Source organism: Balearica regulorum, chromosome 2, assembly GCF_011004875.1.
Source record: "Balearica regulorum gibbericeps isolate bBalReg1 chromosome 2, bBalReg1.pri, whole genome shotgun sequence".
Taxonomy (NCBI): Eukaryota; Metazoa; Chordata; class Aves; order Gruiformes; family Gruidae; genus Balearica; species Balearica regulorum.
Window position 1 is genome coordinate 29,654,782 of NC_046185.1, and position 72,089 is coordinate 29,726,870.

General features: G+C 37.5%; 1 protein-coding gene across 1 annotated transcript; it reads right to left on the reverse strand.

Moving 5' to 3' along the window:
* Nucleotides 1-8,787: 8,787 nt before the first annotated feature.
* ATP6V0D2 (ATPase H+ transporting V0 subunit d2) lies at nucleotides 8,788-28,710 on the reverse strand. The gene is made up of 8 exons (XM_010301091.2): nucleotides 28,445-28,710; nucleotides 22,126-22,297; nucleotides 20,138-20,316; nucleotides 17,330-17,409; nucleotides 15,405-15,482; nucleotides 11,372-11,548; nucleotides 9,941-10,018; nucleotides 8,788-9,233 (listed from the first exon to the last, which is right to left on the reverse strand). Exons 1-8 carry the CDS (start codon nucleotides 28,572-28,574, stop codon nucleotides 9,072-9,074), a joined length of 1,056 nt encoding a protein of 351 aa, XP_010299393.1. The 5' UTR covers nucleotides 28,575-28,710; the 3' UTR covers nucleotides 8,788-9,071.
* Nucleotides 28,711-72,089: the final 43,379 nt, after the last annotated feature.

Consider the following 72,089-nt stretch of genomic DNA (forward strand, 5'->3'; position numbering starts at 1 on the left):
TAGGACTTGAGAAATGTGCTCTCAGTTCTTGACTCTTTTGCCAATGTGGCCTTGGGAAATCACTCTGTTCTTTGATCTGCCAGCACTAACGTGTTAATATTTTTCCACTCTGTGTTGTTTATAGGGCTTAAACCAATTAGGACTTTGGCACTGAAAACACCTGGCACTCTGGCATGCTTGGAGCTTTTGATTCTAAAATTGCTCCAAGCAAATCTTGTTCAGCCTCTGACTCTTTAAAATGTCTAAATTCACCTGTCATTTGGTTTCAAAATTTTCCAGGTGGTTTGCTGGATTTCTGCCTGTCTTTTGCCTAGCATTGTCTCAGTCTGAAGAAGTTAGAGACTGAGCTTAACCTCACTTAGGAGCAGGAACTGGTGCAACTCCAAGTTATTTCCTGTCATGCAGAGTCACTCTGTACATCTGCAAGAAGTCTAGAGACCTAAAATCTGTTGGTTTCAGGGCCCACTTTCATCTGGTTTCCAGTGTCTCAGACTTGCAAGTTCATGCCTTAAAATTATGCTGGTTAGGACATTTCATTGAGCCTGGATTGTTCAGCAGCCAGCCAAAACTATTTCAGTTCTTTCACTGCTGGCTATAGATAAAGAAGAGGTTCTGGCAGCAGAGACCAACCCCAAGATCTCCCTGCTGAGGGATTTAATTGATAAGTTAATGTAGTTGTTGGCATCTGTGCCTAGGAGCAGCCTCCTGTTCCAGCATTGGATAGCCCACTTATGCTCCTGAGAAGTATAGCTGTGCTCTGCACGTAGGATTTGCTGTTCATCAGCAGTTTATGTTTCTTTGCTCAGTATGCAGGATCGACTTTGAATTGCTTAAGCTGTCCAGACAGTACATGGGAAGAAATAAATCTTCATGTTAGGGCACCCTGTGAAGTGGCCGTGTACCTGGCAGTCTTTCAGTTTGTAGCTCTTAGATTGTGTGCTCTGATGGTGGGTGAAGGGACTCATTATCTTGGTTAAGACCTATAGGCATTGTAATACAAATTAAAACATACCTACATACCTACCTACCTCACCTATTTTGTAAGTAAAATCAAAGAGTAGAACATATTTGAAAGCTTCTACATTTTAATTGCTATCACTTCATTAGAATACAAGTGAGTATTGTTTGGTAAATATGTTTTGTCTGCAGCATTTCAGAGGCTCATTACTCATATGAAACTGTATTATCACTTTTATTCCCTAAGAGCACAAAGCCTAAGTAGAAGAAAAAATGTTGCAGTAGTTTAAAGCTGTTAGAAGCCAGAGAGCTGGGTCAACTTTGTCCTCTATCATTCTCCTCAGATGGTACATTCCCCATATTATCAATCTCAACATTTAAACAAAAGAAGCAGCTGGCTAAAACTGAACCTAACCGTGATTAAGGTAATGCTGATTATGGTTGTACATGCATGGATTCTGTACCTCCTTGGTTGTTGTCGCTACTTTAAACTCTGGTTTGTATCCTTCCCAGTGTGTATAGCCATAGTTACTAAGCAACTGCAGTAAACTCTTCAGCATTAGGGGTTTTGCTTAAAAATACTCTGGGATATTAAACCCTATCTATGTATTTCACACCCAAAAATTAGGGTCTGTATATTGTTCTGAGCTGCCATTTACAAAATTTCATTGTCTGTTATTTCTCACAAAATGGCAATTCACTGCCTGTCCTGCTCCTGAGAAACAATGGAAACATCAGATGAGCTTAGCTTGCCTAGTGATCCTTACTGCTTAACTCTCCTATACGGGCAAATCTTGTCTGATACCATTCATTGGGTGATATTTAAGAACAATGTGGATCTTCCCATAGCAGTGATTTTCTTTAGGAGTTGGAAGTCCTGGCTGTCAAGAAAGGGGCTTCTGAGATTAATCCTGTACACAGTTCCTTAAGAGGACAGCAGACTTTTTTTTTTCGTTCTTGAGATAATTAGGGCAGCATACGGACTTAGTGTAATTCCAGTCAGTAGTGCCCATTAGTAAACCACTCTTCCCACCATGTATCGGCTTTGTGTTTGATTCTAGTATTTGCTCTGGTTTTATAACCCTAGAGTTTAAATATCCCACTCCTAAAAATGCATATGGCATCCATAAAGTTGTTCCAGTAGATATGGAATACAGCAGCTTGCATCCTAAGTAATACTTATAAGAAAGAACTTTTTAGTTTCTTGATTTGCTGTTCGCCATCCTATTTTCCTGCTAGGTCTCAAATCCAGTTCAGGGCTGTAGAGTACACAGGACTCTGAGTTCTTGCATGAATGGTTGCAATCTGTTTTAGTAACTTTTATTTCTTTTGGAGTTTGTTCCAAGAAATGTGGAGCTGCCCACTTTAAGGACAAGACTGGACAGCTAGATGGAATGTTTGTTCAAGGTCCGGCCCACACCTCTTGAAGACTTGTGCAATGAAACATTTGATTTGCTGAGAGACACTTAGATAAAATAGCATTTAGTGCACATGTGATTAGAATGAGTAGGTCTGATTGGAAAGACAGGCATTTTGATCCGTGGGTTAATACTTTGGGCAAGGGTTTGGTTTAATGCAAAACTTGGCTTGTGCTTTGGTAAGGATAAAGTCCCGAGAGATTAAGATAAACTACAAACTATAACTTATTTGTCATGATTCAATAGCAAGGACTGATCTAAAAACCGTAGGAGGAGAAAGCTGCACTGATATGATTACATTTAGACTGATGATATCCTCTGCTTCACGGTGGAGGTTGTGAACTGCTACTGCTCTTTTTAAGAGAAAGACATTAAAAAAGCTCACACCTTTAAATGATAGACTCTTTGCATTAGAATGATAGAAATAAGGCTTTGATATGTAAGTCAGGACACAATTTTGTGCAGTCACTTTTACTAGAATGCTTTAAGAGCAGTGTCTTTCACTGGTTCAGGTGGCTTTCACTGTTTGGTTTCGGAATGCATATATTGAGCCAGATGAGGAGGGTTCATGCAGCTGGGTCCCAATATACTAAATTGAATACATCTGTTTAATTAGTCAGATGGTCAAACCTCTGAACCTGAACTGAAATACACCTACTCAGAAGTGCGCTAATTGTAGGTTATGAAGACCAGAGAGGGAAGTAGTGATAATAGTGTTGGCAGAACTTCTCAGTTATCGTCTCCTGCTGACAAGGAGCAGTAGAGAAATTTGCTCGAAGAAATTGGTAGCATCAGCCATCGGCACTAATGCAGCTAAGGGTTCTAAGAAGATGTTCTCTTTCTCAGTCAGCTGCTCAGTGCTTTGTGACCTGCGCTGGGCACAGTGACCGTGCTGGTTCCCTACCTAGCACAGCAGTTCTTCCCGGCATCCTCATCCTCGCTGCTGCGGGACACTACAGCAGTCTGCCACGCTGGGCAGCTCGAAGGACAGGTTCAGGTTTTGCTCCTGTATACAGCTCACACAAACACAGCAGCTTCCTCACCCCAGAGGTTCTAACCCTGATCCCACTGAATTCAGTAGGAGCATTGTCATTTTTTTCCTGTAGAGCAGATTAGTGGACTATTACCTACAGTAGCTTTTACTGTATGTATTTATATGCTTTTGTTAAAACATTTGTTTTCTGTGCCATAAAACGATTTTATAACATATTGTTTAGAGTCATTTGGAATTTGTTTGTGGTTTTAGTACATCTACGAAAATCATAATATTTGCTATAAATAAACTTCATCTGTTTTCTTTTGGCTCCTTTGGCTTCTGCACATTTGTAATAGTGTTAGTACTCCCTCTTCATGTAACAGATGATAGATAAAACACCAGTTTTGTAACAGTTATGATGGTTCAATCCTATCTTTTGCTAATATATATATATATTTCATTAAACCACTTCTGTTGAAGCTCTGTTTGAGGGGGGAAACTTTTTAAAAGAATAATTTCAGCTTTTTGAATTTTTAAAATTTCCTTACTGAGGGCAGAAAATATGTGGCCTTCTTGTCTTTGTTTCTTGGTTTGTCCAGATAAGGGACAGCTTTTGTCCCCAAATTCTGCCGTACTCAAGCTTCTTTGGGTTTTTTGGTTAATACAGGCAGAGGTTGTAAACAACAGTGGTATAGTATTGTTATAGGTATAAAGAATTTTTATGAGCTTAGATCAGGCCTGTAATTATCTGAGTGCTTTCAGTTGCCTCTTGTGCTGTAAAGTGTGAAGAGAATGTGGTACTTGTCCCGAAGAACTGGTGATCAATCAATTTAGTTAAAAATGTAGAGTTTCATTTGCTATATTTGACGTTAGTGGATTTTATTGCAGATCTTTCAAATGTTTTAATTGTTCTTTACATTTCCACTGGAAAAAAGTGTTGTGAAGCAACATTTTTTAGTTTGTTCTAGACTGATTTACCCTGTGTTGGCGCTCTCGATTTCTAGCTGGTGTGTGACTCAATAGAAAATTTTGTAGTCAATGCCCGTGTGTGTGTGTGTACATGCATGTGCATATAACAAAACAGAAGTTTAAGAGAACAATACGGTGCAAAAGAAAAGCAGTATATACATTTTCAATATAATACTAACGAGATAAAAATACTTAGTTTTTCTAGATTGGAAAACAAGAAAATACGGCCATTATTTTGTCAAGGACTTTGCGACTTCTCCCTGCTCCTTCTCAGGCTCAGTCTGAGTTGCTGTTACACGTTATAAGTAGCAAGGTAGAACACGTAATGAACTACCATAGATTATATTTTTGTTAAGTAATGCTTAAAAGCATCGGAGAGTTCCCCGTTCCCTGTATCTGCACAAGAGAACTGTCCCGAAGCTGACAGAGAAGAACATGCAGCAACTTGGACTGTGTGTGAAAAGGGGCACGTACAACAAAGTTACAAGATCCTTTGTATGGAAATGACCATTTTCTTCCATTTCAAAAATATAACAATTAGTTTCACCTTGTTAGTATTTTCTTGATAATAAATAACCTATACAGTTTTGTATGATATTTTCCTGTTAAACTTCACTGCATTATGCCACTGCTACATGTCAATATTAAGACAGCAAAAAAAGATTTCAGCAAGCTTTTTAAAATGCTGGTGACAATAGATTCCACCATGCCTGAGGATGAGAGCCACCCCTGGGTATGTCATTTTATGGCAGACAATAATTCCAAAGACAGAGTTAAAAAACAAAAGCAAAACCAGAAATTCTGTGATAATCACCTCCTTATGAGACTCTGCTTTTTAATCATTTTTAAGGTTGGAGTTTCAGGCCTATGTCTTCCAAGAGACTCAGAACTTTAAAGTTTCATTTTAACAGATGAGTTATGCTATAAAAACAGCACCTGTCAGTAGGCTCGTGACTTATATTTATTGCAGTTATCTGTTCCATACTTTCAGAGCAATTAGGTTTTTTTCTCTTAACTCCTAGAGAAGCTCCAAACTAACAGAAAATAGAGTGTTCATTTTTCTGGCTTGCACACTAAGATGGGATTGTCAATGACTGTTTTCCACATCTGGAATGTTTGCATTAACACTGCCACCTGAGTTATGTGGGTTGGAATGTTGTTGTTTTGTTTTTTTTAATTGAAAGTCCCAATAAATATGGATTCCAGATAGGCAAAAGTTTCTCACTGTGTGTAATCGATATGAAAACTTTTACCTGCGTTCTTTGAGAGGTTTGTCGTGCTATTTCTTGAATCCTATTTCTTATTTACTCTGTCATTTGGGAAATATCCCAATATATTGAATGATTTTCTGTATGTTTGAGATGAGTTTTTGTGTCATGTAAACCATTTTAACTGCCTGGTAGATATTCATGCCATTTGTCACGTCTTTTTTCTGTGATTTATATTACACCAATTCTCTGCAGCCTTTGGCAAAGCAATTCAGTTCTCCAGCTCAGATTGGACTTTGTCTTATCTCTTGTTTAAACCATTGTAATAAACTTCATGCTAACAGCTTTATAATTCTGATGCAAATCCAAGTGATGGACAGCTATCACTCCATTGACATACTTTGGATCTGCTGTTTTGGTCTTAAGTAGAATTGTTGAAGTGTAATTTAGGCATGCTTAGTAAAAATAGAAAGCATCATATTGTCATGTATGAAATAATATTAAGTTACACAATATTAGCTTTCATATCCATAAATGTGCAGAATAAGCCAAGTACGGTATTGGATTGTTTTTCGCGTTACCTGAAAGTTGTGCTGGAATTGATAGAACCAGAATAAGTCTACTATTGTCAACTGGCTGTGAGTCCAGAGGTGGTCTTAGGACCACACTCTGATATGATTCATCCTATAAATCTTCAGTTCCTAACACAGACACAAGCTGTCATTTGTGCAGGGAGGAGGGATCGGGCATGGGAAACATCACACGCTGCAGCCCAGTCCATCCACAGTTCAGTGCTGCTCAGCTGTTGGTGAGCAGGTGGCAAGCACGTCAAGCCCCAGGTACAGCAAAGGATGGGAAGGAAAGACTGACAGTGCTCAGAGCTCAGCAGAAGCTCGTTGCTGCCCCAGCTTTTCATCTCTCATAGAAGACACGGGCAAAGGGGCATAGTCAGCATAATCATATCAAATAAATTTGTCTGGATAGGCTTCGCCATTTAAGAGCGTGAACACAAGTTTCTGTTGTTTGCGAGGTATAAGGAGGAACAAGCTCATTGCCTTATATTCCCCTATCCTACAAATTGACATTATCATTAGGAAGTTAATGATGCTTGCAGTAGTGATTTTGGGATGCGGACTTCCATTGTAAGAGCTTGTTAGAGATGATATATGACCATATATTTTTTTTAATATTTGTACATATATACACACCAGCATGAAGACTTACTAACAAGAGAGTGAAGTAAATTTTATTATTTATAGAAAAAGTTAGTTGTTTGAGGGCTCATAACTTTAAAGTCCCAATTCCTTTCTTAGTCCATTGCTTCTCTTATTCTTAAACTGAATATAAGCAACGCCTAGTACATCCTGTCCTTACTTAGCAAACATCTAGAAACTTGTTTTGAAAAAAGCATCAATCAACATTGATGCTGTCCTTTCCATAGTCTAAAGACCAGTTCTGGTGACAACACAATCATGTAAGCTGCAATTCCTGCTCATTTCTTTCTGAGCCAACAGTGTCCACAGACTGTAGCAATAGCAGCTGCGTATCTTCCCTGGCACAGAATGATTTAGGGTGGAGAGCAGATTCTTTCCCCTTCAAATCACTTCAGAAAATTCTTGGCAGGAGGCCAGCTGATTTGTTTTGTTCAAGTAGGGAAGTTTGATTTATCAGTACAGAAAAAGTATTCATACACTCTGCTGAATTGTATTAATTCAGTTTCTGTGTCCCAGACCAGTTGACTTTGTTATTCTTCTGCTCACAATTTTTTTAAATGCAATTACTAAAAAAATATAGAAAAATGTGAATTTGAGAGAATGTAGCCCTATGACTTTCTTCATTACAGTTTGTGATACAGTTTGCAATTCAGGTGTGAATTGGAAAGTGTTAGTCACAGATTGGACTGGGAAATACAAATTAAGAAATGCAAGCTAGTAAAAGCAGTGCAAGGAAGCAACTACACATGCCAAAATGAAATTGCAATCAGCAAATCTTACAGTTCAGTTTCTTTTTTCTTTTTTTTTTTTTTTTTTCTCCTTCTAAATTACTAGATCTACTAAACAAAGAAACCTCAATGTAGAGATGAGATTAGTATTACTTTCTTATACACTTATTTCTTTTTGGTCAATTTTTCGTCAAGAAAACTCTCTGAAAGTATTCTTAAAAACAATAACGTAAGGTTTTCTGAGATTCACAGTGAAGCAAAATATTAAAAATCTTCTCAATTCTCTATTAAATTAGTGTGAGATGTTCTGGGATATAACTCTTTGGTTAGGTGTACAATTTAAGAACTGTGGGTTTAGCTATAAAAATGGTAACATTTTCTAATTTTTTTTTGTATGTATGCATGTGCAATTGTATATATTATAGAGATATATTTTATCTCACTTCTTAAAACTATGATGCCTGAACGTTTTCCATAACTCGGAGGTGTTGACATCAGATATATTTTATTCTTCTGTCTACTCAGCAGGAAATGGATTTTATTTCTGTATCGTATTACTGGAGGCATAGTCAGCTGAAGATTGAGATTTGCTGCTGTGCAGCCTGAAACTAAGGAGTCATGCAGAAAATTAAGGTATGGCCTATTTCAAAGATAAGAGGGCAAATACTTTGAATGGAGTAGGAAGGCAGAAGGTTGATATGGCTTTCAAAATCCTTCCTTTTTCTTCAGCAGAATTAATCTTGTCCTGCTACAATCTGGCTTCAACTGTTCACTCTATTTTTAGTTACTGATCTTAGCCAGGTCCTCAAATAGCTCAGAGCTGGTGTTGTTTGTGTCTGATGTAAAACTGATACAGACTTGGCTGGTATTTTCATTCATGTTTCATAATCTTCCCTAGTGTATACATGAAGACAGCGTCTTCGGTGTGCTGGGAGGAGATATTTGTATTGCTGTGGAGTAGATCAGACACCCATCATTTGACACTTACGGTGTTCCTCATGTGAACATAAAGGAATAAGTGAAAACATTTTCATGAAAATGAAATTACTTACATTTAGCTGCAGAGAGGTCTCTCAGAAAGGTTCAGGAAGCACTCTTCCCCTTAAGGGGAATCTCAGAGTAATCCTAAAGTTTCTCTCTTATTTGTGCATTAAGTCCTTCATACAATCTTGTATGCCACGAAGACGACCATTAGTGTAAGACAGAAGTAGTGGTTTAGTTGGCCCTTTGAGAAAACCATTAATTCAAAATTAAGCCATTAAAGAGCTTTTAAAATGTCATTGATAGAAAGCTTGCTTCCAGAAAAGAGAAAGAATATGTATATAAGACCTTACAGGAAGTTTTTATTGATCAATTAAATTAAAATGGACACAGTGGGGAAAATATCTACCAACAAAAACTATGAATAAGCCCATTAATACTTCCTTATAAAGTACTCATGTCTCTAATTACATTACTTTTTTTTACACTGCTGTATATAAGGAGGATCATTAATACAATTTAAAACATCTGATAAGAGTTAACTTTTCAAATAAGATTTTTCTTCTTCTCTATGAAATAATGCATCTATTCAGACATTGTAGGATTATAAATTCTCAGATTTAGAAAATCGGAATGTAGTTGTTAATTTTGGTTCTGTGTCTCTGAGAAATGCATTCAGCAATCCATACAATATTCCTGCATTCTTGTTCCTTTAACTTTACGTAGGCATAAAATACACCAAAATGAAACTGGTTGTTGAATGCAAGCACATTCAGCTTTACCTGTGGAAAAGATAAAACGTGTTATGATGAAATATTAAAGGCGGCAAATGTGATTTCTGTATGGTAGCTTTTATGGTCAAGATTTCTATGTAACTTTGCAACTATGACTATATTTAGGAGTCTTTTGAGAATAAATCTAATTGAAATGTCATCTCTGGATTAATTTTGGTAATAGACTACAGCAAAATTACAGGTCAGTAAAGGACAGTTGTGAAATACTTTCTTCAGTAGACTATTCAAAATAAATTTCATTAAGCCATTTATGTTAGATGGCTTTTGGTTAGACTCTCAGTTCTATAGAATCATAGAGTCATAAAATGGTTTGGGTTGGAAGGGACATTAAGATCATCTGGTTCCAACCCCCCTGCCACAGGCAGGGACACCCTCCACTGGACCACGTTGCCCAAAGCCTCATCCAACCTGGTCTTAAACACTTCCAGGGGTGGGGCATCCGCAACCTCTCTGGGCAACCTGTTCCTAATAACTAGTCTTCAGAAGAATGTCCTGGGATTTATTTTAGTTGAAAAGGTAAATCCTCCCATTTTATTTCAACAAAGTGTTGACAGCCATAGAAATACTGTGTTCTTGAATACAAAGCTGAATGGTGCAGTATAGTAGAATGAAAAGCCTAGTAACTCATTCTTGTTTTAAATGTTATTCCAGGTGAGTAACTTTCATTTTGATATTTGAAGGTTAGAAGTTCTTACCTCATGTTCAAAAAATGCATCTTCCAGTGTCTTTTCTCCAGTGCCACTCCCTACACCTTCAAATACAGCCTTGTATTCCTAAAAGCACAGACAAGCACCCAATGGAAATAAGGTAATTTTGCATTCTCTGCAGCACAGATACCTTACATTACTTAATTAATCTACGCTAAGTAATCTTTCTTTATAGAAGAACTCATGCATAGATGACTGTTCTACATAAATCAAAAGTTAACAGCATATAGTCAGCAAAAGAAAGAAAAATCACATTTATTCTTGTATTTCTTACCATCATTTCCTACAACTTAAAAGTAATTTACTGAAGGCACTAAGAGACTTATTGTAGAATGACACATGACCTTTCACTCCTTTGGACAGAGAGCACTGAGCTTCTTGTACAAATAGTATCCATCAGAGCCAGAGCTGTAAATGGAGCCAAAACCCTGAACTCTGATCCTCGCATGGCTCCTCATTTTATTTCCAGTAGTCAGCTGGATTTGCTTTATCAGTGTTAATATTGCATCTAAATCCATTAGTCTGTTATGTCATCCTGGAATATTCTGTGCAGATATATTTGACTTCATTTCTTACGCGCTACATTTCTGTGTAATTTGCTTCTCTGTGTGTTTGTTTTGTTTTTCCTATAAAGTAGCACTGCAGTATAGTTTCCCAAATTCATCTAAATATCCCACCATCGCATGAATAGACTTGTTCTGTACCACATTGACATGGTGACACATGCTTCTAACATTCTGCTTATGCACAGGAACAGATGTGCATATCCAGCTTTGTTTCTTCTGTGGAAAAAGCAGTAGACCAGACATCATTTTGTTTTGTGTACCTACTTGCAGGTAGCTTTAAATATTATAGGTAGAGTACCACAGTTAATTCATAGAGTAAGTGTTGCATATTGGTTCATCTTTAATAACAGCACTAGTCACATCAGTATTAACATCTTCATCTACGTCTTTGATTCAATCAGTGATTTAGAGAAAACTTTTCAGAAGGGCATTTTTACAGTACACTAGCAATAAATCACGTTTGCACTCATCTGTGACATGAATTGTTTGGTCAGCTCATTTTAAAATAACTTATGCTTTTGCTCCAAAATCTGGGAGGCAGCAGCTGTGAAGTAAAACTCTATTTGGGGAGAGTTAATGAAGTATGAAGACTTTTGTTTACTAGAATGTGATTTGGTCTTATTTAAACATCACTGTAAGAGGAGCTTGTATTGCACTAAGGTAATAATATGTCTTTATATCAAATGCCTTTGATTCCCTATACAACTTTATGGGATTTTTTTGTATCTTCACTGATTTTTTTCTCCCAACAATGGTTTTAACTTATGTGAATACTCTTTAAAAGTTTGCCGACATCAAGAGATATTAAGTATTTGTACTTTGGCTTTTTGTTTTAAGAAATTAGATTACATACTGCATAGTAATCTGCAACACACTTCACTTGCTCGTAGTCATCTGCGTTGGCCAACAGGTGTAAGCCTTCTGGATAGAGTTTTCCACAGGCTGGATACAGCTTCTCTCGGTCATCTTTACTCAGCTCAGTGCCGAATGAATTAATGGTGATGATAAAGGCACGTCTGTCTGCCTCAAACTTAATATGCAAAACAAAGAGTAAAGAGATGTTATTAGAGATTTCGTTCTAAATTAAAGTGGGGATATTTTTTTTCCCCAGTAAGCTAAAGTATGGAATTTTTTTTTTTAAAAGTGGACTTCAGAGCATTGGAAACACACCTTATTTTAAAAATTGTAAATCCTTATTTGCAAATACTTGTTAAATTTTAACTAGAAAATCAAACTGGTTTGCAACCACAGTTTTTATTCTGTGATTTTTGCACCGAAAATATCATCTCTGCTACTTCCTCATTTCCCTACTTAGTAACCCAGATGTTGACAACAAAAAATCTCCTCACACACCCTTCCGAAATTATGAAATACTCTCATAAATAGTAATAATACAGTAAAGGACCAAGAATCAGTAGTACTGTTCTGGAGTAACTCAGAGTGCTGTTGAGAGTAAAGATTAAACGGAAATCCTGAAAAAAACATAGTTTCTGAATGCACATATTTAGAACTGTAATTGTTGTGGTTTAACCCTGCAGGCACCTAAACAACCATGCAGCCGTTCGCTCACTCCCTTGCAGTGGGATGGGGGAGAGAACTGGGGGGGTGGGGTGGGGTGTAAAACTCGTGGGTTGAGATAAAGACAGTTTAATATGACAGAAAAGGAAAGTAACAACAACAATACTAATTATAAAAGAATATACAAAACAAGTGATGCACAGCAGAATTGCTCAACACCCGCAGACCACCGATGCCCAGCTAGTTCCTGAGCCACAATCTAAACCCCCAGCCAGCTTCTGCCAAGTTATATACTAAACATGACATCATATGGTATGGAATATCCCTTTGGCCAGTTGGGGTCAGCTGTCCTGGCTGAGTCCCCTCCCAGCACCTTGTGCACCCCCAGCCTCCTCGCTGGCGGGGCAGTGTGAGAAGCAGAAAAGTTCTTGATTTAGTGTAAACATTGCCTAACAACCACCAAAACATCAGTGTGTTATCAACATTATTCTCATACTAAATCCAAAACATGGCACTATACCTGCTACTAGGAAGAAAATTAACTCTATCCCAGCCAAAGCCAGGACAATAATTTAATAAGGTGAAAGGGGGCTGTTTACTTGCCAAGTTAAAGTTTTCAAGTGTTTCAAGTAACAGTTAATTTTTAACTCATAGAATCAAGGGCCATATTTCTTCTGCCAGGTTTAGATGCTTGTAGTATCTGTATTTTCCCTGCACAGTAGACTGAAATTCATTCTAATGTCTAGATCTCAGGTTGTTCTTTTGTATGAGACAAAATTTCACTTGCCATTCTTACAGTATGAATTAAAAATGTAATGGTAAATAAAAATAATCTTATTCAATTCTGCCTGATTTAAATCTATTCTTCTGTCTTGAGATCTAAATTGACCATGGTTTTATTTCTTTCCTTTATTACTTACTTTCATGTTGTAAGAACAGCAGAGCCCTTGCTAATTGCAGGTATTATGCAGGAAAATCTTCCAAGTGAAGCATGTACAGTTTACGCACGTTTTAGGCTGCTTGCAAATTTTCTGTGAATTTTTGAACTGTTTTAAGCAGAAAGGTACTCTTGTCTGTCGAATAATAAGACTGCAGTTGCGACACAGTTCTACAACTTCAGCAGTTGAGTACATATTCATAGATCCTACTCCTGCATACTGCAACACACTGTAACAGGGACCCAGCCGCCTGCTGGCACTGACTTCAGAGTAAGAAAAATGAATAAACAATAGAGAAATAATGAGAAGAAAATAAGTGTGCTTGAACAGATTTCTAGCTAATGAATAACAGGGTCAAATTTCACTGGCCTTAATACTATGAACAGGCATATCAGCCCTAGTGAAAGTGGTTTTGGAAGGACAAACGCTTTGTTTTTTTAACTTGTTAAAGCCGTTTATAATCTAGCTGTTAAATTTGTAATATTTTATTAGGAAAAAAAGCATGCTCAGATGCAACTGTAACTAATGCTAGCAGGTTTGGGGCCTAATTCTGTGGCTCCCAGTTTGAGACAATTTGCAGGATCAGTCTCATCCATACGCACCTCTCGGTTCATCCCATTATTGGCACATGAGGCTCTCCATAGTGAGTAAGGCCATGAGGCACCTACTTGGTGACTTGGGCCATTTGGTTGCTCAGGTAGAGTCACCATTTCCAAAGTGCTTTAGTTTCTATATGGGAAACCGAAGTAGCACATCTGCTACTTGAGAATTAGCATGGAGCCCTAATAACATGTACAGCACTAGCTGCAGTGCAGTCCTGCAGTTCCGTGCCAGATTCGGAGTTAAATACACAACATTTGTTGTCCATGGTGGAAGAGAGATCGTCAGTACTTTTCATGCGGAGGCTGGTACTGTGACTGGTGGTCAAGGAGTTGGGGAGCTAAATACCTCAGCTTTGTTCTGATAGGGTCAGGTTGGTAGTCTTGCATAGAAGATTACAGAATAAATAGCACGTATTCTTTTGCATAATTAAACTTTGGCTTTTTGTGAATGCAACCATTAGCAGTCTGCTCTCTGTGCGTCTTCAGATTATTAAAAGGTTATAGAAAAGGAAGTGTTCCACAGAAAAGTTTATCCTCCTTGCTCATTGACATTAGATAGGGATTTTAAAGAAGCTTATCACAGACCAAACTGTTACAACTAGTATAAAGAGAGTTTTACAACACGCTTAAACTAATGTTGGCAAGTAATCTGCTCTCAGCATGAATTTCTAGCTAAAAATGAACTTTCTGAAAAATCTGAATCAACTGTGGAAAATGTCTTTACCTCTGCCAGCCAATCTCTTGATTTTTTCAGAAAAGAATAGTCACAATACTTAACTTCTGGTCAATTTAACTTGTTAATATTTTCTATAGAACATAAACTGAAACATTATGACCTAGTTGAATAAAATATGAAATTGAATTCCCTTTTAGGACATTGTTTTGTAAAATGTAATTTAGCCTCATTCTTCCTTCAGGGGTGAGCTCCTAGGGTTATTATCTCTCTCCTGTAATGCAAACTTTTAGTGTGATGTCATCACAGCTCAGTGAATTTTATTCAGTCAGTTTCCAGGATGTAAGTTTTGCTTACCCAGAAAAAAAGACTCCTGGAAGCAAATGGGTGATCTGGCTCTCAAACTCTGCAAAGGATTGTGATAAACCATGTGAAAAAAAAAAAAAAGTGGAGCTGAATGCTGAGAACTCAATTTTAGGAATTTCTGCATCTTTTAGTACAATAACAGATATAAAAATATAATTCACTATGCTGCAGGTGTGCTTTGGGGAGAAGGATGTTAAGAGTTTTGTGTCATGGATAAAATAAACTTTTCTGAGTTGAGACAAAAATAAAGCATGTAACATTGGACTTTTCTGTATAATACCAGTGGCAAAGGTCACTCAACTCTAACTTCAACTAATAATTTTAATAGGAGAGTAAGCAAACATAATAATGCCATGAAGCTTAAAGATTATTGATGAATAAATATACAGGAATGCCAGACCTTAGCTATCCCAAATTTAATTTTGAGCTAGGAGGTGTAAGAATAATCCACTTTTTTAGTTTTTCTACACAATACAGAAAAAATGTTAAGGGGCAACATTTTGAGATTAGTGAGCCATTTATTCTGTTCTGCTCTCTGTTATAGAAAAATATTAACTGAGGCTAACTCCTCCCTGGTAATGGACTAGCTGCTTCTCCAGTCAAGAGGTAAAAGTCATCCTACCATAAAGTCTTCATCACATCTTAGAAAAACAGTTATTATTCAGAGGAGAAGCAAACATTGGACAAAAAACTTTGCAAATAGAGAGAGAAGGAACAGGGAAAACAAAGTAACCTAATTATGAAAGCATTGTGGAGTACTTTCATGTACAAAGACTGAATTTTTCTTACCTCAAGAATAGGTCTCATGATTTCTGCTGTAGTACCACCTTGCTTTTCACAAAACTTATAGAATGCCTCAAGATAAGACTACATGAAAGAAAAAGAGAAATATTTTAAATGCTGCTTAAGACCTGGACCAGCACAGCACATAGTTACAAACCTCATTTTTAAATATTTCCATTAACTTTGATAATTCTACCTATGAATTGAAATTCAAGTATGTGCTTAATTATTTTGCTGGATTGAAAATTGAAATGTTAAAATGCAAATATCTGTTATTACAACATGGGTTCAAATGTTTTCAAAAATTGTTATAGGACAAATATTATGTTTTCTTTGTTTTCTAAAGTGGGAACTTCTCAAGCTCCATTGAGCTTCCACTGCATAATAAGCAGATGGTTGAAGGAAACTCTGTATTTATGTGTGGAGGAGGGGATTTGGGAATATGCCACAGCTGTTGGGCCAGCACTGTGAGGATACACAAACTAATCCCTCCTGCTCTACCCTAAACCCTGGATTAGGACAGAACAGCAGACAAAGCCTCTGTAATACTGGTCTGCAGAGCCCTCTGGTCTATTACCCGTAACAAAATACCTGTGCAGGAAGGACCCTAAATATCTCAGAGGTGATGTGCCCCCTGCCTTTCCATCCCCCAAAATACTGTTTTAGGGAACATTTATGTTATCAAAATGCATTTGCTACAACTTCACACAATCTTGTTAAAAGAAGCTGTCGCTAACTATGCAATTCAGTGAATTTTAAGTAGAGACATCTCAAGGGGGATCTGCTGCGTGGGATTATGCGTCGGGTTCTGTATAGTGCTATCTGATAATACAGCTGAAACATAATTGATCATATTGACAGCTGAAGCAGAGAAGACAGGATATATTAATAATTTAGAAGTGTTTGCAGAATGATCCCCCTGATACTTAGAAAAGTGAGGAGAAGAAAAAACAATAAGAAAAAAATAGATTTAGCATAAATGTATGGTTATCCACACCAGATATAAGAATCAAATCAGTATGTTATCAAATGGAAAAAAGAGTGTCTAGTTTAGTAGTACTAGTTTAGTGAAAGAATTAAAATTCTTGTGCATAACTGATGTTGTTTTGAATGAGAAGAAGTAGCAGAATATTTAAGAATCAACTATTGGCTGGGGAATTTATAAATATCATTTGTAAGACAAACAGAAGAATTTTTTTTCTTTCCCCCTAGTGCAATCAGATCACTGTAAGAATACTTCCTGCAGTTGGGGGCATCCACTGTGAAAGAAAGATAACAAAGAGTTTGGAGAGAATGTACCAGGAGGAACCATTAATGGAATGAAATATGCATAGCCTTTAAAGAGACCATCCTAAGAGTATTGACCTGTGTGCTAATATTTGTGAAGTAGTTTGAAAATGCAAGGCACATGTTAAATACATATCCTTACAACAGCGTGCTGTAGCAATGCTAAAGATAATTTAAAAAGGAAGAAAATTATACAAAACCCTTAAGTAAAAAAAAAAAAAAGTTAGCTGGACTCAAAGCAACAAATCACATCTACCTTTTATAAATAAAAATAGATGTTAGCCAAAAGTTTGTCTAGGCTCACTTAGGAGCTAACAGTTCTGTGGCATTTGGTGGATAACTGAGTTATTTGTAAACAAATGGATCTGGATATTAGCCTGACATCTAAAGCATTTTCACTAATGAGATATTAAATTAGAGTTTGGATGCAGACCTAAAATTTGAAAACTCTCCAAACAGTGGAGTAGAAATGAAAGGAGCTGGATTTGATTCCTGGACTTGTCATCAACCAGGCGACATTAGAGAGCTTGCTTTATCTCACCATGCTTCTGTTTCCCCATCCATAAAACAGGGTTAATGATACTGACCTCCTTTTCTGAGACACTTTGAAAAACCCCAAATATCATTATGTTGCAAGAACTTGCCTTGTACAGTTTGTTGCGCATTATTTCAATGTTCATTTCATCCAGGTCATTTTCAGACAAACAGTCTTGAAAGAAAGCAGCTGAAAGAGAGTTTATTATATTGCAGTATGAATCTGCATGCTGATAATATGCCTCTCTTGTCTATTGCCAGTCCCAGTGTGTGAGCAAGGATCTTAGGTTCCTGTTGTACAAGAAAGAGTGATATAATAGAGAGGAAGAAAAATCCTCTTGATTTTCCCCTTATCCTCCTATTCCTTCCTTTTTAATGAGAATCTGCTCTGAAGGGAATCAATCAGTGCCACAGCCAGAGTCCACATCTCCAGAGAGAATCAGATGAGAAATGCTAATGAAAGCCCTAATCTTCTCTGAAGTATATGGTTTGGGCATTAGGGAGATTGTCTCGTGAGGAAAATGAAAGATAATTTTTGTCTTAAATCATGCAGGTATTCCGCAATGGTTAAGGAGAATCATCTTTCCTATTTTCCCTCTTCCTCTTTGGGTATGGCTGTAGTGGGGGAAAGCCAACAGGTTGCAACTAGTAAGGGGCTCAGGCTCTGACCTTGACCATCTGTGCTTCCAGGTCCTCTGCAGAAATGGCTAAAGAGCAAGCTTTTGAACAGGGAGGCAGAGGATGAAATTCATTTGTGCAGCTAGACTGCTTAAAAATACTGTATTCATAACAAACAAAAGCATGCCAATCCCTCACTATTCCAAATCTATGTCAGTGGGAGAGCCCAGTGCCGCCTGACAGAGTGTTGTCTCAGACGGTGGCAATGGGAGATGGTATTTCAAAAGAACGTGAGCCTGGCTGTGTTTTGTGGTCTTCTCCCCTCATACTCTCCCAGCTTCCAGTTATTGGATGAACAGTATTAGAGGATGTAGCCCTGACAGTTCCCTTTAGTATCATTTTGTAGATCCACTGACTGAGAATTTGTCCCATCTTCTTAAAAATCTGCTACTACTTTCTACTTTTACGAACTTGTTTAGAAAAAAAAAAAAAAAAATCCAGAAATGTATTACCAGATGTTTAAAAAAAAAAAAAGTTTTATTTTACCTGTTTTAAAACTAGTTTTCTGCTGGGATTTGGTCTTCCAAAAGATTTGGTAAGCAACAGCTTGCTGTGGACAAACCACTGCCCTCGGGACTTTGTAATCATTGTCCATATGTCCCGTTAGCCTTGCCCTCTCCGAGCTGCAGTCCAGCCTTGTTAGTCTGTCCGCACACGGCGGCGCTATCCCCTTGTTCATTTTAGCTGTCCTGCTCTGTACCTTCTCTGATTTCACTGCACCGGGTGTGGGTGCCCAGGCACTGGCAGCAGGGGCTGCGGGGTGGCCTCTGCGGGGCTGCTCCACGCTGGACACAGCTGGTTCCAGCCAGGACCCACTGCAGGGAACAGCTGAACCCCTCAGCCAAGGTGGTGGTGCCACTGGGAAAATGTATTTAATAAAGGGCGAAACCCGCAGGATGTAGAGAGGAGGAGGGAAATAAATTTTGAGAAACACCAAGGTCAGAGAAGGAGGAGGAGTTGCTCCGTGGTGCTGGAGCAGGTACTCCCTCCTGTCTGTGGAGGGCCTGCACTGGAGCAGGTACTCCTGAGAGGAGCTGCAGCCCCTGGAGAGCCCACACTGGAGCAGATGATAAGTATGAGGAGGAAGGAGTGACAGACAGAAACCGCCACATACTGACTGTAACCTCCCTCCATGCCTTGTGCCACTCATCGCCCCTCCAAAGGGACTGAGCGTAACCTGCAGTGATGACAAGGGGGCAAAGGAGAGGAGCCTGGAAGGAAGGAGTGGGAAAGGGGGGAGGAAGGGTGTTTTCCCCAAGTGTGTAAATGTTTGCTTCATTCTGTTTGTTTGTTTGTTTCCTAATGCCTGAATCACTAATTATTAATCAACATTAAAGTATTAGTCAACAATAAATCACGTTAATTTTCCCCAAGTTTAATCTGTTTTGCCTACAACAGTACTTGGCAGGTGATCTCAACCCACAATCTCCTTTTTTTCCCCCCGTGTTTTCTCCCCCCGTTGTGCTGGGGGTTGAGCAGTGGGCTGGGTGGGAGTTTGGCTTCTGTCTGGGGCCAACCCACCACGCCGTCTTGAAAAGCAGAACCCAAATCCACGCACAGTGCTCAAGATGAGGGCACATGGTGGTTTCATACATGGTGAAATCCACCTAGTTCCATCTTATTCTCAGTACCCTTCCCAGCAGTTCCCCACAGCTAGTTAGTTTTCGTTTGTTCGTGTTGGCTGCTGCAGAACATTGAGCAGAGTTTCATCCCAATTTCAGAATGCGACGTTCCCAAGCCTCGCTCTGTTTTGCTTTTAGATTTAGTTCTTCAAAATAGGGATTTTCTCTGGTTTTGAATCATGCCCAAATCTCAAGAGGGGATCTAGGTTCTACCACAACATCTAATATTTATTAGTAACTGTCTGCTTCTGGATCTTTAGTGGGGGATAGGCAAGATATCATCTTACATATTTTAATTATAAATGCAGGTGTTGAAATAAAAGTCTAGATGTTCTAAATCAGTGGCTACTTTGGGTATAAAAGATATCCATTACACTTTTTTGAGTAGAATGTTTTCTTTGTGTCTGCTACCTAAGGTTGATATAGAAGCTGTGAATAAATCTTACTAGAAAATGTCATGAACACCACTTCAGAAGTGCTTGATCCACACTTCAGGTTTTGTGTTACTAAAACACAGCATATCCAGTGGAAAACATGCTACTCCATCTGAGATATTCTTAAGAATATATAGGATGAGTGGTTTCAAGAAACAAATAAGAAATAATGTAGTGTTCCTACCTAATGGTGTGTCAACCAAAATTGCATTGAACAGCTCCGTGGGGTTTGAGGCAATGCTGACTGCTTCCATTTGCTCAAAACTCCCCAGTGGATGGCACTTGGGAACAAGTTCAGCTATGGGCCGCTGATGTAATGTGCCAGTTATTAAAAGAATTACGTTGTCAATCATGTAGCTGTATCTGTATTTGAAAGAAAAAGTAAAAGAAATGAACCTTATCTTTATAATGAATTTTCCTTTGAAAAAATACAAACCCAAGATTTCTGAAAAAGAGTAATAATACTAAAGTCAGAAACGACCCCAGTATTTGCAGGCTTGTGCGTTCACTCTGTTTCAATATCTCATTTCTCAAAAACAAACAGATGTTTTTAAATAGCAAGTAGGTAACACAGTATTAATTTTAAACACATGACTGAGTTTGGGAAGGAGACACTTAAAGAAGGGGAAAATGGAATGTGAATGTTATAAGCATAACAGCTGTGAAATGTAGATTCTCTATAACAAGTGACAATGAATGGTATCAAAAAGTAAATCACCTGAGCTAGCAGATTCTCTGGTTTGGGATTTTGTTATCATCTCATACAGAACATCTGGACAGAGAAGTGCGTGGGAATCTCGGCACTAAAACTGCAGGGTTCATGCAGATGGACCAATCTTGGGGCTTTCTTCTCATTCAGCTTTAAACATCCTCCCATGAGGAAACAGGTTCTCACAGATTTCTTCTTTATTGCTAAAAGTTTTCTTTTCAGTATAAGTTTTATATCAGCTTCTTACTAGTTTTACTGTCAGAGAGGCTGATAAGAGTTTTGTCAGTTGCTTGGAAATGTAAAGGCTATTCCCTTGGGATGCTTATAGCATCCAGTCTTCAGTTTGTGTTGTTGATTCAGAACACAGCTAGAGACATCTAGGGATTAATATGATCTCACACAAAATCTGGGAGGCAGCTCAGGGACCTGGTGAAATGTAGTTCAATGATTTAACAATTGTGTTAAATATCTTAAACTAGCGTCACCATTACACATGCATGCCAATCAGTGTGAGAAAATAGCTGCCATAATTTTAATATTTTCACTTTCGTTTCTCTGAAGCACAAGGTAAACATTGTATGCCTCGAGTCGCAGCTGTCCTAGGGCAGTCTTTAAGATCCTGTTGATATATACACCTAAAACTGATCAGCTACACTTGACACCACCTCCCCCAAAAAATTACTTTGCTTGCTGTTATGATGAAAATACTCCTTAAAACTAAGCCGAACAGTCTAGTGTTCTTGTTATAATATATTTAAAAGATAAGATCAAGGAGAGCAAACAGATTTCACTAGTCCATGTTGTTATACTGTTATAAAGCAGATCCTTGTTGTTAACGTTGTTTAAGCCATTCATTGACAAGTTTTATCTGTTTATACCTGTATTGAGATCAGAACTTTCTCTTCATCTGGCATAAAACAGCACTTGTACTTTTTAAAAAAGCTGCTTGAATCTAAGTATCTTGCTATACACAACATGAAGTTTTTCTGGTTTTAATGTTCACATGGTATAAAAGGTATGGCAGATGTGTGGTGTGTTGTCTTTCTCCCTTTAAAAAAGTCTAGAACTTGCCACATGCCTAGAAATTAGATCATTGCCCTGTACATCATGAAATTGCTAATCTTGCATGAGCCAGCCCCACAAACTTCAGTTTTGCAAGTTTTCTGACTTAAATGGTATTTGAAAATTATAACTGTTTTTCTCAATCTCTACCACTCCTCCTGGCACTGTACACAGAAAAAATCTGCTTCTATTCTTTAAAATAAGTAGCTGCAAAGACAACAGATCTTCATAAGTATATTTTCAGAACTTATATAGCAAATTAAGTAGGTAAATGTTGCAGTATAAAAGTAATTTTCCTGTTTTTGAAACAATAGAAATTCAAGTACAATGCATTTACACTGTTTTAACTTGTAGCTTTTGCTTTGAGTCTATGTGGTAAGCTATGTGGTAACATTACTTACGTGATAAAATTCAGAAAAGTAGCAAGTGGTTCAAAAGCATGGTTTCTAAAGTAATGAAATTCCGTAAGAAGTTTTGCTTTCAGTTTATCATCGATTGTGGAAATAGTGAGAGGGCCAGTTTCGTTAGCCAAGAAGTTGCCATAGTCTGTAGTCTGTAGATGTAACTTCAGATCTGAAATTAGATTCAAGGAATATGAGGAGAATAAACTGTCATTATATTGTCTACAAACCAAATGAAAAAACTTTTAAAATGTTTATTTCTAACATTATATTTTCATATTAAGTGTCTGACCATACTCTATTGAAAAGGTTTTGCCATACATTTCACATAGAGTAAATGCATAATTCCGGCAAATTTGTACTGCCTTCTACCAATAAGACTTACTGCATGCCACAGGAAAGCGCAAATAATTTACACCTTTGTCAGAAGTTTCACCGGCAACTTTAGTTTCCAGCCACACCAGACACGATGTTAGTTACTGCTGTCCCGAGCCCCTTCCCAGTCAACTTTCTTCAATGTTTTGATTTCTCTGGTTTATTCAGGGCACCACTCTTGCACTATTATAATACATCGGTTGTTTTGTCTCCTGCATTCCTATGGACTGTTTTATATCAATAGGAATCATCCTTTATCATTGTTAAGATCTTAAATTTTCATATGAAATGTTTAAATCTCAGGTAAGACTATAATATTATATCAGGCTGCCTGAAGAAGAGGAGAGAACATATCTTGCCTGGCTCAGATTCTGGACTCCAAATGGCTTCTGCAGTGGAGTGCTTGAAAGGGCACAGCTACACTCTCCTAACATTTCTGGTTTGGCTTGGTCTGATTTATGGCTGCTACTACCAGATCTTAAGAAGCTGTTCCAGAAACTTGGGTTATCACAACATATTCTGTCTGAGCTCCTGACTCTGATAACTGAGGAAAATGGGTTGATTAGACAACAAAGTTGAAAGAAGCTTTTGTAATATCAAAGAATTCATTTGACAAATTTCCTCTGCTAATCATTTTCCACCATGAGGCAAAAGTAACGATTTAAATCAGTTCTTAGTGTTCGAAGCAGTTTAACATTTCCTTTTAGAAAAGCCCCTGCTATATTGCACAATTATGTTCAAAGGCTCTATTAAAACTACTATAAATTATGGATTGGGATGTTACATGCTTTGGGCATTCATAATAATATAAAATCTGAACTGATATTAAGGGAAAAGGACAGCACTGACTGAAAAAAAAGGCGTACCTATAAGGGAAGTTAATATGCGGTTAGCAAGGTATGTGTTTATCAGTATAGTAGCTACTCTTTCCTAAATTTCCCATGTCTATATTTTCTTAGTATGCAATCAGGTTGCCTACATTGAGACTTAAAGCAAAAGAAGGAGTACATTGCAAATTCAAACTCCTACGCCTCACACTGTAGCTTACTGAGATAGATAATCCTCAGTTTTCTATGCAGTTTAGCTGCCACTCGAGCTCATTTTAGCAATTACATCAGCAGGCTCTTGGATAGGACAGCCTTACTCAGCTCGCTTTCTGGAACTGTTAGCATTTCTCTAGATCTTCCTGCAATAGACTGAACTTATGCTGGCGGAGGTAATTGGTCTTTCAATGGTCAAAGCCAGAAAGAGAGAAAGGTAAGAAAGATGAAGAAATATACAATTATGCCCAGAAATGAGTCTAAACATGTATGATCAACTTTTAAAAAAATCACTAATATTTTCATATCACATCTACATTTCCTGTGAAAACTGATTTTTACTTTCTCTTTTTATTGCAACGAAGGTAAAAATACTTGACATGTGGTGGGATTAGATAACACTACCTCATTACATGCAGAGAGCTGAATTCCAGCTTTCCTCAATTCCTTTTCAGACAAACCACTGATACCTACCTTGAATCGTCCTCTGTAACACGTTCTGAACATGGTGGTTTTGAGAGGTTTAGTACCTAAAGCAGACTGCAACACCCAAATATCAGCACCCAGTATTGACCATTCTGAAGTGTGTTTAACATCGTCATGAGATGAACAGAAACCAAACCCAACTGCTTGAGAGCAGCTTGGCAAGACTGTGTTACCTTCCTCAGTTCTCTTGTTGACTGAGAGGCTTCAAAATCCACGTCCTAATGTAAGGCATGAAAAATATTAGCTATAACACATTAAATAGCCCCACCTGGCTCTCTAAAGCTATAGAGGAAATACAATGCCCAGGAATATTGGAGTTATGATGCTGTCACTTCCACAGCCTTCTTTGGAGAAGTATTTCTTCTGAACGATTTAATAAATGCCAGCATGCATACTGTATGTAAGAAACAATAGTCACCCCTATCTCATGGCCTTGGCTCAAATGATTGAGAAATAGTCATCCACAAGCTCTAATACCATATAATATCAATCAGCAATGTCATAATCAGAGTTCACACCATGACAGAGTTCAGTGCAGCTCAGAGACTCCTCTGCTGGTCTTAAATGATGTTCTCTTGGCTGTTGGCATGAATAAGACCCAGGGACTAACACAGTCAGACACTTGCACTAGTAATGTGACCTGATTTTCAAGGCCAGGTTGGATGGGGCTTTGGGCAGCCTGGTCTAGTGGAAGGTGTCCCTTCCCAGGGCAGGGGGGTGGAACTAGATGGTCTTTGAGGTCCCTTCCAACCCAAACCATTCTGTGATTCTATGATTCTATGATGTGGCAGGAGTAGATGACTGAGCATAACAGGGGGTTCAGACATTCCTGTTCACCAAAACTGTTTAGTGATGGTAGCTGCTCCTTTTCTCAGGGGCTTTTGGAGACCTACGCAAGACCCTGGGCTTTTCGGCATGTCCACGAGATCCCTAGGAAAGAAAATTCCTGTACTTCAGCTGTCAGCATTATTGCCACCTGTCTGCATTGTGTAATTCCTCATACAATTATATGCAGGAAAATCATATGCAGGAAATGTATGACTTTAAATAATGTGATTTTAAATCACATGATTTTACTCACAATTGAACAGCAAGCAAAAACAATTGACAGTATGTCTAAAGGGAATTAATGCGCAGAGCGAGACTAGTTTAAGATGAATGCAGTTAAGACAGGAACAATGCTGATCAGAAAGAAGGAGTATTGTGAGAACTTGAACAAAGCATTAACCTGGTCTCTCAGCATCAAGCACACGGAGTCTTGTGTGACTCCTGCCCCCAGTTTTCAGTTACACTGTTATTTCAGCCACCGCGTGCTGGCGTGCCCTGGCTCTGGCAAGTTAAATGAACTCATATCAGTGATGTTGGTAGGAGCAGAGCTGGGCTGCCTGTCCTTCTGCGACCTAGGCTCCTTTCTAGAGAGCAGTAGTCTTTCCATCACCCAAGGAAGCGAGGAAAGGATAAAGTGCTGAATTTAACACCACCACCCCGACCCTCCATATTTTACTTCGAAGACTGTCAGCAGGGTTCCTCTGAGGATCCCGTTCCCCTGAAACAGATGATGACATACAGCCAAAGTAGTAGCATGCCGCGTTGCGGAGTTTTCAGCCAGTGTTGCAGCCCACAAGGTAGCCCCATGGAAATTATAATAATTCAAACAAGCCCCAAAGGATATTTAAGTTAAGCTGAAGGCCTCTTCTCCTCTCTGTGTGGCTCTGAATTGAGAGGGCACAGTGGTACCATATGTCAATTAGCATCCTCCTCCTTTTCTTTCCCTCTCACTGTTACACTTACTCTGTGATTATCAAGCAGATGTAAAGCACTAACCTACAATTTTTCTTGTGGTTCTTCTGTACTTACATTATGGTTTTCCCTCTAGAGATATCAAAACCACTTTGAAATTAAAAGATCTTTTTTATTCTATTTATGGGTTACTTGGTGTTGTTTTAATTTTTTTCTGCTTGTTTGTTTCAGCATATTTATAATATTTTTAACTTAGGCCAGTTTTTGTGGTGTGGTGCTATGCCACAGAATGCAGAATGGGGTAAATTTGTTACCTTTTAATGTGAAGACATGAACTGAAGACACTATTGGACAGGGACAATAGTGCTACAATACAAATCCACATGCTGGATCTTTTAACTGGAAACAAAATATAATGTATGCATAAAGCTCCATTTTTTACTTCAGAGGTAAAGGTCTGTGTTTTCAGTGCACTGTATACTTGTGGTGCAAGTTCAATATTACAGCATCCTATATGCGTAATATAGCCAGAAGTATATTTAGCCTCGTGTACAAATCCAATACTTGTCATATTTTCATTGTTAATAATACATTTGGTAGATAACTGGTGGGAATCTCTTAGCTGTCTAAAAGAAGTGGAAAATGTTACAATGGAGAAAGAGATGTAGCTGAATAGAGAAAAAAGGAAAGTGATAGTGGGTAGCAGAGATGTGCTTGTAGGCAGGTTGATGAAGGCTGCCGCTTCTGTTGCTGAAATAATTTGCATTCTAAAATTGAATGAACATTAGAAAGAAGAAGGTTCAAAAATAAAACAGTCGTTCTTTCTACTATAAATCTTACTTAGAAACGGATTTTGTCTCTCTATTGTGATCTGTCCATCTGTTGCATGCTCTTGATAACATTGAAGGGTTATACACACCTCGGAAAAGTTTGAAAACTACTTCCTGGTTGTAAATAACTTTCTTGTAGCATGACTTAAAATTTAGATAGTTTTCCTAAACTATTCTTAAGCAAGTATTCTTCTGGGAAGGATGAGGGAAATCCCTTTTTCTTGTATGTTTTTCAAAATATTCAAACCTGTATATTTTCATCTTATTCAGAAGCAACTAAGATTTTGTGGTTGTTTTTTTTCTTCATGGAGCCTTTGATGGCATCATTTATTGAGCTCCTCTGCAGAGATGAGTGGAGTAAGAGCAAGGTTTAATAATTCCCTCATTCTGGCCTTTGTATCTTTTATAGATGTTTGAAGATCTATTAACTTTTTCTGAAGTCTGTATATTCATGGAGCAGGACTTTTTGACTGAAACAGTTAAATGCAATATCAAAAGTATCTGTAGAGTCTTTAAGTTGCATAGATCACAACTGCTGGTACAAATAGGCTACAGAAACTGTTGATTTTGTCCAGCTGACATAAGGAATAGATTTCAGTTCTCAGAGTAAGTGTATATATGTGTTCTGGGTGTCTAAACTGCCATTGTATGAAATGGAGAGCTGATATGGCTCTCCAGCTTATCAGCTGAAGTAGGTACGTGCACTCGGTCAGGTGAATAGTCTCTAGATCCCATTGACTGTACTGACAATCTCTTCTTTAACTCTAAGACGACCTTTATCCTGCTGACAGGTAAATACCTGCCTGTATCTATATAAATGTAGTTCTTTTATTCTGCAAGATGAATTGCAAGCAACCTTCCCAGAATTGTGGTGTTATTGGCATTATACTAATAGTTTAGACAGCCTCAAAACTCCATTGTGCATGGGAATCGTCAGGTTCTGCACTTCTCATTTCCCCAAATCCATTACTGCATACACAAAGCAACCAATGATTAAAACAGAGTGAGCTTATGAGTTCTCCTTGTTCCTTTTTCACATTCAAATATACTGCATGTCATAGAAATTATTTCAGTGTACAATCATAGCTTTTATTTCGGAGTCAGGGAAAATAAACTTTATGTTCCTTTCAAAAAGTGATTTTTTCCTGTTATATTTTTTGCCTGCCAAGTGTCTAGAGGTGTGTCATATGACTCTTTGTACCAGTCTGTCTTCATCAGGCTGTGACCAGTCTTGGCCACAGAAAGCTGTTTTGGAAACTAGTATGTGTTCTCATTATTACTGTGGCAAAGTCACCTTCAAAAAAAACTTCTTTTTTTTTTTTTTTTAAGCTTGAGAATGGTTCAGGTTTATATTTGTGAAGCCTGTTTTTCTCTTCCTGGTAAGTAGAATGTCCCCCACTGCCCTAAAACTCATGAAGTAATAAAGTATTAAAATTATATCTTTATAGAGAAACTCAGACCCAAATGGTAAGCTTTTAATAAGATTTTGGGAGCTATTTTATCCGGCTGAATTTATATGAAACTTCTATACCTGAACAGTTCTATAGTGTGGTTAAAATCTGTGAGAAGGTTACCAATCTCCATAGGAACTCTTTGGATGAGATTTCCAAACCTTATCACTGAACTAGAAAATCCCATCATCTGGATTGCTTTTCAAATCACAGTCTGTACAGTCCTAGAGTAATTTCGAAAGCTATTAACTTAAATATGAGAACAGTTCTTCAAAGGACATCAGGGTTATCTCTGGGTTTTAAGATAAGCTCTCAATACCTCAGTCTTTTACCTTCCCTTCTTCAAAGGTCTAAGCAACAGCATTTCTTCCTAAATAAAATAAACCAGCAGACTTACCTTCTAGCGTCTCACACTGTGCTAAATTGACATAGTCTGCACTTGTCAAGATCCCGGCTTTGAACCCTCGGACCAGACCCTCCAGGTATCCATGGTCCACATTGAAGTAGAACTCTGAGTAACCTGGCATGGAGAAAAGGAGATTTAATCTCTCTGTTGGATACTTGATGGTACTGAATATCTACCACCAACTGTTTTCCTCCTCTTTGAAGGAGTGACAAATAGTCACTGATTTCCTGCCAGCCTATGATTGTGTTTTACCAACTGGTTTCTTCCTGTTTCTTGCTCCTAGTGTAATTCCAGTAGAGTTGATGCTTACACAACAGCCAGCCAGCAAATCCAACTCCCTCCTGTCAGAGCCAGTAAATGAACCTATTATTGTTGAAAGAGAAGCCAAAAAGGAAGTATAAGATTTAACCATTGCTTACAAGAGTGCTCTGTACTGACTGGAGAACGAGAAAGTGTATTACAAAGCTTGATAGCATTTTCACGTTTCTTAAATGTGTTATAAACAAGAAGTTATCTGTGAATACCTACTGAAAAAATATTTCTGCACTAAAATGGTGGGCTGTGGTAGAACATAGCCTATTCAAGGAACTTAGATGGTTTTTTTAGTGTCACTGTATACCTTTTGTTTCTAACATTTCTGATTGATTGCTGGAAATTTTCTGCTGCTCATCTCTATCAGTAAATATCTATACAAATTTTAACATCTTTCTAATAATTACAGTGAACATTAGATCATGCTCATAGGTTAAAGGTCTTTGAGGGGATTGACTTTCATTAGCTTTTAAAGTGAGTATCCAGAACTCACCTCAGAACTATACTTTGTCCAAGTTCCAATCGAAATACTCTGGTTATATTCACTAAGATGTGGAAATAACTCATATTTTTCCTCTTACAAAATGAAGGGTATAAAAATAAGAATCTTAATTTCCATAATGCAAATTTAGAGCCTTTTTAGACTTCCTGATTTTGATTCATTTTAAACTTGAAACTGCTAAATCTATCAGTGACTTTCATACTGAACTAAGTCCACTGCCTTTCAGGTTTAGGTGCCCCAAAGCTGACAGTTCAAAGTGGCCATGCTTCTGTAATCAACACAAAAAGTCCTTTTTCTCCCTAAATTCACTAGTGTATGCAACACACGTCTGCAATCTTTGCTGGAAGTGAAAGTCTTATCACATGCTAGGTGATATTTAGGTCTGTAGTTAACTGGAGCTCGGGAACTTTGCAATGAGGTGTCTGAAGACTGCTGCGTGGTTGGAGGGTTAGCACCAGCAACAGAAACTACAGCAGCAGTCTGCCATCCACATCTCAACACTTTGACTCAGTTTTCAGTGCTTTGAACACATTTGGTGTATTGTGTGGGCTGAAGACGTGCAGCTGGGTTCTTATATTGATCCCTTGTGCTGAAATGTGGCTGCAGCGAGAGTTGTGAGTTGGCATCCATGGGGACAAGGCTGTGACAGTGAGACTTTCACCCCTGTCCTGGGAGCTGAGAGGCTGATGACAGCTCGGTACTCACCAGGTGATTCCTGTCCATACCGCCTCGCTCCTGGCCGCAGCAAGGCTCTGCAGGCTGCTCGAGGAGGCACGAGGTGCCTGGGTGTTTGCTGCCCGAGCAGCCACCCGCTGCCTCCTCTAGGAAGAAGGAGTTGGGTGGGTGGGTTGGGTGGCCACCAGCCACCTGGCAGGCCAGGCTCAGCCAAGGGAGTAATTCTACTGCACCTTGAGGGTCAAATAAAAATTGTCTCAGGCTGGTTATTACCACACCTGTAGCCAGCTGCAGGGGAAATAATGACAGCATTTAGACATTTTTAAAAAAATTACATGTTTAGATATGCAAACTGTAATTAGTTGAGAGTTCAAATGGTGCCTAGAGTACTGAAGTTTGCTCCTTGTAAATTAGGCTTACAGTTTTAAGTCGGTCAGTTCTTGGCATTGCAGAGTTAACCCAGCTAAAGAAGAATGAGACAGATTAGGCTTATTAGACAATACAAATAAACCAGCTCCCTCCCCCACACCAACAATTTGCTTTTGTCTCCCAAGTCCGCATCCAGCAGTGCTCAGAACCTCCTCGTGTAAGAAGCGGTGAGGAGTTTGTTAATGATGTTTCAAAAGCCAGGGAGATTTTTCAGGATACATAACCACTGTCCATGCTTCAATATTGACACATGAAGATAACCACGTTTTAACTTAAACCTACTTTTTTTGTTGTTGTCGTCATCATCGTTCTAGCACGTTTCGCTTGACAGCCTCTAATGTTAACTTTTTTTAAGGGAAAGAAAAGAGGAGAAGGGAAAGAATGCGAGGGACCCATTATTGTGTACGCTAAGAGCAGTGTTTGTTTTTAACCGACACATCGCTATAAAGTGTGTGTTACATAAACAAGTAATGTCTCGCAGCGGCTGAATTCAGGCCTCCCCCAGCTGTAATCACAGCGTATCAGAACGTGGCACATACCCAGCTGGTGGCAGTCCAAGGTTATGCTGCCGACGAGCTTCCAAAGCTTCAGACAGCAGAGCCAGTGCAGAAATGGCTTTGCAATAGGTCCTAAATTTAGTAAGGTTTGGGGTCATGTGAATATTGCCTGGCAGGTGCAAATACCATCGCTGGTGATCCTCCAGTGAGAAAGTGCTACCATGAGATCCATAAATACTGTCAGGACCATCGCTTGAAGTATTATCACTCAGCAAAGTTCCATGAAATCTGTGTATATTTGAACGATTTCAGGAAACAGAAAAATCAGGCTGAAGTCTTGAGTGATTTTATCTGTTAGGGACAAGATCTCAGATGATATGATCCAGGTTAATAGACCGTGTTCAAAAACATCAAGAAATGCTCAGTTCTCTGGTTTTTGTTACAAGACAATTGATGAAAGAAGACAGCTTTAGCAGCTGCTTAGACACGATGCATATATTTAGCTAATGCACTAAATTTTTAGATAAAAAATATATGAGAGCAAGTTCAGTATCTGTAATTTCTTATAATGAATGGCTAGTATGATATGATTTCTTTAACGTTTTGTAGTGAGTAGGGTTTTATAAAAAAATATAGTTCCTTATATTAATGAACTTATTTATATAGAGCTGTGAATTGCCTTTAACAAATTACCATGTGAGAAAATACGATACTCTCACCTGTTAAGTTTATAGAGTGCAAAGGTTGAGATATTTTTATAAGAATTTTTTTAGCAGTGAGCTAACAAATACTGGTAGCATGTTTGGGAGGAGAAGTTAATTCAAGTTAAGCAGAATTAGCAACACAAAAATGTTGAGATCAAAGAGCAGAATTTAACCTTTGATACTGACAATTTTTGAGAAACTGTGAAACAAAATGCATATATTATTTAACCACAAGATGTCATCATAGCACTGCTGTAAACCCCTTTTCTTCAGGTTTTTTGCATCTCCACTGAAAGAAAGAAACTTGGAAAGAAATATGAAAAAAGTTCTGGCTTTTTAAATTTGTTTTTAGCTAATCTAAAGTTAACAATGTAAACCACATATACTGATTATTTCATCAGATGTGACAAACAAAATATTTCCATTTACTTGTATTTTTGCTATATGCACAGATTTTCTCTGAGCTTCCTTTTTTTTTTTTTTTTAAACAGTGTTGACAGCTCCTAGCCACGAGGTTAATACTGAAGAACAAATGACAAAGAATCATCAGAAGAGTGAGTAAGTGGTGTTATACCAGTGGAATGTTGACTAAATCACATGAATTCAAAGTTACTCTTTTTTTTTTTTTTCATTAGAAATACTTAAAGACGCTATTTTTTTCATCTTGGAATCTCAATTAGAAGTCTATTTATAACAGCTTTAGCCGATCTCTGCTTAAATTGTGGGTTTGCTTATCCAGAAATAAAATTCACTCGAGTCTTGACTGTGCATTTGCTTACACATATAATTCGCATTATGTGTGCCAGATTCACTGTTATCAGTATATAGTGCTGTTTCAATGTGTGGGTGAAACAGATTTCTTCATCTGTGTATATATTGACTTTTTTTGTTTGGATGTGGGAGATTTTTGGCCTAACACAGACTCTGTACTTCCTATCCTGTTAGTGGAAAATGTGCCTCCCTTGTAAATCAGTAGTGTTTTTAAAAACGTAAGCTGTTCTTTCAGCTGTTCCCCCCCCCACCCCCCCCAAAAAAGGGATTTTTTTTTTTTTTATTACCTAGGTAAAAATTGTTATGAGCTGTGCACTATTCAAATTAAAACTATTTTGATTTTCTAATGCAACTTAAATAGTATCCAAACTGATCTAGAGACTTTTGGAATGCAATGTCTCCAGTGCTGTTTTTGGGGGGGTTTTGGGGTTTGCATATCTTTGCACTGGCATTGAAAGCCAACTACATCAAAATTCCTTAAACTTTGTAAATTCTGGAATGTTCTGCTGTAAATTTCTGATGGGTGTGACCCATTCCTAAAAATCCTTCCAAAATACGATCTGTTGAAATCCCTCATTTTCTGAAATAATGGTAGGACAATTCTGATTGATTGCAATATATAAACTGAGATTCAGCCTTTCTGAGCTGTTGAGTACCTGCAACTCTTGCTAGATGAATATCGAACACAGTTAGGTACCCGATGGACCCTAGCACTCTAAGTAGCTAGAAGTATGCTAGCACGGGTACCAGAAGTATAGCTCTACTACAGCTAACACAATTATGTTTGCCCTGGTTCCTGAGCTTTGCTGAACCGCTCTCAGCCACGAAGAAACAGCCCAAATGCAATAATATCTGTGACTGCTTAAAAAATACAATATACGAAATAAATAAAATCATATGTATCATATTTCCATAAAAGCTATGAAAATTAAGACTGATGATAGGCTATATCTGTATAGACACAATCCAGCTACCATGCTTTCTAGCTATTTTTAAAGCTTGATAAAAATGCATTCCCATGCAGATCTTATTGATAGCCAAGTGCCAACGAAAACGTTGTACCTGGCTGACACACCCAGTGCTAAGCTGCCCCCCCCCAGCCAATTTACACTGTCTTTGCTCAGAGCTTTCACAGCAATTATGCGCCCCCAGCTTGCCTACCTTCTGATTAGCTTTCGATTGGATTTACATAAAAAACATCTTTTACTCCTGTTCCTTGTTAGAAGTGTTATTCTGATACTGGGTTCACAAACATCATAAAATATCAAAGAGCTTCCTTTTTCCCCTCTGTTGCCTTCAAAAGATAATCTAGCAGCTTTGTAGGTCAGCAAGTCTTTTGTTGTATTGGTCTTTGTTCAAGGAATTACATGCCAGTGTAATAAGAAGGATTTTATCAGAGACTTAAAGTGGTAAGTCTGTGGAGAGAAGCCAGGAGAAAATCATTATCAGTAGATGTAAACCTAGAGAAAAGCAGATTTGAGAGAATTAACAAAGCTCTGGAATGCTTTCAGAAGTGAAGCTGGAATTTTACAAAATTTATATACTCACTTACAAAATTGGGCTACTTTGGTGTGAATAATTTGTACTTTTGGGCACTGAAATTCACGTGAACTCAGCAGCCTTCTGCGCAGGACTCAAATTCTGGCTAATTCTAATGAGGATTGCAAGAATTCAGATCCTGTGTTTGTCTTTAAGGCCCTTAAGCCTTTCTCTGCACAGTGTCAGGTGGGAGTTTCTGTTATCTTAATTTTCAGTCCTCTTCCAGAGAAGTTTTTATGCTAGTGAGCACCCTTTTTATCTTTATCATGGACCAGTTGTTCATTAACTGTCAAAAAAATTCATAATCAACACACAATATCTTTAGATTCCTTCAGGTATCATGAAGGTTTTATCCTTGATACATCCTGAAAGTAAAATAAGGATGATAAAACTTTGATATAAAAAGTTTTTTCTTACCGACAACTCAATGTGAAGTGCAAGTGGTCCATTAATTCCCCAGTTACAGTTCTGTGCTGTACCAACTCCGCCTCTCTGACCACTATAACTTGAATGATTTCCTCATCACCATATCATTTTCTAGCACTGATGCAAATTCTGATAGCTTCTTTTTTTGCTGATAGACCAATTGGTCATTAATATCTCTTTTTGACTCTCAACTTTCTCCACTTCCAAAAGCAGCCAGATGCACGTGAATGCAAAATGTAGCATTCTGCTAACAGTAAGGTGATTATAGATTACAGAAGGATCCTTTATTTCTTGCTCTATAAACATAGCGGTTAAGCACTCTGAAGCAACGACCGTGACTGTGAGCGTACCAGTGTTACCCTGTGTATCATACCAGAAGCCTGCTAGTTGTCTTTTTATGGCAGGCAATTGCAAACCTCATAGGAAGACAAAATGGAATTGGGAAAATAGATTTTACTGTACTTTGACGTGGTAGTTCCTTGAAGGGTAGAGTTGTGAAATATTAACTTTTGGATGTCATTTAATGCATTATATACAACAAATCCTGTTTCAGATAAAGTAGTAAGAGGTATTGTCAAAATTCAAGTTTAAACATTGAACATATGGATAATTACTTTTAGTGACATAATGGCCCTTGATGTTTCTGAGCTCCTTCAGTTTTAAACACTGATGTAAGGAATTTACTAAATGCAGAAAATTTTCTTGTCCTTATAATTTGGTTTTTTTCCTTTTGCTAGCTGCCATCACCACCTATCTAAATTCTTATTCTTGAAAATAGATTCCAGAAAACAGGATAAAAACTTGAATTATAATATGGGTTGGATCTGATTATGACTTGAGAGAAAAGCTGCAAGTGTGAAACCTATTAAATATTCAGATCCAAAATGAAAGAGAATAAAATTAGAAGCATTAAAGTCTGTCTTTCAGCTGTCTTCATATTATGCTGTCACTTTAAACTTGGTTTCCAATCTATTGGATAGTAACGTGTTCCTAATTACATTGGGTCCTTGTTAAATAATTACTAAATGGTAAAGAGCAGTTATATATTCCAGACTTTGAAGAGAGACCTCCTATTATTTCTTCCCTCCTGAAACCTAGGGGTTTGCACCAGTTCTCACAGCACTTTGTGTTACTTTACATTCCACAAACATTATGTACAAATGGACAATGTAGAATGCATCATGTAGAAACAATAATGTGCACAAATGCAAGATGAATCTCTCTTCATATGGGTTAACAAGGGCTGCGATTTAGCATTTGAAATCCCAAAATAGCTTCCATTAATAGGAGATACTACATAGGGTCAAAAATGAAAGGTTGGTTGTTTTGGGGGTTTGGTTGGGGTTGGTTTGTTTGTTTGTTTGTTTTAATTTTCCGTATGTTATTCAATGTAGAACAAACAACGCAAATATTAATTTGAAAATCAACCAGCCCTGGTTGTTTTCTACTTCCTGACTTGACTGGAAATGGAACATACAGGGAAGAGAAAAACCATCTTTCTGGAGGGCATGGTTTTCTAGTATTTTTAGCTCTGTTGACTTCCCCACTGATTCATAAGTGAAGATGATATGGATATGTATTGCTGACAATGAAGAGCACAGTTTAAGAAAATAAGTATGGGGAAGAGGCCATTGAAAGGGGTGGCTGTTATTGAAAACTGTGAGGATAACTTCAACAAGGGAGCTAGGGTACAAAAGGATGGAAAGATCATTAAAAATTCTCAAGAACAACTGAAAGAATAAGATACAAAACTAGATGAACAATAGGGATCAGAGGGGATTTTATTGCAAGAGAAAGCAACCAGGGATGGGATGGACACTGTGATGACTTCAATTGTTATGTGGGATGGAGAACATCTCCTACATCTCATTTCTTGTAATCTTCATTGCAGTTCATTTATGACTTTGATCTGAAAAGGCTGTGAATAAAGTCTTAAACCTGTGATGTACTGCGGAATCAGAACCCTGTATTTCAACAGAGGGATGAATAGAACTTAATGCAAGGGTGAATATAATTTTTTTGGCTACATGAATCGGGTAGACTCAAAAAGTACGTTGTTCAGCTTCAGACTTAAGCCTGATGTGTTACAAATTTTTCACTAGATGGAGCAATAGTATCCTTCTTAAAATACGAGCCGTTCACTCAACTACTGTGCCAGGAACTTTAAATATGCAAGGACATTCTGAGCTAAATCAGTATGTATTGTAAATGGGGCATTTGAACATGGGAATATATTTTTATTCAATTTGTATATTTGTTTTCAGTTTCTGATAAACATTTTACTAGCTCTAATACCTCTTAAAGAATTATTAAAACATAGAATTATTAATTTTAGTGCTTTTTTATACTCACGTTCATGAATGGTATATAATGGATGGAAAAAGTAACAGAAAACAGTCCAGATAGATAACCTTTTTTTGTTTGTTTGTTTAATACATATAGTAAGAAAGAAAAACAAATTCCGGCTCATTTTTTACATAGATGATTGTCTAGTTACAATTCTCCAAAATGTCATTTTACATAAATGCAAATTTTTGTGATTGTTTCTTCACATTTTATGTTAAAATCTCTTTTCAAGGAAGATTACTTTAAAAGGTAGTGATACTTAAATTAAGAAATAAATTAAGAAGCTTTTCAGTCATAGTCTATCTTCTCAAGATTTTTCATTCATGAAATATTGGTGGTAAGGTTTAGAATTTTTTCAAGATATAGCATTTATGGCAAAGAGATCCTCCTCTTCATACCTGCATGAATAATGATTCTTTATCAAAAGATTAATTTATCTTTTCTACATGACTATATTTTTAGAAGAAAGATGACAACATGTGCTATTCTGATGATTTATGAGATGACTGTTATTTTTCAGTCTTCCAGTTGTTCAGTGTCTGATGCTTTTTGAAAGAGCAATTGGTTACAGTAATGGCCAGAATTAATTTATAAAATTAAATCAATGTATCAGGTATTATGTTGCACCAAGGAAGGAACTTAGTCTGATAAGGCATTTGTTTACTTCCTTTCCTCCACATGTAGCAGAATTAAAATGGTGTTTGTTTAATTATATAAAAGGATTAGAAAATAAATAACCATCAGATAATAACCATCAGATAGTATAAAGACAGCTTAGGACTGCTGCTGGATAAAATAAGTTCTAAATTTAGAAAGAAAGCACATAGAAATTATATTCTCTTACATTTTAATAAATGCCTTACTAGCTGTGTAAGCTCTTCTGTTGATAGATTTTTTTCTCTCTGACACACTGGAATCACATTCATAAATTAATCTCAGTCTTCAGTAAAATGGGAGAGTTGTTTTTAAACAATTACTGTGTATTTTTGCAATCTGTATGTAGACTTCTTTGAGCCCCTTTATTCAGTCCTGGTTAAACAAAACTGTGTGTCAACACTCAGCAGCACAATGGGTGACTGAGCTGCCAGAGCACACCCTGGTAAGGACTTAAAGAAGAAATGCAAGTACTATTCAGGATAAAAGTTCTTAATACCGCATTTTGCTACAAATACAAATGAGCACATGAATCATGGAAGAGGTTATTTCAGGACAGTGATTTCATTTTTATCTTTTCCAGTAGAGAGTCATATACTTTGGTCAAGAAATGCAAAAGTATTTAATAGTGATAGTAATGCAAGTGCAGTAAATATTCTGGCGCCGCCTCCTTTACTGAAAAACATATGCTCTTTCTAAATGTCATCATTTTCTTCCTTAAATGAATAAAGGAACTGATGTTGTCACAACAGTAATTTGTAATAAATATGCATGATAATTTTGAGAGTAAAGGATCTGGTCCACAATATGCATAACCAGCACATTTCTGTCTGCATATATAGAATCAGATTCCCCAAACTCAGACGTTAAACTTCATTACAAAATGTGATAATTTTATGCCAACAGCCACAGAAGACAGGTAAAGGACTTGTTTAAAAATAATACTTTGAAATGCCTGGTTAATTCCCAAGTCTCCATGTGCTCGTTATATTATCTTGAGCAAATTACATTTACAGTTTCTTGCCTTTGATATTATGAACAAAAGCAAAATACAGCGAAGGTTTAAGCTGGTACTGTACATACAGTCTTTTCACTCCAATTGGTGCATGTGTGAACAAATGATTAGATATCAAAAGAACTTCCATTATAAAGAAGATAATTTACCAGAAAAAAAGTTAGGTTGGCCTTCTCACAAAAATTGCTTTAACTTATACTTCTCTTCATCTTCTGCTACTGCAATTTCAGATTAATCTACTTATTCCCAAGGAATCACATAGAATGTGTAAATATGAAACAAGTATAACCAAAAGGTGCTGATGAACAGCAACTGGTTGTCTTGAATTTAAAATTAAATTCATAGAAAATATGAAATTTTTCTGCATAGTTTGCTAAGTGATATATTAGTTAGGTACATTAATTTTGCTACTAGATTTTTGATTTAAGGAATTTGATTTGACTATGACCCAGAGAATTTCCAAGTGATATTCACATGATACTTCTCAATTACTTTAAAATACTCATGACTATAAAACAAGACACCATGCCAAATTTTTCAAATTTCAATTTTTTCAAATTTTTGTAATTTTTGCTTCATTTTAAAAAATTTTTCATATTTTCCTTCCTCTTCCTTCCCTTCTCCTGCAAAGCAAATAAATCTTCTTAAGTACGTGTTGCTTCAGTACTTTTCTGCTCAGTTCATACTCTCTGGCAGGCTTCTGTTCACTGATTTTCTTCTAATTCATGATGCTATGCATTAATGATTGCAAGGATTCTGCAGAGCTGTCTTTCTATTCCTGCAATGGTTATATCACATCTGAGCAAGTCTATAATTGTTTTAGTTTTTAAAGGTTCTTAAAGAGAAGGGAGTTTGTCGCACTTTGTCTGGCTTGTGTAGTGTCTGCTCGTAGCTGCCAAAGACATTAGTCCTGTTCCTTTTTAAGTGAGTCTCCATGGACATAACAATGCAAATTGACCTCCCTGCCAGTTCATTGACTTCTTAACTCAGATTCAGTTTGAAATTCCCAATGTTAGCTGTAACTCAAAAGACAAATTGACAGAATATCCTTAACTATAAAAATATCTCTTTGTGCTTGGACCAGAATTCTGAGTCGATTTTGCTGCAGGGCTGAGATTTTAGATCAGATTCATCTGCTGGCAGGCTCTTTAAAAGCTACATTTTTCTCTTACAAGTTTTTATGTATGACAACTGTCAAGGATTGTGCAAGTAAAATTCTTCAGGCAAGCAGGGTATTAATTAGAATAAAAACACACCTTTTCATCAAGAGAGTTTTAGAATAACTATCTATTTTGAATTAGTTACTTCATCATTTCATAATTGTGCTTTGCAATTAAAACAAAGAATTTATCATAAAGATACAAATAAACATTTTAAGTAATCCCTCTGAAGTGAGTCTGTTCACTGTATGTTAGCAGTCAATTATTTGAGCCTGAGTATTTACACATTAAAAGAATGAATTTGAACTTGATGAGTTGAATATGTTTTTTTTTATTTATTAAACAATTAGAAATTGAGCTATTGAATGCAAAGGTGAGGATTTAAAATTGCAAACTGAAAGAGGCTTGTAGCAATTTTGAGGGAGAAACACATTCCCTTCTAACTTGTTCTTCAGAAAAACAAACCATAAGCTATACAACTATTTCAGAATTATTTCAGACACCTGTTTCAGATGCCCTAATGGAGGGCAGAGAATCAAAACTCTGGGAAAGATGAACTGGATAATCCATTAAATACTTTACAATTCTAATGTATATATAACTTAAATTTTCCAAACTGGTTACTCATTTTTCCGTTTCACAAACCTAGTTTATCTGTAGGTACTGAGAGCTATAAATGCTAAATGTCTTTGAAAATCTGATCCATGGAGGATGGTTCCTAGGCTAAAGGAGACTAATGCAACTGACTCCCAAATGACATTGGTGAGACCAGTGTCCTAATTTCCTCTTGTCTCTGGAAAATGTGCCTCAGGGTGTCTGGGATGGAGTGACCTCGAATTAGTGGCCTTTTCTTTATTTTTTTGGTATGATTTTATGGCTACATCTGCCTCATCAATAAAATCTACTGAGTAAAACATAGGAAGACTGTGTTGGCAGCATTTCATATCACTTAAGTTACTGCTAGTAGTATCACCAGAAAAAACACAGATAAAAATCAAAAAATGAGACGAGAAGAAATGTTAATTGTCATATGAATGCTGTGTGTTTTGAGAATTAGCTGAATCTCCTGAAAAGAGAATTCCTGTTACAATAGCAGCACAGTCATTGTACAGAGGTCAAGAACGCCTTCCCTGAACTAACATCTGTATACAAATACACACACACACAAATACATACATAAAGTATTTCTATAGAGGCAATATATACGAGTCTCGCAGGACTAGCTCAGAGGAAAGACTGGTTCATTTCTAGAGTTCTCCTTCTGTTCTTATTCTTCTAGCTCTGGAGATGATGTCACATTCTCCCCTTTTCTGTTAAGAGAGAGAAAAATGTTGCCTTCAGTTAACAAAAACACCAGCAAGTTTCTTATGTAAAATCTTTAATTATTATTATAAAAAGTTCTTTTCTTTTTTTTTAAGATTTTAGCTTTTTATAGGAAAGTTAACTTTTCAAAGGGGATAAGCACAGCTTAGTTATGTAGAATAAAAAAAATCTAAGCTCAGATATACCTAACCTTGACTGTCATCTGCAAATCAGTGTATCTACTTGTTTGCCTATTAGCATTTTGATTATCAAGTCAACATTTTCTTTGGGCAGAGTATGGCTTATTGAAGGTACTATTTTTGTTAATTATTTATATATTATTTCATTAAATGTTTATTAGATCTCTGACTATTCTTTTTGCTCTTCTTTGGATACTTCATATATCTCTTGAAGTGCAGTAGAACTTAAGTAAATGCTTTGCGTGTCTGAGCTAAGATGGATTAAGGTATGATTAAGTGTACTCCAAAGTGAAGTTCTGGATTTTATAAATGGTAACCTTCTGATAAGACGGGTTTATGATGCTCTTATACACTTTTGTTGCCTCAAGACGTCTATTGTCTCAAGTCTTTGGAGAACGTTCAGGCTCAAAAAACTTGACCTTTGGCCAATTACAATATTCACAAGGTAAATTAACATTCTGTCTCCTTCTCCATGCCAGATCTGTGCTACAGTTCATGTAGACATAAACTGAGCTTAGCTACTGAATGCCTTCAGCAGAGCACAAGCAGCATGGGCTTCAGCTGCAACAAAACTCCATATTATCAAAGCTACTTTGCTTTTAGTGCTTCATCTAAGTAGTTGTTCATCCTCCTTGTATTGTGCTGTGGATATGCTCTAATGTCAGGTTCCAAGGCATGGTGAACTAAGAAGATAACTAACTCAGCAGGACAGGACTCCCCAACTGATGCTGCAAAACTTTTACATGATTTTAAGAATAGGGATTTTTTTTTTTCTTAAATATATTCCATTGTAATCAGAGATACGAAGCATCTGGAAATCTGTACAAGAATTTTTGTGATCTTGCATGTGTGGTATAATCATTGTTTTCAGCAAACAAGATTACTTCACTGTTTACACTAAATTATGTCTATTTAAAGTGAATTGCAATGAGAATCTTAAATCTTTTTTTCTGCCTTCTAAATGTAGATTGTTCTTTGGGGTATCTATTCTCTGTCATTTAGACAAGCAGGACACAAACTGAAGTTTCAGTTTTCTGTATGAGTGAAACGAATCTCATTTTAGGCTACTTGCAGCCTGAAATAAAAGAAGGAAATAACTGTTATCGGAATTGATAAAGATTTAATCTATAAAATCTAAATGAAATCAAAATCTGTATGCCTTGCTTCAGATTACAAGTTACAGACAAGCAGTCTGACATTATTCCCTGTGGATGGGGGCATTACAAATGTTTTGCATAGTCAGATTCTGGCACTGCTGGAGAACTAGAGAGGCCACAGATCTCATTTGGTTGCCGTATTCCTGGAAAGATAAAAGTAATTCTCTGAAATGTCATTTTTCTGTTTCCAAAAGTGAAATAGATGGTATTTCAGATTGATTTAAATGTATTTCAGATTACTTTGTTTCCTTAATTACCTTCAGATAATTATGGTCTTAATCATTGTCTGCACACTCATCATATATTACACCATAAGTTCATTAAAAATATATAATTTTATTGCTTTAATTTATTGTAGCTACCAAACATGGTGATTCAAGACATAACTGCTTTTTATCCAATGTAAAACTTCTCTAGTGAAGCATCTTTTTCCATAATATTACAGAAATCCTGTGGCTGGTTGTGACTTGCCTTCAGAACTGTCTTCCCAGGTTAACTTGGCACATAAACTTGACTTCATTAACTCAAGCAGAAGAAAATTTTATTATTTCTTGCTGTCAACCTTATGGTTTAATGACAGAGATAGGGGAATATTAGTGTATTTTGCCTATAAATTTATACAGAGGTGGACTTTACTTCAGCGCTAAAGGGCTGAAAATGATGATAATATACTTAGCACTTAAATGGCAACTTACATTTTCTCACAGTGCTACAGTAAAGTGAGTGACTATTAGCAACCTTTTTTTACAATGAGAGAAAATGCTTTGTAGAAAGCTAAAGACCTTGATGAGGTCACATGGGAACGATTATCATATTGGGTGTATATATAACACTTTCCACCTGTAACCAAATGCATATTTTACCACCATCATTGAAGATATGCATTAGCAACCTAAGTTCCATTAAACAGTAAACTTTGAAAACATCTGAAAAACATGAGGGTTGCAGTATTCTGTTTCTGGCTCTAATGGACTGTTTCAGGCGATGTCTCTGGGTTAATAATGCTTTCCATTGAAACTTCAGCTCTTTGTACTACAGCAGCTGCTAAAATGAAATTACCTCTTAGTATTTACTGGAAATGTTTGTATAAAAGCTGTATATATCCTCTTCTCATGTATTGTATGATTTTTAGATGGGTTCAACAGAATTGATAAGTTTGAAAATATCCATACTCTCTCCCATTCTTGAAAGATTTCTTAAAGACCTCTCATAAACTTCTGAGAATTTTACATTCTCATGAATGTACAAAACAATTACATGTAAGATGAAAATAAAGAAGTCAAAAGAAACCTAAACCGTAAGTTAAAGTTTTCTTTTTCATATATTTTTCTAGGGTCAAATTTTACCATTTTATCTCTGGAGAATGCAGAATGCTTTTTTTTTTTGTAGCATCTTAGATTATTTTCTTTTAGTTTCTTTTCTTTTCAAGCAAACTGTACATCAGTCAGCAGAGAAGGCCAACATAGTAAGGGGACTCTATTTGCTGTCCTCAACAGTCTAATGGGAATTTCTAGAGAAAACAAAACCAGACTCTTCTCAGAGGTGCACAATAAAAATTACAGCAAGAGAAATTCTGCCTGGATACAAAGAGAAAAAAACAAAACAACAATTTACAAATATGACCAAAAGCACTGCAAAAGCAAATGAGACCTTGACCGCATCTGCCCAGCTCTGACTTAGTTAATCTGTTATGAGCTGGAAAACAAAGAACTGCAGATGAACCTTGTCATGAAACTGCTGCTAGCTTCACACTTTCTGTAACATTTTGGGGGCAGGAGACCAGAGGGTAACAGAATCCCTAGGGACAATCAGTAATTGATCTTAGATAAGGAGAAAGTCAAAGAGATTAGCCTTGGGGCTGTGTGATTAGCAAGGCCATAGACAGTTTATGTTTGCAATCTAATTTAGAAAGCAATAAATAATTAAGACAATAGTCCCTAGTGGCTGGGAAGAGAGGGAAATACCATGAAAGGGTGTCCAGACAGGTAAAAGGCAGAGCCTGAGGCAGAACAGTTGTGTGTCAGGACCAAGCTGCCAGCCAGGACCCCAGGCACTGAGGGGGCCCCCTGGTTCGTGGTGCTGGTCCGTGCTGACTGGCCCAGAGGAGCTGGGATCCGATTTACGAGTGCATGATGTGAGTGCATGTGGCATAATAGAAATCTTGGAACAGAAACCATTTCTCATCTGCTACATCCATCCTGTTAATGGGAAAGTTAATAACTTTTGGATTACATGAGATGTATGGCTCTGTTTTTGTGGTTACCCCACCCAATTCCCCTGCAACACCATCCTTGGTGTACTCAGCTGGAGCAACTTGATCTAATACCAGGATAAACTCTTCTTTAGGCAGAGTTTCCGAATAGAGAGTCTCTAGAAGTCTATTCCATCCTAAAGGTTTGTGTGATGTCATGGCTACAACTTACAGCTAAAACTTCAAGAAGCTGGTGTTTCATGAATTCTTAAAATATTTGGTTTTATTTATTATTGCAGCAACAGAAACTACTCTTTTTTTTTTTTTTTTTTTTTTTCTGCTCAGACAAAATTCCCAGGTGGAACAAAAAAGGGAACCTCTGAAGAAAACTAGTTGCACATCTCTCATCTCCTGCTTATTTCATATTCTGGGAGTGAGTAAAGGGTCGGTGTATGTATTCTGCCTGATAACTTGAAAACAACATGGATCTTGGACATACACGCATCAGCTGAGGACTGGTCCAGGCACTAGTGTATGATCTGTTCCAGAGCTTCCAGTAGTTCATGAATTTTGCTGAATTTTGACCCAGAGCTTGGATGAAGTCCTGTGCATACCTAACACAGTCTTTGACATTCTTTATCAATGAATCCTTCTGATTGTTTTTAGAGAAATTTTGACTCGTTGTATCATCTAGAGTAACTTCTGTGGAAGGAGCTCTAAAGCAATGATGAAATGCAACAGTTATGCAGTTATTCTTCGTTGTTTGTTTTTATTTCACCCAAACTTGCTACCATGCTCCACACTTTTCTTCAGAACATAACAAGTAGCCCTCTTTGTTTTATGTATATGCAATAGTGAGTTAAAAGACAGTAAATGTCTCGCAAGGGAAAAGAACTAGGAAAGGAAAAATAGGTGCTTACTGTTCTGGTTTGGTTATAGCTGATCAGAAGATAAAGCAAGACATAAAAACTAGGAAGTACGAGTAATATGGACGATACAATTTTATTGTTAGGCCAATCTCTCTCTCTGTGTGAGGAGATCAGGAAACTCCTCAGGAGGCACTGTCCAGAAACTTGCATGAATGACAATAAAAAAGGATGTGAAAGACCATCAGTGCAGATCAGGGTTTAAGTCAACAATGACCCTGTGTCCTTTTAGTATTGTAGTTTCCTTGGTTCCAAGAGGCTATGAATGACCTGGGACACTTTTTTAGTAACTATTTGCCACATTACAGTGATATTATGGTTCAAAAAATAAAGTCATATACAGGTATCTGATGTAAGAATATTTCTGAATAGCCAATGAACCACTTAGAAGATAAGCGTGTGGGACACCATGCGATACTTTTAAAGGAACCATGATGAGAGAAGGGATTTAAAGGAAATTTCAAAGTGATTTATACCTAATGAGTCTTGATGAGAATGAAGTAAAAGGCTTGTGGAATGATAAAACATCACGACTGGTTACAGAAATTTAAAAATATCATACCAAACACAGTATATAGTTGTATGGTAGATTATGTTTATTTTGTGTCCTTCATCTTTAACAGAAAGAGGATAGGAGACATGCTTTTAGAGGGAAATGCTGACTTAGTGTTGCTTTGAAGTTTCTTACTTTCAAATGTTAATCTTACCCTTCCTATCACTTAATATATTTTGCTTATTATATTTCAATCACATTCCTGTGGGCTTTTTATGTTATTCAGTTATTTTACTAAAAATGCTAGCTTCCCACACTACCCTCCCCTACAATTTAGGTTAAGATAGTATTGTGGCTTGCACTAAAGATTCTATTAGGTGATTACATTTTCCAAAATCCCAGAAGATAAATTTGCTTCCACCACCAGTCAGCTAAGGGGATATGAATAACTTTGGATCCAAAATCCAGAGGGGAAGTGACTGGTTAGAAAACAAGACTCACCTTGGACTCTGTGCATGTTAATATTTAGCAAAGCAAAATGTCACGTAGCTGTGTGGAAGTTTTCAAGTAAACAATCTGAGTCAATATTAAAGATTTTAACTGAAGCCTATTTTAAATAGTCTCTATTGTTCAATAAGCTGCTTTGCAGCAAAATTACCAATTTCTAGTCCTAATTATGCCCAAGTACTGACAACACCGCTGCCTGTGAGATAAAACTGTCTTGTTATTAGAAGATCTAGCCACTGTGAATGATTTAATTTTCTGCTCCTGAAACCATCTTAAATTATGTTGTTCATAGGAAAGTGACTGCAGACAGAGGGTTATTATTTGGACAAGCCTCTATGAATGACAATTAAATGTCCAGACTCTCATTTGTCTGCCTAAAAATGCTGTTATATTTTAGGTTCACTTAATTTTGGGAAGTTTGATGGTAACAAAGGAAGACAGTCTTCGCTGAAGCTCGTCTGGTGTAGGGAGGTCCAGCTTCCACCTCCCTCAACTAGCCTAACAGAGAAAAATGTTAAATCCTGCTGAACAATGGCAATATTGGGCATCCTTGCAGAGAGACTTTAAAAGGGGTCTTCACAAAGTTTTAATGGAAGTGCTTTATGCCTGACCAGTGTTCAACTGCTTTTCAAGCTCCTGGTAGGCCCTTCGCTAACATATATCCGATTCTGGTTCCTACGTGTTGCTTTTCTATTGTGGCAAGGCAACCTTTAGGAAAGGCTCAGCCTGCGTGAGGTTGGTTCTGCAGAGGCGAGTGCAGAACTCAGCTTTCCAGAAAAGGACATCTCTGGAAGCAGAGAGGGTGCTTTCAAAAAGAATTTGCTAGGTTGTGTGCAGGGAAACAGTAGCGAACATTTCTCTACTGGTGAAAAACATGGCCCTGCAAAGGGATGGTATTGGGAAAATATAGTTGAGGCTGGAGCTGTGCGGGTACCAGTTTTGCAAGCCACACAGGAGCTTACTAGGAAACATGACTTGTATACATTTTGGTATATAAAACAACCATGTAGGGTTTTGAGCTACTGTTACAGCTGGAAACTAATACCTGGAGACTAATTGACTAATTCTTCCCAGATCCACTGTGTGTGTGCTTGGTCTAAGTGTGATGGGATACTATTTTTCTGATAAAGGAGAAGAGGAAAAGATACCAAGTCCTCCTCAAATGCTTGTGACAGAATGCTTTCAAATGTGATTTATTAGAGAGCGTTAAGAAATGAGGAAATTATGACCTACTTTTCATGTCTTATACAAAAAAAGATAATTTGGAAAGCTTGGATGAAATTAATACTTATGACATACATTATGTGACAGCATATATTTAGGCAGAAGTAATACATGTAGAATAGCAATAACCACCTTTGTCTGTCTTTAACACACTCAACCAGTTAAAACATATTAGGAAGGATTATAAATAACAATTCAATTTCTGGGCATCTTCAAACAGCAGACTTCTTTTTCTCGTCAGAAAGAATTGCTGCCTGAACCAGAACAGTAGGAAAGCAGTGCTAGCAGTGATAGGTTGCTGCTGAAAACAGTGGAAGTGGTTGTTATCACTGACAATTTGCCATCAGTTTGATTTTGTATTAGAAGGTATGGGTGACACTGAAATATTTTTTTTGAAAAACAGTAATTCAGAATATTCTGCCGGAGAATCAATGCTTTTCCTGCATAATGCTGTAAGCAGATTTATGTTGTCTGGCATTAGGATGTTGCATGTAAAAAAGTGCATGGCTATGTTTTTTCAATATTTGAGGTAGTCAATATACACTTACTTAATCACAACACTGTATTTCCTATGTCTTTTAAGAGGCATTTTGAATCTTTCAGGCTTCTGTATTAATTATTTCTATTAAACATTACTGAGACATCATAATTTGGTTTTTATTATATAGAAACTTACAAACCGATCGCATGCAGTTTAAAACAGAAAACAAGAACATTCATTCTTTAGTGTGAAATCAGTTTAAGAAGTTTCATCAAGTTTCCTTCATTCATCTATACTGGCACTCCAAAGCAGATCCTAATTGGGAATGTACGTGCCGTTCATCACACAGTGATGCAGATGCAGTATCTAGGTCTCCAAAACATGTGACTCCAGTGAACACTGTACGGGTCAGTTGCCATTTAATTTCTGTTTCACTAATAATCATAAAGAACGCCATAGGGCATTAACAGGCAGTAACAAAACAGTGGGTTTTGAAATACCATTCTCAAATCTGAATGAAGATGTCTGATAATTGAATTTAACTATGTCAAATCTTGGCTTGGGTTTCCTGTGTTTTCCTAGTGACATTCCTCCATGCTTCCGATAACATGGCAATTTCTATAGCGTGTTTGTGTGTGCAGGCAGGCAGCTCCCTGATGACACTTCTCTTTTGTTCCTGCAATACAAAGAGGGTTATATTACTCTATTGAATACAAAGGACTAATTCTACTAAATCAGCTTGTGGACTCATTAGTGGACATAGCAGTTTGCGAAATTTAATTAACATTCGCAATCACCTTTGCTAGATATTATTAAATATTCATTTTCTTTATTATAAGCCATTTTACATAATCTAACTGCTACAAGTGCATGTGTTTATAGAATATATGGTTTTCATTGTGATGACTTTAATATGAAGGGTGCAGTGATGGTAGCAATTTTCAAAATAATTTCCTTGCATGTGAATTTAAAAGGTTTGTTATCACAATTCAGTGGGAATCTTTTTATAAGCACAATATATAAAAATGGTTTTAGGGATGTGAGCATATGCACATTTTAAATACATTGTCCTCATTTAAGAATATTAATAGCTAATATTAATAACTCATTACAAGTATGTAAAGAGAAAGCAGACATGGTAGTAAAATGATTATGTTACCTCTAATCCAACTAATGAATTGATAAACTACTTAGGATTCATGATTCCAGTTACTGGCTGGTACTTCAAAATACAGGTGTACAAACTAAATTGCATAAAAGTTATTTGCTTTTCCATCAAAACTGAGATAAAAGCTACTGAACATGCTGCTCTGAGGCATACCAGTGGTCCCAGCTCTGGACAAAACAAAGTACTTCAGATATTTTGACTATTTGAAAAAAAAACCCTGTTTGCAAGTGTTCAAAAACTGCACCTGAGACAAGCATGGGACAGGCAAGGCAGAATATCACTTTGAGATGGAAAAAAGTTCAAAACACAAATGTATTTGCAGTATGCATTCAAAAAGTTTTTAAGTTTGTGAATTGCTAACTCCTCAGAGGGAGTTCTTACACACCACTGTATATGCCCTATTTTGGAAACAACACAGTTACTTGAATCAGGACTGGAGCTTCTACATAGGTTTTAAAACGGAGGCCCAGGCACATTGCAGAATACGAGCTCCTCACCAAGATCTTTGCAGGATTTTCCTGTCTATAACATGACGTTGCAGCTCATGCTCCTCTGTGAGTGTCTAGCTTTGCAAAGCTATGCCTCTAGATAGACTATATATTTAATATTTGTTGGTTTCATTGTTAATGTAGCCTAGAGCAAACACCTTTGAAACTGTGATGACTGATGATAAAATTCTTTACTGAATTTTGAATATATGAATTCTTTTGAATATATTCTGTTATTTGTCAGTCTTTTTTATTTATCTTTTAATCCTCCGTGTGAATTAATATCTCCTAAAATGGTTTTCTGTTAGGATAGTTCTATGTCATTGCTTGCCTGATCATGTAGTTCAAAGTATAAACAGAGCACTTTCATTAGAATACGACCCCCAATGTAGGCAGCAGGTTTAGTCATTGTACCTGAGGGCTCAATGTTATAATTTATGGCTCAAAGCAGAGGGCACAGATGTGCAGAACCACTGAAGTTTGCACCTGGACATTTTTAGTTCCCAAATGTACATGAAAATCAAGATCCATGTCCAAATTGTTTTGATAAAAATATTTTTATCAAAATTCTTTTACCTCCTACATCCTATTTACATAAGGGTGATAAATGCCCTTCATTCACAGAGCAGGCTTTAGGGCATACTTGTGGTACCGCAGGCAAATAATTTGGCATAATCCCAGCTCCTGTTTCTTGCTGCTGGTATTTCACACATTGCTCTGAACATAGTAGACTATATTTTGCCATTATGGAAGCATTACTGCAACTTTCAAATTTTCCTCAGAAAACACTTTGCAAGTTTGTATAAAAGTATAAGGCCTTTCATTAATAGGAAACATTTTGCTGTAGCAAAAAAATAGTGTTTTACAGTAATGGTTATTCTGTATGTTCCTAATATTTTTATTTAAATTTGTTTTCAATATTATTATTATATTAAAATTGTATTTCCTATTAAATTATGATATGTTCATACATGCTTAGCATTTCATTTAGTGTCCTTTTCACCGTGAAATAAGTCAATGAAATGTGAATTCAAAGTGAAATAAAATAAGGCCACTGCTGAAAATATTTTAAAACCTCAGCTATAATGTCTGAACAGTTTTATCTTCCGGATTTGAGTAACTGGGTTAACTGACAGAATATGAGTGAGCAGTCAAAGAGTATTTTTAAAGCCTGAACTCATTTACATTTCTCCTGTTCAGATCCAAACTGACTAAGGATTTCCAAAGTATCAGTGGGGTTTTGGATATTAGTAACTCTGGGTTCCTCTCTTTTGCTTCTCTCCTCTTTGAGGTGGGTGTTGGTCTCTTCTCCCAAGTAACCAGCGAAAGGACAAGAGGAAATGGTCTCAAGTTGCATCAGGGGAGGTTTAGATTAGATATTAGGAAAAATTTCTTTACCGAAAGAGCGGTCAGGCATTGGAACAGGCTCCCCAGAGAGGTGGTGGAGTCACCATCCCTGCAGGTGTTCAAAAAACGTGTAGACGTGGCACTTCGGGACATAGTTTAGTAGACATGGTGGTGTTGGGTCGACGGTTGGACTTGATGATCTTAGAGGTCTTTTCCAACCTTAAAGATTTGATGATTCTATGATTCTTACCTGACCTAGAAACTGTGACCATACCTCTTGGTATGAAGTTAGCACAAAGATCCGCTGCTGTGGGAAGGAGAGCAAGATGATCCTGGGGAGTACATTCAAACCAAATTCGTTTAGTGAATCTAAATCCTAAAATATGTGAAGAGGGAAGAGAAAGACTGAGAATTTGCAAGTCTGAACCTCCCCTCCTACAGAAGTCCAGCCAGATGCTTGTGGTTAGTGTGAAATCACTGTGTGTAGTGCCACATCTCTTTTTTTGCAGTTGGAAGTGTCGTGCATTTAAATGTAACGCATTCCAAGACTTGCTAACATATCAGCTGCAAACAAATTTTATTCTGTAAAAATACATCTTCCAGTTTTGACTTCACATTCTTAGGCAAAGACGCACATTGAAGGGATCCAGTAAAATGGGAAGAGGTGGGAATGGAACTTTATCCTGTGGTCTTATGTTTCATTACATTTAAAAAAAAGGTGATTTACAAGCAAGTCGTTGAAGTTTTAGCATGTCGCACTAATATTTTAATGTGTAATTTCCATTAATTATAATGTAATGTACTTAATAACATCATAGCAAATTAAACATGTATTCCTGTGAAAGTTATTTTACATACATAATATAAAATCCTTATCATGCAAGTAAGAACGTGGAGTCTATGTCCCAAATTTTTTAAAAGCAGAAAAGCAGCACCTTCTTTAGCAATCACAGGGATGTACAATATGTCATATTAAATTATTAACATTTCACAATAACATAAATTTCTCATTCATAGGTACTAATACAATCACTCACCATAAGAAATTAAATTTTAATAAAAGAGGAAATTATTGTAATAATATTTCAAAATATTCACTCGTTATGACCAGGACTCACTCAGAAATATATGTAGCTTTTTTCATTAAATTCCTGACTGAGATTCACTAATCCTTAACTGTGAATTGCTCCTGGTTTGGAGGACTTGATTATTATGGAGCTCTGGCCATTTGTATTGGGGTAGAATTAAGACTTTACATCCCAGGCCTGTGCTGTGCTATGGAGGATACACTTCTGGCAGAGTGGAGCTCCCCCGGGATCTCCCCCTTCAGATAACTGGCCTAACGGCATTCGTCACATGAGGGTTTTATTCTCTGGGCTCCAACAAAAAGTATTTTTTGGCATTGGTGACAAAAGCTGAGTCTATATCCTGATAGATAAAACAGCCACCTGGCTGAGAAGTAACCAACGTTTGGGCTTGTTCTTTGATAAATAGATACTTTTACCTTTCTCACTTCTGTAGAAAAGACTTTGAGCTTATGTTTTTGAAGTCAGCTGTGTGAACATGGTTCGAATTAGACCTGGTCTCCAAGTAGGAAATTACAAAATTAATTTTGGAAGAATTCGCAGACATTTGAAAGGGTTCATATCAGCTTTTAAACTTCTTTTGGAGAAAAGAACATGGGGAATGAAGTGTGAGGAAGAGTATGATATTTTTTGGTCTAATATCATGATTGCTTTGATATGCTATGTCAGTGGCTATCCTTTAATCTGTACAATTTATTGAAAAACTGTGCCCAAACTATGAGTGTTACATCACAAACAAAAAATCAATGAAAATTCAATTCCCTGTAGTACCAAGTCTGGTTGGTCCAAGAAGCGCAACCGGAGCATTGCTTAAGGAGGCATTCACCGCACAGGGGCACATAGATCCTCCTGGATGCTGCTCCACAGCCATCGGCATCACTGCTACCACAGCTGGCTGGCAAGGCAGCCGGCCTGCGTCTGCCTTTGTAAGGGGACAGAGAGGACTGTGAGGAGCACGCAGGGGAAAACTGCTCACACCTGGAAGGGACTGGGGGCCGGGGGACACTCAGGCTGCCATGGGCATGACTCACTGCTGCTCCGCACCCCTGCATCCTCCCTCCACTCCATTGAAGTACAAATGGCTGTATAACATCACTCAGCTGTAAAAAAAGGTTATTTCTTCATGATGTTTGCAATGAATAGACTATTCCACAAGCCATGTTAGTGAAAAAGTTTTGAAAGATAATTAAATAGTGGTATTGAATAATATTTTTTAAACTGTAGGCATGCTGAAAAATAGCTTTTTGTCCAGGCAATTTTTTGTTCAAAAGCAGTAATTCATCTGAACCAAATTTTTAACTCAGAGCTCTGTCAGCTCTGTCAGCAGCACACAGTCTCATTAGCAGTGAGACCTATTATTACAATGAAGTTAAAATGAAGTAGTAAAAATCTTGGAGAAAAATACCTGAGGGTCAGTTATGATGGTAGTAGGTGGGATGAGCTAAGTTGTAGAACATGGATGATGCTAAGAAGTCCTGTCCATGTTGGACAATAACTGCAGTGGTGGCATTGGTGGGAAAATTTTTTTAGTTTGCTGGTCTTGTGATTTTTATACCATTCTTTTTCCTTTGGCAATGGAAAAAGACATCATTCTGGTGGTACGCTTTTGTAGTACTATGTTCGTGCCACACTAATAAAATAGTATATTGCATGTACAGTCTGGTTTTTATATTTTAGTTGTAAGTTCATAGACAAATATGAGAAGAAATCAGTGCAAAACATCTAACAAGGTGATCAGATACGTGGGTTCTGCATTTGCTGCTGGAACAGGGGCTGCTCAGATCAGTCACAAGAACCCTGTTGTGCAGTGAAATTCTCTCACACTGTATTTGTATTTCAAATCAATAGCTGCCCTGTAGCCAAGGTTACCATGACGCATCACCAAAGCCAGGGGAGAAACAGAATCTCAGCGCTGAAGTTGGTTAGAAACTGGATAGATTTGTGGTTCATCACCTACCATGGGATATAATCAAAAACATGATGGACCACTGACTTTCTTGTGTATCTGTCTATAAGAGAAAATAGGGATGAAAACGTGATGTGTTGGATTCAGACATGGATAGGAAAGGGTGGGCCTAATCACATTGCTAGTTTTGATTTGTTTTTTCTTTTAGATTTTTTTTTCTACTCGTATGTGTTCCCTGCTGTTCTCTTCCATTTTTTTGTCCCTTCTTCCTTGCAGGCTCTCAAGGCTACCTGAGGCTTTGCTGCTTTCAGTGTGACATAGCCAAACCCCTCGGGACATTGCATCTCTAATGCCTTTTTGAGCAACTGAAACAAGAGTTAATGTCCAGATTAACAGCTTCTTCTTGATAACAACATGTGCAACTCTTTTGGTTGCCAGAGTTCGAGAATGGACCCCTAAGTGGTCCTATTACTCTTCCAGTCTTGAGACCACGAGAGTCAATAGTGGCATTTTTGTTAAAAAAAACCCCAACCTACCATAAATGCTTGAAAACTTCCCATTTTTATTTCTGCCTTCTCAGGAGGAAGGGCTGGAGTTTTCTTTTTTTCCAGTACCACTGGAATATGCTTTCCACAGATTTCATTTTATGTTGAACATGAACTCAGCAAATGCTGCACTGCTTTTCAGGCTGGGATGTTTAAAATAGTTCTCAGTAACTTTTCAATATGACATTTCAGTTCAGTACTTATTTTTTTGAAAGCAGAAGCAGATTTCTCTGAGGGTAGAGCGTTATGTGTTAGAAGAACTTGGAAGGCACTTTTTCTACTAAAGAGGAACATGTGGTGCAAAACTGTTCAGCAGCTTTTTAGAAACATGTTGAGGATAGTTTTGCCTCTCCTTTTTCATCAGAGTTGTTGGAAGAACATCTTGTTTTCTATGAGACCACTTCTACAGTAATTTCATACTCATTTTTCCCAGATACTGATATTCTCTTTCACTTACATGTTTTTTACCTGATTCTTGGGGGGATGTAGAGGGAAGAATAGTGCAAAAAGACCAATGTAGTTGTGTACCCCAACAGTGTATAAGGCAGAAAGCAAGAATATATAATATGTCTCTGTCTTTGATCATGACTGGAGACTGTCACCCAAACTTTCTAAGGAATTACTGGCAGGTCTAGGCAGTAGAAATAACCACTCTTTGATTAGATGAATTTCTGACTTTGGTATCTAGTTTTCAACTGTAGTCATTTCTACCTGACTTTTGGTAGATGTCGAGGGATGATACTAAGGACTTCTGTCTGATTTTTATTTCTCATGTTTTGTTAGCTGCTGAAAAGCTGTAAGATCCAGTATCCTGGATGTGTAGGTTTTTTGGCAGTTTCCTTTTTTTTTTTTTTTTTAATGTAGCTTAATTTCTTCATTTTACTAAAGATGTTAGACACATGCATGAGAAGTATGTATCTATATCTGAAACCAAATAAACATAGAGCTCCTAATTACCTCCATAATCCTTCTGAAAGGCTGTAGGATTCAAGCAGCCTGTAAAGGCTTTGAGATACTGGGAGAAAAGACCTGACAAAAGGCTGTATGCTTTTGACCATGGGAATGGAACAGTGGCACTAGTTGCTTCAGTTCATCTGCAAAGGACATTTTTTAGAAATGCTTATTTATAGTTTTCCCAAGTTTTCAAAACTGTCACTGTCGTGGGATATGTAATCCACATCTTTGTTGGTAGGCAACATTTGAAGGTGCATATTGGAGATTTGGACCAGATATTTTTGTAAGTAAACTTTTTTTCTGTTTTTTTCACCTTTGAATAAAGGTAATATGTACCCTCACATAAATGACTTTTGATCTTATACAAGCTAGGCCTAGAAATTGGCAGAAAGACAGACATTAAGTATACTGTTCTCCGAGGTAGAACAATGCATTTATTCTTTCTGTCTGCTGTGACACAGTTGTTCCCAGCCCTGGAGTTGTGTGACTCCAGAACAACCCATTGTAATGTTGTGGAGAGCACACTGAATATTCCTTCCCTCATTAGTGTGGGATGGCATTTGTAGGAAAAATAAAATAAAATAAAATAAAATAAAATAAAATAAAATAAAATAATAAAATAAAAGGAATTTTTTACAAAGTCTCATTTTCCTTCATATTTCAAGGGACTTCCTTGCAAGTCTCTCCCAGTCAGCATCTTCAGTAATCTCATTCCAAATCCAAACCATGGAGTGGATTCACAGTAATACTGGAGTGTATTTACAAATATCTTCATTTTTTGTTCATATGAGGAGTATACCGATATAACTGTCTCTCATTTGTAATTTTATTTGTAGTACATTTATTAATTTTGACAAAACAATCGCTTTTTTTAATGTTCACCAATAGAGTAATGAACCATTTCCTATACCCATCAGCATATCAGGAACTTCTATTCAAAGAATTGTGGAGATAAGTGATTTGGCTTATCAGGTAACAGGGCAAAGTTCTTCATGTGTCAAGAGCTGCAAAGTAGTTAATGGCTGTAACAAACATCCTGCAGATAAATAAGAGGAAAAAAAATACTTTACACCTCATTGATATTTGTGGTTTATGTCGCAACTCCAGTGACATTTTTTATAAATTAATTTTTTTTTCTTTTGCCACAAAACAAACAAAAATGAGCTGTCAGTTGAGCTCATTCTTGGTTTAATTGTTTGAGCCAAGAAAAAATGTCTCCAACTTGTTTCTAGATAAAACTGTATATGTAGAAATATTAAGGGTGCTTTTTCTTTTGCTTTTCTCCCTTGTTGTAAATCTTAATCACATTAAAATTTTTTTCAGGCTTCACTATTAAGAGAAATGCTGAGTACATAAAAACATATAAGAAAAAAAGTGATGATGGTGGGCAAATAAACACAGTTCAGCTTCTATTGAGATCACAGATTGAATTTCATATGCCATAAGATTTCCTTCAGAAATGAGTATATCAGACAGATAATGTTGTATGTGCTGTTCCATTTAGTTGAAAGTGTGATTAAAAGTTAAATTAGACAAAGTGAGTTAAGGTATTATTGTAACCTCAGATGGAAGCTATTGCCCCTTCAGTGAGCGAATACTGAAACTCAACTGCAAGGCAGTAAATGACTGAGCACCTTCTTCCAAAATGAGGTAGATCGGGTTCACTTCAACCATTGCGGGGAAAAATAAGCTGAACTGACAGTGATGTCTCAAGTCCCTCTACCATGACAAGAATTATTTCTCCCATCATATGCAGTATAAGTAGCTTTATCTTTTACAGGATGTGAACTCTCAATTGAATTCAGCTAGGATGCCTAAATACAACAGACAATTTAGAAAATATTATTTTACTTTCTGTATTTGGCACATTTTCAGGAAAGTATGCAGTATATGAATTATTTAAAATAGCATATGGTGGGGTGAAGCAAAAAAATGATGCATTTTTTTGGAACCGCCCGCCCAACATATTCATGACTTTTGAGTTTTATTATGTGGGCCATCCCATGCTCCTTCCAACTGAATATACATATGCTTTTGTAAGAAAAGCAAACCACAACTTCTGAATGTCACCAAATTTTGGAGCAAGATCTAAGCAGTAGTTGATCATTCTCTGCATATAAAAGCCAAAATTTCTCATTAGGTTGTTCCATACAGTCAGTTCTCATCAGACCCTTTATGTCCCATGATAAATATGTTCCTGTTAGCAATTGTTGTCAACCATATCTCTCTTTAGACTTAGTATATGTCTAAAGTGGCTAAAAATAAACCATTGACAAAACACAAGTACACAAATTTGGTGGATTAAGTCTGTTTCAACACTTTCATATCTAATTTGGAGTCTTCAGGTTCCTTCATGAGGTCCTGCAGTGATGCAGCTCCCAGCGTTTCTTCTTTTGCTTCCCCATCTTCTCATGATCATCTTTAAGAACTGGAAAGTCCTCCAGCTTTCAGGGAGCTGGGAAGGACTATTATAACTGCAGTGGTTTAGTGCACTGCCACCCAGCCTTCACAGAACCTGCATGCAATACATCTTCTATTTTAGGAGGTACCAGTTCTTCCTGGAAGAATAAGGAAAGTGTTTATTTGCAGATCTGGGATGTCAGTACACTAGCAGGAACAGAGCAACAAAACCAACCGCAGGTAGAGGTACCCTCTGAGTGAACAGGGATGGCCAAACCAGGATAAGTCCTCTGAAGGTCATGGGGACACAAGCTAAGGTTTCTTCTCTGCTGTACAGAAATGAGATCTGAAAGTCATTAGAGGTAAGGAGGTTTAGAGCAAAAGCAATGAGTAAACAGATGTAGAAACCAGCTTTATGTCCGTAATTGTAATGTCTGACAACTGACTTAAATTCAACCATGCTGCCAAAGAAGCAGTATGCCAAGGCCAAAAAAGCAACGTCATGGATGATCAATGTATGTATACTGATACATATATATGTATGTACATACAAAATAAAGCTAGCTATGTGCATTAGTGCTTTTTAAAACCATAATCATGATGTACCAGATGATGCGCTATGAAAGAGGTCAATGCTGCTCAAGTGCATTTCTCCAAGTGGACAACATCCTATTGCTGCTACAAATAAAAAGCTGTGGGTCTGATATAGCACAAAAATTAAGAGAGAAAGTGCTGTTGTCCCCTCCCAAGTCCCTAATCTTTCCTGTAGTATCCTGAGAAGGACCAAGCCAGAAATTCTTTTGCTCTTCCAGTTATGGTGCGACTGCTCAGCGTCAGCTATTTCTCCCAGAGGCAGTAGATGGCACTTTTCAGCCACTTTACTTGGCTACTTCTCAGTGCAGAAACAATGTCAGAAAAAAATATGTTGCCTATAAAAAACAAGTGCTAAAATACCTACGAAATTATTTGACAAACAGGGGTTTGAGAAGAAAATTTTTCTGTACTTTACTTTCAAACTGGCACAATCATGGGAGACTGAGGTCTGGAGAGAAGACAAAAGCTTTCTTTCAGGATTTTTTTTCCCTCACAAGAAAAATTTCTACACAAACGAAAGCCAAAAAAAGTCCCCCAAAACACGAATAAAATATCTAATTAAACAAGTTGTGTCATTATTTAAATATCGCCAATTTTATTTGATTTGAAATATGGCAGCAGCTGTATACAGGAAACCTGCTGATGTTTGTTTGTTGCCAATGCTCTCACCTGGAAAATGACTTTAAAATATGGGATAGCAGAGCAAGTATTTATGCAATGTAAAGAATAATAGTGACATGTTTTTACCTATTTGAAAACAGTTTAGTGCAATGTATTTTCTCAGGAAAAAGGAAAAGAAAGGTACATTTTGTTCCTAGTTCTAATTACCAGTGTGTGGAGATGTTGAGTCTATAACAATCTCCTGGGAAAAAAAAAGGGAGAGGGGTTTAAACGTCAGGTTTTATTTTTAGGAAGTCGGGAATACCATGTTTTCAGATTAATTCAATTGTTGAAAGTAAGTAGCTTATATGTAAATATGTTCTATTTTATGTGTGTTTGTGCGGGTTTAAATGCTTGTTAAAAATACGCTCCTTGTGAAGGTAATTGCAAGTAGTGTTGGTTTCTAAATCCTTACTGTTATACTGGAAGAAATATTCTCTGTTATACGCAGGTTAATTGGTTCATTCCCTAAATACTATGCTGTGAAGTACTGATTGTTCCCATGTAGCCCATTAGAAACATTCTCTGAACTGCAATGTTTTGTAAAGGGTGACTCCAAGGTGAAGTCAAACAGACTTGAAGTTCACTCCCTTTCCTCTAGGCTCATCCTGCTTCCACAGGATATCTTCATATGGGATATCCGGCACTAGGTTGGAAAACTAACTTTGTAGTTCAATGAGTGATGATGTTTCATCTCAGAGAGTAAGGATTTCCTGAGTGGAACTTGCAGAACTACTGAGAGAGGTACCACTCCATCTTTCCCTGCACAGTCAAAGCGTTATCGCTGTCACATTTCTGTTGTGACTTCCCTTTGACTCAAGAACCGGCAGCTAAATATGGCTCCTATCCTTTTGTCCTAGGGTCACCTAGGACTCTCTCTCACAAGCTACTTTTGGAAATTTTGTTCTATATTAAGATTGCTTCAAGAAGGGAAGAAAACCCTCCACCCAAATGTGCATTAGGCTAGGCAATGCTTCACATTGAGGAAGGGTAAGCTAACTGTGATGTCTTCAGCCTGGCGCTGCCATGCCTAGGCTAGGTTTTAACCAGCTGTGTTGGGTACTCATTATGCATTCTGGACCAGTATTTACTCGATAGTGAGTATCATGTAGACCGAGATATCGTATCACTGAGATATTGTGAAATAACCTTCCAGCTGTAACACAGTAAATGATTTGCATTGATACATGAATCCCCAGGATGACCTAGTTTCAGGTTGCCTTTGATACTTGACTCAGTTCAGTATTTTTTAACAAACAGAGCATTTACCAGTGAATTTTATTTGATTTCAGCAGGCTTTTCTCCAGTAGGAAAAGTTGAGATAACTAATGTTTTATAAATACTGTGACATAAAATCTTGCATTTTTCACAGACAAAACACAGCATCTCTGAACTGCTTCTGGTCCTGAAGGGAGGCATGAAGCACCTTCTGGAGATGAATCTAGGAATAAAAAAGTAATTATTCTGAGGGGATTCAAAATCACAGAGGAGGGTTATTGCTTTTACGGTACATCTTCCTCTCCCCATCCTGTCTACCTGCAAACACTTCAAGGTTCCACTGAAGATTAGTATTTTTGTCTCTTTCTCCTTCTCTCTCTGATCTCTTCTTAAACTCCCTTGTCCTCTACAAATGTCAGCATCTTCTCTTTCAGATGTCTAGCTCATTAACAGAACCTAGTTAAACTCAATGCAGATTTTTTTTCAATCTGTGCTAAACTGAAGGTTGCAGTTTTGCATGAAGTGTACCTGTTTGGTGAGATTTTTCTCCTAATTACATCAATCGCCTAAAAGAAAGATACCTTCCTTCAAAATCCTGCTTTGCTAATGTAGTCACAACAGTATGTTGTCTTCTAATAGAGTAACAGAAAATGATGGCATTATTCTGTTATGCCAATCTGTATTATCACTACACCTTTTATTCTTGAGGGTTTACTCAAGAGCTCTTTACTATAAGCACCAAGAACAAACTTTCTTTGAGAAAAAATATTTCCATGCATAATTTCAACTAAAACTGTAAAATTATGTAAATTCACCTTGATTAAATGGCAGATCTTCTTCTAGTTCTATAGACATGGCCAAATTTAATATATCACAGAAATAGTCATTATCTGCCCCTATAAACTAGGTCTGAGTTAATTCCTCTGTGTAAGTTTTCCTTATCTAGAATCAGGTATCACCAGCATCCCCTCTTAAATCTAGACAAAATCTAGGTTAAGTTCAGTTTTCTTAAAGCTGAATGGATCTTAGGTTTTGTGGGATTTTGGCCTATTCTTAGGAACATTGAGTATAAAATAGGATTCATCTGTATTTTTTTCTGCAGATCTAGTTCTTCCTGCTGTGAGGAGAGGTTTTGAAAAGGACTACAGGGCAGCAGACTGGAGATCGCTGTATTTCTGAAGCCTTTTGCACTTTGATATCAGAAGTCTTAATGTTTGTCAGCCCGAGCTTCTCTCTCTGTGCTAGCACCCAGCTGCACCGTACTGCTGCCCACCCCAGCCCCTCCTGATCCCACTGCAAAAAAGCATTATGCAAATTTATAGCATTGTATACATGCTTTGTATTTACCATCATCTTCTCCTGTGCTTCAGCTTTTCTTTCTTCATAGCTGAGAAAGTATCTTGAGTTAATTCTTCGTGTCTTCACATCAGATAAAAGTAACTTATCACTCTTAAAATTGCTGAACATCTTTCATTACACTTATCAGAGCATTTCCAGAGAGAGAGGAGGGAAAAGTGAGATGAATAAATGTGTAAGTACAACGTGGCCCATGGAAAAGGTTATTACTGTCCCCAGTTTGCCAAAGTTCACTGTAGCCAAAACAGAGTGTGTAATAAACTTTTATGGGAATTTTGTTTGTTCAGCTCTTACCGCACTCCTACGTCTTCAGCATACATGGGCCAAAGCCGTGGACTTTGGAACAAGCACTGAGCCTCCCTCACTACACACACTTGTTGTGTGCTATGAGCTGTGCTTCGAGGTGGTGGATTCAAACATTTTCAAACAGATATGATTAAAAGTTGCATGTGCCAAAAGAGTTTATCTCCTTTTTTTCCATTGCTAAAATCCATCACTAGTGAGTATGTTTGAGCAAAGTCTCTTGTGCTTGATGTGGAGACCTTTTAGATTAAATTTTCTTTTGTGGAAATATTTCTAGTCATCTGTAATGACTTGCAAATAGGAAGTCTAAACACAGAAATTATTTTGCCCTGATCCACCGTACAGACCTTCCTTCCTTCCTCCCTCTTTTCCTCCCTGTGATTCTTGCCATTGATCTTTATTTTTAAGCAGCAGAAATCTGACAATGAGCTGTAGCTCCTTCTGAATTTTTATATATACAACAAAAAATATTAGTGGCATTGCAGCTCCAGACATACCATAGGTTTTCACCATTGCTTATATCTAGCTGGTATCTAGATACAGAAAGATCCACAAATTATGGTAAGATGCTGTTCAGTACCTTCTGGACTGCAGTATTGAAGAGCATGTCTGCAGAATATATCTGAAGCATGGCAGGCAATCCGTATTTTAATCTTCCAAGGCTATTGGTGAGCATTAGCATTCAAAGTGACAAAATTAATTTTTATTGGACACAAGGCATGGGTCTGGTTGACAATTTCTTCAGAGACTTCAGGTCTTGGACTGATATTCCACTTCTCCCAGTGAAACTGTGTGTGTATTGATTGAACTGATGTAAATTGAACTTTAATGACTCCATGCAATATTGCAATTATCCAGGCAGTTAATTTCATGGGACACTGCTGAGAATAATGTAGGTTATGTAATGTGTAAGAGTTTTGCTGTTAAAATTAATGTGTACAGCACGCTGCCATTTGATGAGGGGTCACTGTAGACATATTATGGCCAGAAGGCAAGGAGGAAGGTACTATTAAATAATATATATTAAGCTCCAGAGACTAGTGCATAATTATTTTAAGCCATAAAAATCTCATCATTGCTAAGAGAGTGTTTGGTAGATTACACTGGGGGGGGGGGGGGAAGTCTGAGAGCCTGTGCTGGACTCTTGCAATTTAGAAAATCGTCTGAGTGTATATTTGGTGTCCAGCACTCATCAGGTTTGGCTGGGCAATGCAGCCTGCCCTCACCATCAGGCAGACTGGGGAACGTGGGAACAAAGCACGGCCCCAGCTAGGTCTGCTGATAGGGCAGCCAGCGAGTTACAAGCCCTTTGAGAGATGGTTTATAAAACCAAACCCGATGTTCCAAGTCACCTTAGGGCTGTACCTGTGAGACTGCACACGGCTAATGGTGTGCATGTGTTGCCTGTTAATGTTTTCTTTAAAACCCTGTTGAATAATAGTTACAGCCACCATTAAGGAGGGCTGTGCAAGTTCGTTGCCATAATTAGAAGGCCAGATGCAAGCCTTTTTGAGAGTTATCTTACATGTTTGTTATTTAAGTGATGGCTGGTTTTGCTAATTACAACTAAACCAGATTAATATTCCATTAGAGAGAAAGCCGCAGAGCTTAGCCAAGTGATAGAAAGATTAGAAGGTGACCTGTGCTTGCTGTAATGTACTCAAACTAGTTAATTTTGTTCTGCTGAATTTGTCATTTGTCTTTGGGCTTGTGTTTTAATTTAGAACCTTGTTCTGACTAACTTTTCACTCTTTATCACATACTCTCAAATCTCTTCCCTTTCCCTGGCTAACACTGGTGTGTGCAGTTCTCTCTAAGGCTGGAGTGTTTGCACCTGAGACGATTTTGTTTAATAAATGTATCCAAAGTAAACTCAGTTTAGTGAAAAGAGTGATAGAGCAAGTAATGGGTAGGTTAATTGATAACAATCTACTGCAGCTCTATAGTATATTGAAATTTGCAGCTGAACTGCACGACAAGGATATGACTGTTGGAAAGACAGATTATTCTAGAAAGGTCTCTATGCGCTCAGTATTTTGAAAATACTCTTTCACTATCCTTTTGCACACTGAAACTTTTTGAGAACAAGTTTCTTGGAGGGGATCTCTTGGAAGTCCTCTCTGATATCAAAGGTCACCAAACTCAGAGCTAAAAATGCAAAGCTACCTTCTGGGATGACAAAGAAAATGCGTCAGTTGTGGCTGGGTGTGCTAATTTCCCTTTTGCAGAACACTAGAGAATCCATGTTCCAGCATCCAGTTTCCCGCTCCCTTTGGCAGCTGGAAAGAGTGGAAATTCATGCCTGAACCCTGGAGTACCAGCTTCTAGGTACTCCATTTTAGGGCTGTACTTTTGATAAGAAATGTATTTAAACAGGATGGAGCCCTTTACGTGATGATGAATCAGACGGCAGATTTTCATCAGTGAAAAATGGCCTGTTTCACAAAGCCACAGACGCTTGTGATGAATGTTGTGATCTTTGCGAGTTTCCTTTTATGCCTTAAATGACACACACAAGACCCAAAAACACCCTCTTATTTGCCACAATCTGTTTTCATATTCAGACACATCCTTCTGTCTTTAACAGTCCATGTTTTTGTTCTTAACCCTGCTATGGGTTCTATGGAGATTTACACACACACACCCCCACACACGCACACACACCAGTTGGATCAATTCCAACCTTTATAGACCTTTACAGACAAATGAATAAAAAGCCATTCCAAGCCCAGTCAGACACCAAGGCGGGTCCAGAATCCATCTCATTCTGCTGCCTTCTGGCAAATTTAGCGCATTGAAAGTCCAGTTGCATTTAAGAAATTCACAGCTTGCAAAAAAACTACAATAGTAAATTTTGCAAATGCAAGTAAAAACTGGTATCGCTGTTGGCCAGAGACTGAATCCTCTAATGATGAGGGTTAACCTGAGGGAATGTGACTTTGGGGTATTCTTTTGGAGTCCCCTTCCCTAACCAAAACTTTGGAGTTGCAGATGGGCTTCAGGAGAAGGAATGAAGATTGAGCTTTGAAGAAGAGAAGGAAAAAATGGTGGGACACAGCCATGTCATCTCGTATTGCTTATAATTCATTAACACAGCTATTTGAACAGTAATTGGAGCCTTGCTTAGCACTGGTTTTGATGAAAATCCAATAGGACATAAAGCTATCTAAGTCAAGCTTCTTTGAAGATCACAGTTCACTGAGCAACTTAAAAGCTTCAGTAAAACAAAGCACACGCAGCCCTCTTCTGGTGTTCTATACAAGATAAACTTCAAATAGTGTCTGCAGAAATAATGGCTTGTTATAACAACTATTCACATCTAGTCACTGGACAATACTGTAGCTAAGGTAAAATGCAAAATGTTTTATTTCTGGAGAGGAAACTTAACAATTGGCTTTGTCAAGTCAGCTGGTTCGGAGTCTCATTACAGGAAACTTTGTGTCTGACGAAAGGTTCGGCTCCCACACGTAGATATTGAGGACATACGTATATTTGTCCTGACAGCAAGCTGAATGCCCAAGTCTGGGAAGCATGTGAGTCCCAGCATGGCATTGCTTTTGCTTAGGTGGGTGAAAATGCAAACTAAAAATACATGATTTCCAGCACATCTAGAACACTGAGCAGATGTTTGAATTTGGAGCACAATATGGTACATGCAGATTGTAACTAATTGACAAATACTTAAAGGCCAAAACACCTCATAGAAATGTGTGTTTTGTGGATTCACAATTAAATTGTTAGATAAAATGCAATGTGGGTTAATCTATGTGATGAACAGTGTTGTCTGTTTATGACATGTGAGAAGTCACCTGAGCAGCTGGGAGGTGTTCATCTCTATTAGCTGGTGCTGTGGCTCACAGCTGCATGGATTTTATCAAAGTCAAACTGAGATTATCAATTCCCAACCTGGATTTTAAAAGGGCAAGTGGCCAAAGGGATGTGTTTGGTACTTTGTAGCTTTCAAACCTGATGAGAGTTCTAACCTACAGAACTGGGTGAATAATTAGATGAGAATTGTTGAAGAGAAGTGGGTGCAAAGGTGAAATATGTATGCAGGTATCAGGGTAGGAGAGCGCTGAATAATATTCTGTCAGGTTTACAAGAAGGGTACATCAGTTTGAGGATCTCCAGAAGAGAGAAATAGGCATTGCAATGCAGATGAGCTTGAGAGCATCTTGTGCTTTCGCTGTTTGGGATACTGCACAGGAATGAGATCAGGATTTAAACGTGGGGTTTGCTGGTTAGGGCAAAGTACACGGGGTTAGATCTTGTAGATGTTGCCTTAGGCTCTGCTGCTGATTTCCTGTATGACCATACAACCTATTGGCCTCTGTGTTCCTCTTGAGGAAATAAACCTACTTTTTGCATACTTGTAAGCCTAGTAGCAAATGAAAAAAAAAAAAAAAAAAAAGGAGTAAACCTACTCTTTTGGTGAATAAAATCTGGAAAACTTCAAATCTGATGTTCCAAGGAAGTGAGAAAACTGCATATACTTTTGCTCATGCTCCGTTAGTCAGGGTTCAGTTTTATTTCTCTTGAAATCAAGGAAGTATATCCACACTTAGGTGAGTGCATATAGATAGGATCCACCATGTTTATTTAAAACTCAATCAGATCTGCAAAGTCTAATTTATCTTTCTTATACACAATTGGAATCCAAAGCGTCTCAGAGCCTGTTGTTCTAGAATTAATGTATTTTTGTGCTATTCTGTTATGGTTTTGTGCAGTTTTGGGCAAAAGAGTTACACTGAAGTGTTTGCCACTGCTGCGGTAAGTATGATCCTTTCATTCACTACATGTGAACATCAAAGCGTGTGCCGTTGTAGCCAGAAGGGAATAACTGGTGTCTGAATGGATGGCAATATTAGATATAAGGCAGAGAAATAAAAGGTCTTTTATTGATCTGCACAATTCTTTTCAAGCAGTTTTGTTGCATTATTACTTGATTTCACATTTAAAGTTCTCAGTCATGCTGGCATCTTTTGACTGTGTATGTTCAGGATGTACAGTAATGCCCTTGTAGTTTTGCCATCAGTTTAACAAGTGTTTTAACTTCAACAATAGCTGATTAACTTCTAGTACCATATCATCAGTTACAATCCAATAATACTGCTTCACATTCCAGAAGGTATTATTTAAATACTCTTTTGTAGGAGGAAAGAACAAGTATAAAATACAGAAAAATCACCAAAGTACTAGCAGACTCTACATTTTCTGGTAATCCCCATGAAAGTCTGAGAAGAAAAGATTAGTTCAGAGGGGCTGTGAGACCAAACTACCCTTTATCCCTTTCTCTAGGGTGAGTTAATCTCTACAGGTCAAGGTTCAGTGCAGTGGTGCAGCAGGAAGGAGTTGGTGCTGGAGTGATAAGGCAGGCAGGCAAATTGTGAGGTTTGAAGGTGCTAAGAAATGCGTTGTCAGTAAATGCAAGCATCTAGCAAAAAAAAAAAAAAAAAAAAGAAGAAATACTCATGATCTTCAATGTAAACAACACAAAGCTGTATTAAAAGAGCCTCTCCTGTACTTCTCCCCCAGTCAGGTTTGCTTCTGCATTACTTTTTTAAGAATAGACTGAGGATAACGAGCCATTTGTAATGAATTTGCTACCTGACAAAAAGCTCAGCTTCTGTTGAAATCATTGAACAAATTACATTCTTCACCAAAGGGAAGAGCATACTGATAATAGAGAAAAATATTTAAATGCCAAAGTATATCAATATTAACAGATATTATTAATTTAATATTAATAGAGATAAGTGTAATAGAGAGAAAACCTTAAATGCAGCATTTTGACTGCAGGCCACCAAGCCAGAGAAAGTCTGTAACTTGTATTTGTCTGAAAGAAGATTGCTAGCCCTTCCAATTCTGGGTATCATCATTTATTTTAAACTATAAAACATAACAGATGAGAAAATTAAGAGTATTATTTTATTATTTAAACTTAAATATATATTCAGCTACATTATTCTCCAGTAAAATGACAGGATAGTTTATATCTCATATGAGTCTGTACAGGTTGAACATGAGCTTTCATTTAGAAAGGAATGGCTGTTGTATTGTGTGATAGATTTAAAGGTGGCCTCCAGTTCAAGTATGTACTGATTTTATCTAATCAACACCCTTGCCTGCTGCCTGCCTGCCCTCCTCAGCTTCCTCAAGCTCTTAAAGGTACCGGAGCAATTCTGGAAGTGTGCCAAGACTGAAGTTGGGGATGCTGTGGGATGACATGATGGACCAAATGCACAATCCCTGGTCACACAAGGAGAAAACCCAGAGACTTTTATAAACAGGAAATAAGTGCAAGGAAATTACACCTTTTCTTACTGCCTTCTGAATTCCTTTCAAAAGTATGAGAAGATGTCAGCAAAACAACATAACATTTTAACTTGGCATTTGAGGAGACAAATCCAGGGTAAAGAAGTCAATCTCAGTGTAAGCAGCATAGAGATAACACTTGAACTAAGTTTTTTGAATAAGATGAACAGAAATAAGGCAGAGACAAAAGGTGGTTAAGACTGGAGCCCCTTCAAACAGGGGGCAGAGGTGGTGGAAGCTTTTAGGGAGCAGAAGGAACAAATGTGTCATGGGGGGTGAGGGAAGATGATGCCATAAATCATGTTTGTCACTCTAGCTGTCATATTGCTATGGATGGAGTTGAGTTCTGACCTTGTTGCAGAGTATCTTTAGAGTTTTTGGTCAGAGAAATTTCAGTGGGCTGTAAGAGATAGTTTTCTGCTTTTGCAAATGGGCTCAGAAACTTCTCAAAACACAGTGGTGAGAGAAGTATTCACCAATCACACCCAACCACTTCAGTAAGTTCTAACAACACAATGTATTTAGATTTTCATCTCACATGTGCCTAAGGAGCAATGCTTAATTTTCTACAGAAGCATGTACTCTAAAGTTAATTCATGCTCCTTCAGAAGTTCTCCATAGGTATGGAGGCCCACCATGACTTTACTCAAGTCCCATCATCATCTAACTACCATTTGCCAGGGAACTAATTCCTTTGTAACACATATTTTCAGTTATGCCCAGTCAGGACTAGCCTTGTTGGCAGGTCAGAACAGAAGCCCCTTCAAACAATACCAAGGTTTGACTGACAGCAGAAACATTCCTGGATTTTTAGATTAGCAATCACATGAGCAATAGAACAGGAATTTGCAAGAGGGTTGTTGGGGGTCGGGGGTCGGATTGGAGGATTAGGTTAGTATAAAGCAGATAGTAGAGTAGATATGGGCTTGTAGCAGACAGCGGTATTGTTCAGCGGACCTGTTATCTTTAGGATAAGGACAAGACTAAGAATAGTTTTGACTGACAGGGAAGAGGCAATGATCAGATCTCGGTTGTGATAAGCCTGGTTTTGAGAACAGGGATAGAACAGAGGCTGAGCTGGGTGGATAGTAGCAAGCACAGACAGAAAAAAAACAAGCGTGGGACCCAAAGCCAAGTTGTCACATTCACTCTGACACCATACACTGACTTATACATTCTTCTGTGATCTTTGTTCACCTTGGTGAGCTATTGAACAAGTTTTGAAGCTCTCCTGCACGCTTCTAGCATAGTGCTTCAGGAAGTTTCATGAATTAAGGCTCTTGTTACTACAAAAAAGCAAGTCATGACATTTTCATGTTAGACTTTATAGACTTAAAATTGGCCATGGAGATGAACATCTGTAAAAGGTTCAGGAGAATCTTTGTCACAATCTGCAAGATATTTTAGGTCTTTGCGGTTTACTTGCAGTCTGGTAGGGTAAGGTCTTCTGGAAAGTGTGTTATTTCGTTCTCTTTTTTGTTTAGCATACATACACTGAATAATTTAAAAAGGCAAAAAACCCTTTGGATATTATGAAATGAATACTTGGTTGTTACTCTCCCATATTTTGTCAGTCTTGAAAACCTTACTTCATATTGAAGAACAAACAATTTTTTGCCTTTATTGCACTGTATGAGCTTTTCATCCTTATCTTTCTTCTCTGTTCAGACTTCTATATTTTCACCACTGCCATGTGCTTCCTACACTATTGAAAATTACTCTGTTGCCCTGAACCTCACTCCTTTTCTTCTTTAAAAACAGAGATGCAGAGCTAGAAGTGGTAGAAAGCAGAGTGAAGTGGGGTGAATCATCTCCAGTACAAGGGTGATGGTGTAGATATGCATCCATCATTACTAGTAACAAACTTGGAGGGAAAGCTCTCTGTATAAAGCTTGATCATTATTAATGAAATGTGTCTAAGAGGGAAGCAAGGCGATAATCAGAATTCTAAGTAGCTTTTTGAAACTTTTAGAGTAATGAATTCTCCAAAGTGGGGTTTTCTGAAATGCCATTCAGCTACCTGTCATTTCTCATTCATTTCCCAAACACCATGGTAGAGACAAGCATGTGGGAATTACGTCTTTTAAATATCAAGAAAGAAGGGAGGGAAGCAAAGAAGTATTTTGACTGCCCCTAAAGTGAACGTGGATGTTTGAATTGAGCTGCTCAACAGTACAAAATTACTTTTTTCCTTTTTTTTTATTTTTAAATAAAAGGAACCAGCCATGAGGTTTCCTTAAAACTTTTCTGAGACAGTAGTATCAGAGCAATCCTGGCTTTAATCAATTCGCTGATCACTGAAAATACATTTTAAGGTCTTTATAACTAGTGCAGTCCTAGAAAAGGCCTAGATATAACTGGGGGATAACTGCAAGGCAGGGATTACTCAGAGCAGATAGTATGAATGAGGCCGGTGTGTTTGGAGGAGGATGAAGGTTTAGCTGCACAGACATGAGCTGTGCTGTGCCCCTTTGCCAGAACCAAAGACCATGCCCTGTTCCTCTTTAGTTCACTAGTACATATGTAGTATGTATATAGCTAATGCCTCTGCAGTCCAGGCTGCTGTGTGGGTACCCTTCGTACCTTCCCACCAGTAACTACAGACATGAAAGTCACACTCTCAAATGGGCAATGAATTACATCCCTAATAGAGGAAAGGAGGGTAAACACAATGGGAAATAGAGATATAAAAGAAAACTTAAGAAAAACTTACAGGATTCAGCACCATTGTTATCTCCAGATGCTAAGCACTCTGCCTCTACCCAGAACCTCTGTTGCTACCTTAGATATCATGATTTCTGTGGCTAAAACCCAAGTAAGGTATCTATATATCTGAAGAACTTGTCTCTGCATGCTTCCTGGTGAGGAATCATTTGCAGGCTGCTGAAATTTCTGTTGCCTTGAAAAGTGGGCACCAACTTTATATGACTAATGAACCAGTCATACATCCAAGATGTTAAATAGCAGCTCTGTCAGAAAACAATGAAGTACATCATTGCATATAAAATATCTGACATGTACAATTCTGTAATATTTTCTCAGGCTTAGGGGATATGAATAACTAAATGGGCTGGGGGAACCCCAGCTGCCACATAATGACAGCTAGAATATCAACAGGGAGGACTTATACTAAAGCATGCTAATCTCAGCAATTACCTGCTCTGGGGCTCTGCTTCCAGGACATAACCAGCTGTAAAATTCACTGATCTCAAAGTTTAACTATTAGGGCAACATGGAGTGACTTTAATGCAGTCCTCTGTCTGCACCTCAGAGTCTTTATATTCTCTTCTTTCCAAAATTCAGGGCTGGCATAGGAGCAACTACTGTTAGTTAGCCAGTCAAGGATTATCCAAGTTTTCACTGAGCAGCTTTAACACGTTTCAGGGTAATTGTACCAACCTGAGTACCTTAGATCACTCTCCCAGTATCATGGCATGAGAGACCATCAATCAGAATAGCCGACACATCCTGACATGCCGAACACTCATTTTACAATGGTTACCATTATCATTATGTGCATTACAGAGATGAAATATTGCATAGAAAAAAAAAAATCTGCGAGTGTCTGTCCAACACAAATAATCTTTATACAAAAGGGTAAGGGAATCTGGCCCAATCACCTCTAGCCATGTCTTGTAGCTTTCTACTGGGGCAGAATGAACAAATTCAGCCTCCTAGTGCGTTTGTGCATGTGTGAAACTTTGTGTCAAAATTGCTTGTGTATAAACAATTGAAAAAAAAAATCTAATACCAGATTATAATACTTTAAAAACATAAAATGGTTTG

Excerpts from the sequence above, each read along its gene's own strand:
- ATP6V0D2 (XM_010301091.2), bottom strand. The coding sequence starts at position 28,574 with ATGCCAGGTTACTCAGAGTTCTACTTCAATGTGGACCATGGATACCTG. Across the intron at positions 20,317-22,125 it reads ACTTTTCTGAATTTTATCAC|ATACAGCTACATGATTGACA; the intron begins GTAAGTAATGTT and ends TTTCAAATACAG. Across the intron at positions 9,234-9,940 it reads ATGCATTTTTTGAACATGAG|GTAAAGCTGAATGTGCTTGC; the intron begins GTAAGAACTTCT and ends TCTTTTCCACAG.